At 40.7% G+C, this 71,395-nt stretch overlaps 5 protein-coding genes and 2 pseudogenes across 8 annotated transcripts in view; all 7 read left to right on the forward strand.

Moving 5' to 3' along the window:
• LOC128457976 (interferon-induced protein 44) overlaps positions 1-1,957 on the forward strand; it is a 4,005-nt gene extending 2,048 nt beyond the window's left edge. The window contains exons 4-7 of the mRNA XM_053442551.1: positions 1-61; positions 429-600; positions 717-817; positions 923-1,957. The exon at positions 1-61 is cut by the window's left edge and continues 89 nt beyond it. Of these exons, the coding sequence (XP_053298526.1) occupies positions 1-61; positions 429-600; positions 717-817; positions 923-1,084 (496 nt within the window). The 3' untranslated portion in view covers positions 1,085-1,957. The remainder of the gene's footprint in view (positions 62-428; positions 601-716; positions 818-922) is intronic.
• A 9,072-nt stretch (positions 1,958-11,029) lies between these two features.
• LOC128457973 (interferon-induced protein 44) lies at positions 11,030-14,975 on the forward strand. 4 transcript variants are annotated; one of them, XM_053442545.1, is made up of 8 exons: positions 11,030-11,119; positions 11,540-11,570; positions 12,510-12,590; positions 12,779-12,977; positions 13,429-13,578; positions 13,958-14,129; positions 14,244-14,344; positions 14,425-14,975. In XM_053442545.1, exons 3-8 carry the CDS (start codon positions 12,511-12,513, stop codon positions 14,593-14,595), a joined length of 873 nt encoding a protein of 290 aa, XP_053298520.1. In that variant the 5' UTR covers positions 11,030-11,119; positions 11,540-11,570; position 12,510; the 3' UTR covers positions 14,596-14,975. The 4 variants fall into 4 exon arrangements, with proteins under 4 accessions (XP_053298520.1, XP_053298521.1, XP_053298522.1 ...); XM_053442547.1 differs by having other exon boundaries at positions 11,069-11,119; positions 11,422-11,570; XM_053442548.1 differs by having other exon boundaries at positions 11,080-11,119; positions 11,490-11,570.
• Positions 14,976-16,555: 1,580 nt separating this feature from the next.
• Positions 16,556-22,387, forward strand: LOC128459111 (interferon-induced protein 44-like; annotated as a pseudogene).
• Positions 22,388-37,472: 15,085 nt separating this feature from the next.
• Positions 37,473-41,162, forward strand: LOC128457971 (interferon-induced protein 44-like). The gene is made up of 9 exons (XM_053442543.1): positions 37,473-37,627; positions 38,094-38,124; positions 38,804-38,842; positions 38,961-39,030; positions 39,218-39,416; positions 39,844-39,993; positions 40,373-40,544; positions 40,660-40,760; positions 40,866-41,162. Exons 3-9 carry the CDS (start codon positions 38,806-38,808, stop codon positions 41,031-41,033), a joined length of 897 nt encoding a protein of 298 aa, XP_053298518.1. The 5' UTR covers positions 37,473-37,627; positions 38,094-38,124; positions 38,804-38,805; the 3' UTR covers positions 41,034-41,162.
• A 585-nt stretch (positions 41,163-41,747) lies between these two features.
• Positions 41,748-45,572, forward strand: LOC128459112 (interferon-induced protein 44-like; annotated as a pseudogene).
• A 14,541-nt stretch (positions 45,573-60,113) lies between these two features.
• On the forward strand, positions 60,114-62,718 carry LOC128459113 (homeodomain-interacting protein kinase 3-like). The gene is made up of 6 exons (XM_053444219.1): positions 60,114-60,500; positions 60,649-60,830; positions 60,993-61,116; positions 61,690-61,871; positions 61,986-62,153; positions 62,382-62,718. Exons 1-6 carry the CDS (start codon positions 60,114-60,116, stop codon positions 62,716-62,718), a joined length of 1,380 nt encoding a protein of 459 aa, XP_053300194.1.
• Positions 62,719-67,174: 4,456 nt separating this feature from the next.
• On the forward strand, positions 67,175-70,586 carry LOC128457972 (interferon-induced protein 44). Its single transcript, XM_053442544.1, has 8 exons — positions 67,175-67,337; positions 67,803-67,833; positions 68,299-68,404; positions 68,609-68,807; positions 69,259-69,408; positions 69,796-69,967; positions 70,083-70,183; positions 70,289-70,586. The coding sequence occupies exons 3-8, from the start codon at positions 68,301-68,303 to the stop codon at positions 70,454-70,456; spliced, it is 894 nt and encodes a 297-aa protein (XP_053298519.1). The 5' UTR covers positions 67,175-67,337; positions 67,803-67,833; positions 68,299-68,300; the 3' UTR covers positions 70,457-70,586.
• The last annotated feature ends 809 nt before the right edge of the window (positions 70,587-71,395 follow it).

Raw genomic sequence — 71,395 nt, forward strand, 5'->3', positions numbered from 1 at the left:
TGGAGTCCCTGTGGAGGACGTCAAACTGGCCCTGAGAGGACACGTGAAAGGAGGTTACACGGTAAAACCATGTGAACTTTTATAATAATTAAAGTGAAATTTTAACTAAAAAAACAGTATTTGTTTTATATTTATCTTAGTTATTAAAATTATTATTGAAAATTGACAAAAGAGTGGTTCATATTTCTTGTAGCATAAAACAAAGTAAATTCTTTTTAATATATCAAACTTTTCTATTAGCAAATTGCTGAGTTTGGGGCACATGGCAGCCACATGTACATCAGTTTAATCTTGTGAACAATGTCAGGAATGTGTGTCACATTAACAATATGAGCGTGCAGGTGTAAATGTGCACGAGACAAACAAATTAGGTGAAACACAAAAAAACTTTAAGTTACAATAACTGATTGTATTTGATTGATTTCTAGTTCAACCCTGACCAAGAACTGACGGAGGGTGATGATGGCTACAACTCCGATTCCACTTTGGAAGACAAAGTTCACGTTCTGGTGTGTGTTGTTCATGCAGACGCAGTGTCTAGGTTAAGTGATGAGATGGTGAAGAAGATTAGAAAGGTCAGAGAGGCAGCCAGTGAACTGAGTGAGTGCACAACAATTGTTTCTCTGCGTGGACTGATAGTGTCACATTGGAATGTATGAGTCAAAATACAAGGACACAAATGTTTGAAATACTGATACTGGTTTCTTTATCGACAGGAATTCCCCAACTGGCTATTATCACCAGAATTGATGAAGCCTGTCCTGAGGTTAAAAAGGACACAAGCAATATCTATAAGAGCAAGTACCTGAAGGAAAAGGTACATTTTTGAGTTTTTGCTCAATTCCATTTTTCTGCATATATGTCATGTTTGTTCATCGCTTTACGATTACTGATCAACATAAATGTTGTTACTTTGACTTAGGTTGAAAGATTCCGCCTGCTGCTGGCCCTCCAAATGAACTGCATCTTCCTTGTGAAGAACTACAATGATGAAATTGAGTCAAATGACAAAGTGAACGCTACGATACTGTGTGCACTGAAACAGATTGTTTTGTATGGAGAAGACTTCCTCAACGACCAGTAAACATGAATTCCCCTGAGGCAAAAACACAGTAGGCGATTTGTAGGCTAATGAGGAAATTTTCAGCCAATTTTTACTGTTTTTGTCAAGCAGGCAAGATTCAACATAAACCCCTTCATGTAAATATTAACAAATCCCCTGCTGCAGTGGTTCCCAAACTTTTTATAGTCCCGTACCCCTTCAGACCTTCAATCTCAAGCTACGTACCCCCCCGTTTTTTTTTCATGTTTGTACCTGCCGCCGCCGATTACATTTCATGTCTATTTATAGCTCAGTTTGAAAATGTAATGGGCTTTTTCACTTTGAAAACACAAATCAAATTTTCTCCCTGCGTACCCCCTGAACCACTTCACATACTCCAGTTTGGGAACCGATGCCAGACTGCAATTAAACGATTGAAGCATAAATCATGGTTTGCATTCAAATTTTAAATAATGCACTCTGCACTCTGCAATGCGAAAATTTAGACATATAAATAAAAAAGTTCTTGTGAAAGAAATAATCATATGAATAAATACAAAACATGTTCAATTACAGTAAAGTTACACAGTTACAGTTATAGTGGGAACTTTGGGTTTCTCTATAGTTTCTAAGGTCTTGATATTTTTTATAATCTATAATTGCTTATTTATGATTTGATTCTTTAGACAAATAAAATCAAATTGAAGTTACAGTATATGTACTAGTACATATACATAAACATTACAGTATATATGTTTTGAAGGGTAAAATAATCCTGGAGACTTTTATAATCCAGCAATTTTTTGTCTTGAGATAATCCTAAATTAATTTAAGGTAATTGTTATTAATTTCGAAATCTTGTTTGTTAAACATCTGTTACAAAATTACTAAACTTCAACTGTTTCATTCCGTAATGCTGCCTCCTAACCACAAAGGATTTGTAGATCAATGAAGTTGGAAGAAATTAACTTATTCAATACATTTTCAGGTACCAAATGAGGTACTACTGTCTTTATGTCATTTCTCTCATTGAGACTTTGCACAATAGTAGGACAATGCTCTGTCATTACGTCATTAGCTTGTTGTGTCGTCATCTAGTGATCTGGTCAACAACTCAACTTTTGTGATGGTGCCTTCACTTGCCGCCGGAATGGAGTGATTCAAAAGCTCTCATGTTTATACTCCCAGTATTTAATACATCACCTGCTCTAACAAATAAATTATACATTCCTCACTTGATCTCTGCTTCATTATTTTTATCTTAAAAAAACACATACAAATCTGACAAACAAATGATTTTGCTAAAGAGACGAACAGACAACAGATAATATAATCATCTCTAACCTGCGCTTTCCTCTCTGGGGTTACTTTGTATTCGTTTTCAGTTTGACCAATATTGTGATGTACTGTTATTTGATGTTCTTGCAATACATGTTGATTCATAATATTGTTATTGTTGGCTGTAGCTGGACTTAGTTTTCAATCAGTGTGGCAATCGTGCTCTAATTATTTTTCTCTAATGTCCTCATTACATTTCTTCTTCCGGGACCCTCTCAGTTTTACTCTCGTTCTTCATGAATCAGTCAGGACCAGGCAGCTCCAGAAGAGACCTTCTTGTTTGTGGAAAGTCACAGGTAGGTACAGTAAAGCTTATTGAACACATTTGAAGCTATATAACGATGACATGCTGTTGCTATTTTGTTAAAGTTATGAGTTTGTGTGAGGGAGGCATAGTCATACACCCAGTTAGAATGACATATTCCACCACTGTGAAATAGATGTTGTCTGGATATATATGTTTTTATGAAAAAAGCATTTGTACTATAGAATATATCTTATGATATTCATGACATTGTATTTTCCAGCCACGCTGTTCAAACAGAACAGGGCAAGGCACGAATACTGTGGTGAATGAAAATGCATGTGGCTCATGTTGCTCTTATGGATTTAGGATGGATTGATGACGACACACAGGGACTTACTGGACCTGTTCACCACGAGCAGACCGATCAGAATACACTGTGGCAATGCATTCTTCTGTATGATCAAAATAAGACTAAAGAAGCACTGATACACTAATAATACTGGTATCACTGAAGAAGTATCTGAGCAGGTCTCGGCTTCTACTTTCAGAACAATGTTACTTCAGGGCTCCATTTCCCACTAAGGAAAGGACTCATAGAATCACTTGCTGTTGTCAACCGCTCACATCTGGCCGGAGCGAGACCTACTTTTCTTCAACGTTACAGATATCGTTCTTAACTTCAATGTTGAGGTATAGGTGCATGTAGTTCACTTTGTATTATACATCATGACATTTAACTACCCTCCATCAATTTGACACCTTTAGTAAGATTTAAAGTAGCAATAAAACTATAACATAACAGCTTTGAAAATACCCGTTACTGCTGTACATTCTGTCAGGGTTTGGTATTTTCTATTGATTAGGTTCTCCTTCTGTTTGAAGTGTTGTCAGTTTATTTAGTAAATCTCTGTTGTGTATGTTTGAGTTATTTCCTGTTTTAACACTCGGTGTTTCTGTTTCCTGTTTTATTTTGTAGTCTCTGTTCCTTGTGTGTTTTCAGTCTTTACTTCCTGTTGGTGATTGTCTGCGCCAGTCCTCATGTGTTTCACCTGTGTCTAATTGCCCCTGCCTTCCCTGTGTCTGTATATAAGTCTCTGTCAGTGTTGGGAAGGATACTTTCAAAACGTATTCCGTTACAGAATACATGCCCAAAAATGTAATCTGTAACGTATTCCGTTACATTAACTAATCTGAGTAACTCTCTCCGGGGATGGCCTTGGGCATGTCTGCTGGATGTCCTTGGGCATGATGATAACCCTCTTGGCGTGGATGGCGCACAGGTTGGTGTCCTCGAACAGGCAGACCAGGTCTATTTAATCTGAATCCGAATTCTTTTTATTGCCATGTATATTTACATATATTGGAAATTGCCATGGAGTGGTTGGTGCACTGTACATAAAAACAAAACAACAATATATACAGTAAGACAATATATACAGTAAGAAACAATAAGTTATGGAGATAAATTATGGGCGGGGGGGGGGGGGGGGGGGCAGAGTCAGTGTGATGCAGGGGGCTTGTTTGTGAGCCCCACTACCATGGGGAAAAAACTGTTCAGTTGGCGTGAGGTTTTAGTCCTGATAGCCAGGAACGTTTCTCCGGATGGGAGTCTCTGAAAAAAGTGATGACCGGGATGGGAAGGATCAGCAATGATCTTGCGTGCTCTCTTACTGGTCCCGGAGTCGAACAGGTCTATGTGAGCCGGCAGGTCACAGCCGATGACCTTCTTGGTCATTTTACAGATTGATCCGCTGCAGTCTGCCCTTGTCTTTGGCAGTGGAGGCAGCAAACCAGCCGGTAATTGATGCGGTGAGGATGGACTCAATGATGGCTGTATAAAACTCAACCATCACTTTCCGCGGCATTTTGAATTTCTTACGTTGTCGCAGGAAGAACATCCTCTGCTGGGCCTTCTTGATGGTGGAGGTGATGTTCTCGGCCCATCTCAGGTCTTGTGCGATGATCATCCCTAGGAATCTGAAAGACTGGGGAGTCGCATAGGGTGAGGGGGGCGGTTTGGGCTGGGCTCCTCCTGAAGTCTATTACCATCTCTACAGTTTTTAAAGCGTTCAGCTCCAGGTAGTTCAGGCTGCACCAAGAAGCCAGGCTGACAACTTCTTTCTGTAGGTGGCCTCGTCCCCATTGGAGATTAATCCAATTAGGGTTGTGTCGTCGGCAAACTTCAGGAGTTTGTGGGAGGGGTGGCTGGAGGTCCAGTTGTTGGTGTAGAGGGAGGAGAGTAGAGGGGAGAGCACACAACCTTGTGGGGCTCCAGTGCTGATGGTCCGGGGCTCAGAGACAAGCTTCACACGCTGCTTTCTGTCAGTCAGAAAGTCTGTGATACACCAGCAGGTGGGCTCAGGCACGCTCAGCTGTGTCAACTTGTCTCTGAGAAGAGTTGGGGCGATGGTGTTGAATGCGGAGCTGAAGTCCACAAACAGGTACCTGGCGTAGGTGCCGGGGGAGTTGAGGTACTGGAGGATGAAGTGGAGTCCCATGTTGACTGTGTCGTCTACAGACCTTTTGGCTCTGTAGGCAAACTGCAGTGGGTCGAGGAGGTGGTTTGTTATAGCCTTGAGGTGGGTCAGCACGAGGCACTCAAAGGTCTTCATTACTACGGAGGTCAGGGCGATTGGTCTGTAGTCGTTAGGGCCTGTGACCCTTGGAGGGTCGATGGAAAGAGGAAGAATTTTGGGAGCTTGGTCTTATATTGGCTCGGTGACCTCACAGGTCATTGGGCCAGAGTGACAAATAGGAGGTGAGCCTTGTGGCTTTTCACACCTCTGTGTTAGGTTGAGGAATCAATGGAACCTGTTGCCCCCTGGAAGACTGAGTTCCTTTGCTTTTGAGAACAATGGAACATGTGGCATCTTGGGAGATTGAGTTCGGGAGGCTTGCTCCTGAACAAAGACCATTCTGGTTTTCAAGCTTTGACCACACATGTAGGCCGGAAAGGAGGCCTGTTGTTTCATAGAAACACTTTCCCAACAAAGCAGTTCTAAAAATGTCCCAGTCAGTGTTTTCCTGGCAGTCAAGCAGCTCCTCCACTGCTTCTCTGCTGCTCAAGTTCTTGGATCTCAGCACAGCAGGTTTAGAAAGTTTGAGTTTCTGTCTGTAAGCCGGGATCAGGTGAATGAGGGCGTGGTCAGATAGACCCAGAGCAGCGCGGGAAACTGCATTATAAGCCTTGCTGATCGTACTGTAGCAGTTGTCCAGAGTATTCTCCCCCCTAGTCGGAATAACTGTTTGTATTTTGGGAGTTTGTGAGATAAGTTCCCCTTATTAAAGACCCCAAGGACAATAACAGGGGAATACGTTTTCTCTCTCCTTCTCTCCAACCGTAGTACCTGCTCCGCGAGTTGACATTGTGCCTCGCGGTGGATCAGCTTGCGGTGGAATGTAAACTCCGGCCAGGATAAAAGAGGTTAATGCACGGGGAGAGTAGAACTGTCTGCAGGTGATGAAAAAAGTTTCCAGGTCAGGAGAACAGGACTGTAAAATTACTTTCACGTCGCTGCACTAGCCAACAAATCCCTCCGCCTTTTGCCTTGAGTGAGAGGATCGGGTCGTGGTCCGCACGTATCTGCTGAATGCCGGTCAGCTGTGCAGCGGAGTCCGGTGTAGCTTTGGTCAGCCACGATTTCGTAAAACACAAAACAGAAGAAAGGCAAAAGTCTCTATTTGTCCGGTTGAGAAGGTGCAGTTCGTACATCTTATTGCACAGTGAGAGGCGAGCGTAATCCTCTCTCCCTGAAGCGCACCAGGGCCCCAGCGCGCATTCCTCTCAGTCTCTGCCTCAGTCTCGCTGCGTGGCCGAGGACCACAGCACCTTTGATGAGTAAGTTCACTAAATCCACGGAAGAGGCGAGAAAGTTGGGACATAAATCAGATGGTGTTGTGTCCCTGATGTTAAGAAGCTTGTCCATTGTGAAAATAATCCGAGTTGGGTCACAATGAACAGAATTAAATACTAAAAACCATCACAGAAGTGCACACCAACACACCGAGGCAGCCGTTCGTGGCGCTATCTTTCTTCGTGCTGACGGAATTTCTAACTAACGGAATACAGCTACTCGTCTCCTGTGCTTTGCCTCCTTGTTTTGCTTTGGCTCCTGAGCTCCCGTACTCTGCATCTTCGTGGAAGCCTCCAGTGTTTTCCCTCGTGTGTTTTTAGTTGTTTTTCCCTGATAAACATACCTTTAAACATACGTTTAAAACTCTGCATCCTGGGTTCATCTGCTTCACCACTTCCCTGTCACATTCATCCAAAACCAGTGGCGATTTTTTAGCCTGAAATTTCTGGCGGGGCAATTTTGTATGACGTCATGTTGGACATCCTAAAGGAACATTCAGCACAATACACAGATATGTAAAGTCATACATGTGCCAGGTTAACTCCTTAACCGACTTTTACATTGTCAAAATAAAAGTTTATTACTTCAAAGTTCATCAGATTATAATCATTTCAGTTTAGGAAATAGGTGGTGGGTAATATTAACGATGTAAAAAACTGAATGTAGCAGACAAGTTTAGTTTTCACTGTAACACGTTACAACACATCAACATCGATACTCTGAATATAGAGCTTTAGGAGACGTAATACTACTTTAAACAGCTCCTCTTAAAATGCAGATGTGATTTTAAATACTCAGGTTTCAGTTGATCACAGTCAATCTGTTTCTGCAGAATAATAATTGTAACGTAATGTAACGTAGTCAAGCCAAATGAGTTGGCGAGTGAAACAACTTTACATACCATTAGATATCTAACGTGGTGGAGCTTATTCTCCAGACACACACAGTCTCCTGTATCAGATTCATCCTCATAAACTGACGCTTCTCTCTGCTGGGGGACCGGCTCATGTCGGTTCATGTCGGGTCAATAACTCCGTACGGTCCCGTTAGCATCGTGGTATCTTGCCTGCAGGCTAGCGGAGCTAAGCTAACAAGCCAGGTACAGAGATCTCGTTACCTGCGAATCACTTCTAACACATAAATAAAATACTAAACTTGACTTACCACAGAAACGGGTCAGTGTTCACTGATGGGGGATAATCTGTTAGCCTGTTAGCTCAGGTGAAGCCGCGCAGACAACAGGCTAGGAGCTGGAGTCGCGTTTCGCATTACTCAAGTCGAGTTGCTAGGCATATTTCGTGGGGCACATCTGAAAGTGCCCCCCCCACCCAATGTTAACTTTGGCCTGTGTGGTTCCCGCTCATTTCACAAAGCAAGCACACAGACAGAAACACACACAAATCAAATTCCTCCAAAACAAGAGTATAATGCTTGTGACTCAAGTTTATTCACACACACATTCAGGCTACTTTGCATATAAAATAAAAATAAAATATATTTTGTCACAAAGTATAGATGTATTGAGCTTTATGCACAACAGCGCCATCTGGATCTGGTGGGGCAGTGCCCCACGTGGCCCCTAATGTAGAAACGCCAAATGGGTAGAAACCCATTTACAGAATATTGCATTTCTCATCCTCAGTCACTCATGTTGACGTGACACCTGCACTGCAGGACGCCCCAGGACAAATGCTGTGTCCTAATTGCTACCAGACTGTGGTCACCACCATGGAGCACAAAGCAGGCCACCTGACGTGGGCCTTCTGCTGCATCCTCACCATCTTTGGGTAAATTGATCGTTTTGATTAAAACTTGCTGCACATAGTTTCAATTGGATGGTATCCTATGGAAAACACAGGGAGACATATTAAAATTTAATCTGAAATTGTGTCAATTCATGATAATAAAAAGTAAAGATACAGAAGATCCTGTTTTAGAAGTTATTGTTGTAGGGAGAAAATGGTTGTTAAGTCCTGACTCCCTTTGTTTTCCTCATAGATGTTTTCTATGCACCTTCATCCCGTTCTGCATTGATTCCTGCAAAGATGTAGAGCATCGCTGTCTATCCTGCCACAGAGTCATCTACTTATACAAGTGAATGTGAAACTATCCTGACTGTGAATAAGAGAAGGGCTCAGAGCCTACTCATGCAGTGGCTTATTAGTGGTTTGACTTGCTCTACAACGTTGACTTATTATGAATCAAAAATGGCCATGTATATTTTTGGCCAATTATTTCTATTCAGTAATATATACAGTAAATGTTTGTATTTTAAACAAAGGACTTAAAACTCTTAGTTTGTAAGCTAGCTTCCGTGCTGTTGGCAGCATAGCAGATTTACACTGTTGTTATTTCTATATTGTTTTTATATCATTTGCTTTGGTAAAAAGAAAAGGTAAAATATTTCTTTTCTGGTGCTAGTTTTATTTTAAGAGGATTATTTGCAAGGCAACAAAGTGAAATCAAATCTGTCTTTGTGATGTATTAGTGCAATTTGACAGTTTTATTTTTGTCAAGGCTAACTGGTTTTAAATGAGACATAATGTAAATAAAAGGTCAAGCATTGAAAGAATTGGTACTCCTGGTTTCAGTCCAACAATGCAGCAACTACTAAATGTGATGTTGAAGTAATACAAAATGCTTAATAACAACTTTGTTATAATTATGTTATTGTTAGACTAAACTTTTTTTTTGGTTTAGTTATATTTCAGTTAACTGTCATAACCATGAAACATACGATTTGGATCTATGTGTCCACCACCAGGGTGTATATCCTTGGTGCAGGCATACACTGTATGTAGGATTTTCAGGTTGCGGAAAAAAGAAAAAGAAAGTTGTTAGTTGTTTGAGAATTGATTAATCCTCAAAAGTGTGTGTATAAATGTATCATAAATGCACATCTTAAAACCACACACAGAAACACAGATTTCTGCTGTCACTGTTGATGCTGCTGGAGGGCTGTATTGATCTGAGACTTTAGAGATAAAACAAAATATGTTCAAGTGCTCATTGTTCAGGGAAGTTATTTATCTTTACATAAAGTAAAGATTGAAACGTTAATATCGACAGCTCAGACTGACTCACGATTGGTCGAGCGTGTAGATAAGTTGGCACCAGGCTGCTGCAGCTCATCATGCACAAGATGGCAGCGTTCATATCTGGAAGCTGTTTGCTCCGCCCTGATTATATTCTGTGTCTTGCCCTCACTAAAGAATTCAAGTGTCAGTTTTCCCTTCACTCTGTGTCATTGGATTTGTTCCCTCGTGTTTCTCTGTGGATTTGTGACCTGTGTGACAACTAGAGTCACAGTACTCAGTGATACTCCAGTACTTCATGTATGTAGCGTAGTGTGTGAGTTCTCCAGTGATTTGCAGTGATTTCTCTGGGATCTCTGACTGTAACTCACTCAGCGATCAGTGTTAACAGGAATCATGTCGGCAAAACCCACATCTCTCTCCCACTAATTTCTTTCTTTATTGCTCTTATTACAACACTGGTCAATATTTGAGCAACAATTCAACAAACACTATGCCGATAATTCTATCCTGTCCAATCCAGTTTCAGTGGAATAAGTGGAATTAAGTTGAATACGTGCAATATGGGAGGAGAAAAGAGGAAGATGCGTCATTTAACTCTGTGTCATACGAGACGAAACATATATCGGTTCCTCTTCTTAGTTTTCAATCAGTGTGAGAATCATGCTTTTAACAATTTTTCTGTCCTGTCATCAATATATCACTTCTGCTGGGCTGCGGCAAAATGTCTCCCTCATTCTCTCCTTGCTGTTTCCCCATCTCCTCATCCGACCCATCACTTCCAAGCTGCTTTCCATCTTTAAGAAGAAGAAGAAGAATTGCACTGTAACCCTTGAGATACAGATACATTTTATTGGTCCACACACATGCACACATGCAAACGACATGCAAGGGGGGAAATTTGTTTTCTGCTATGACCCATCTGGTGTACAAGGGAGGACACACAGAGCATGCATGGCGCCCCAGGGAGCAGGTGTTTGGGGAGTAAGGTGCCTTGCTCAATGGCACTTAGACAGTGGGGTGAGGTAGGCACTTTGACAGTGTGGAACAGATCCAGGTGTTGTCCGTCCAGGTATGTTGTTTTTTGTTGTCACTCCGTGGATTCTAACCAGAGACCACCGTCGGAGTTTCTGCCCATAGTCCAACTTTCTGCCACTAGTCCACCGCCTCTGCAGAAAGCAAGTGGGAGCAAGGCCCAATTTACTATTGCAACAAAAACCAAAACCATAATCATATAGTTTTCCAACTAATCAATAATAGACCCACCTTAAATTATGATAGAATACATTAAAAAACGTATCGATTTTAACTGTATTGTGAACAATTGGTACACGTCTTGTCTATCATTACAGGCACTAATGAAAAGTCTCAAATGAAGCAAAAAAACAAACTGAGTTTTTACTAGTTTTCAAATATCGAAACACAATAGAATGGTCTGCATTAACGTATCATCACATGCTTTCCAGTAAACCATATGAGAGAATGAAATTGAAAGTTGCTCATGTCCTATAAAAGGAAATGTCTAGAGCCCCACACTCAAAGGAAAGGACTGAAGGGAAAACATTTAAGTTACCATAAAGGAGCAAGTATTTTTTTCTAGAGGGTAAGTTTTCCTCTTGCTATTCTAACCTTAAGTGTAAGTGTTATTTCAGTGTACTGTAATGATTACTACGCTGAAACAAACCCATAAATAATACTTTGTTTATGCTGATGATCATGTTCTGTCTCTTTATCAACCTCCTCTTTAAGTAACCTTTCTGTCCATGGTCCTAAAACAGAAGCCACACTAAAGTCAAAGAGTCAAATAAAATTACACAACATTTATTTAAAGATATTATAATGACAAATGAGGTGCCAGATCCAACCTGGAAATTACTAATTAAGAGTTGTGATTATGAGTTTCAGATGCTCTATAGGGTTACGATCATTTTAATTAGTTTGGTTTGATTTGGATTAACCTGGGTCCTTGCCAGTGAGTGAGTAGGTGTTGCCAAAAAAAATCATCTTCTCCTCATTGTTCCAGAGTCACTCTGTCCAGAGCCACATAAGCAAAGGTAAGGACTTCAATCTGTCTGTTACTACTATTGAACTGAATGGAATACCTTGTATTTGAGTTCATTCATATTTTGCCTTTGCAACCTTGTTTATAGAAGTGGTATACAAATAAAGTTTTGGTGAAGACGGCCTTAGGGACACCTTGTTTGTGAGTGTCAGTCGTCTTCGACTGTTTATTTACTTCGCCACAGCGGCTCCTCAGAGCCTTTTTCTGTCGGACAAATCCGCCAGTTAGTGACGGGTTATAGAAGTTGTCATACTTTCGGATCTCTTCTGCCGAACGCTCTTCTATTTGGTTTCTGCCGGTATTATGGGGCATGAAACCGGAAATGTGACTCCGGAAAGGATGTAGTTAGCAGACCAATCACAGCCTTGCGGAGCTTTTCCGTATAGTTAGAAAAATTGGGCGACGCACGCAAGCACGTAAGAAGGGATATGTAAGGGGCCCGTGAAAATGCAGAAGCATGCGCCGGCCTTTATGCTCAAAGTTTCAGGGTGTAGAACGTAGTGATATCTAGTGGTGAAGTTGCATGTTGCAGCTGAACACCCCTTACTTCACCTTCCCCTTCCAAACATGAGAGAAACCCTGTGGCAGTCTTCAGTTACCACAGGTTCAAACTCAAAATGACTTTAGTTTGTCCAGTCTGGGCTACTGTAAAAAACATGGCTACCTCCGTAGAGAGGACCTGCTCCTTATGTCGATTTAAAGTATTTAAATATAAACTGCCCTTTCAAGGGTAAAGAAACAATAATTTGTACAATTTAGATGAAGCACACAAGTGAAAATATCAATAAGATTATTTTATAATCAGTTTCTGTCAATAGATCCCTTTCACCATCATCTTACACACTGGACCTTTAAGTTACAATCTGAATGCATCTTCCTCCTCTGGGTGAATTCCTGCATTAACATCTAGTCTGAACGTTATATTTTATAGCATGGGATCAAGTCAGTCTAAAGCTCCTCCAGTGTCACCTCCTTCACCACTGTTAAGGCAGCCATGGAGGGAGGTGTCAGAGTGAGTATGATCTAGCATTCAGTCAGTGTGTTTCCATTGTATTTGTGCTTCTGCTGCTCAACACATGATCTTAAACATCTCGTTGTTGTGTGTGTCACAAAAAAATCTCAATTGCAATGTTGTCCAATCATTAATAAAAGTAATACTTCACTTTATTCCGATTTTTTTTTATTTTCTGTAATTTACAGGAAGTACAAGGACAATCTTGAGTTTGTGAAATCTTATCAGCCTGAAAACAAACAGGTCAAACATCTCAGGATTCTGCTTTATGGACCAGTTGGTGCTGGAAAGTCGAGCTTCATCAACTCTGTCGACAGCGTTTTAAAAGGCAGAGCTGCTGGTCGAGCTCAGGCAGATGCAATCTCTGGGAAAAGCTTCACCAGACAGGTATGAACAACAGGAAAGGATAAGACTCCATTGAGGTTACAAAACCACAGGAATTTATTTTCAATATAAGTTCACTGATTTAAATACAGAGAAACTTCTACTAATATTAACATGTCAAAACAGCAGCTTTCTATCAAAGTTTTTGTTAAATTGTTGTCTGTATATTTAATAGCAACAAATTCTAGTCAGCACAAGCTAAATGAAATTAAACATCAATTCTTTCTAAATCTGTCTGTTGATCATCTGAGTACTTATTGTTAACCTCTTATAGCTTTGCACTCATTTCAATTTCAGGTTAATGTGTGAACTAGAGGCCCAGAGTTTTAATCTGTGGATGTTCATACAAATCACCTTTCTCATGCCTCCCCACACATTCCTGATCGGCCCACAGACAACTGCTGATATTTACTTTGATTCATTGATGTAAATAATTGCACCTTCTGCCTTACAGTACAAGACCTTCAAATTTCGCAAAAGTCCAGGGGTCACTTACTCTTTTGTTTTCAATGACATCATGGGCCTTGAGCCAGGACCTGACACTGGAGTCTGTGAAGGAGACCTCAAACTGGCCCTGAGAGGACACGTGAGAGAAGGTTACAAGGTACAACACTGTGAATTTTAACATTAATTAAAGTCTTTTTTAAACCAAAAAGACAATATTTGTTTCATATTTATCATAGTTATCTAAATTATTATTGAAATTTGACAAACGTGATGAGCACATTTCCTGTCTCAAAACAAAGTGAATTGCTCTTACATTTCTTTTTCAAATATCACAGTTTTCTATTGGCAAATTGCTGAGTTTGGGGCATATCGCAGCCACATGTACATCAGTTAAATAATGTGAACAACATCAGGAATGTGTGTCACATTAACCATATGAGTAAATGTGCACAGACAAACAAATGAGGTGAAACACAGAAAAACTTTAAGTTACATTAAATATGATCATGATCTGATTGTGTTTGATTGATTTCTAGTTTGACCCTGACCAAAAACTGAAGGAGGGTGATGATGGCTACAACTCCGATCCCACTTTGGAAGACAAAGTTCACGTTCTGGTGTGTGTTGTTGCTGCGGCAGCAATGTCTAGGTTAAGTGATCAGATGGTGAAGAAGATTAGAGAGGTCAGACTGGCAGCCAGTAAACTGGGTGAGTGCACAACAACTGTTTCTCTGCGTGGACTAACAGTGTCACATTGGATTGTATGAGTCAAAATACCAGGACACAAATGTTGAAATACTGATCAGGATTCTTTTTCGACAGGAATTCCCCAAATGGCTATTCTCACCAAAGTTGATGAAGCCTGTCCTGAGGTTAAAAAGGACACAGGCAATATCTATAAGGTCAAGTACCTGAAGGAAAAGGTACATTTTGGAGTTTTTGTAAAATATAATTTTTCTGCAGTACGATTACTGATCACCATAATTGTGTTACTTTGACTTAGGTTGAACATTTCCACCACCAGAAGCTGGGCATTCCAGAGAACTGCATCTTCCTTCTGAAGAACTACAGTCATGAAACTGAGTCAAATGACAAAATGAACGCTGCGATAGTGTGCGCACTGAAACAGATGCTTCACTATGGAGACGACTACCTCAATGACCTGGAAACATGAATTCCCCAGAGGCAAAAACACAGTAGGCGATTTGTCGGGGAATGAGGAAATATTCAGCCAATTTTTACTGTCTAGCCAAGCAGACAAGCTTAAAGAATAAATATGGATTAAAAATGCATAAAAATTAGGTCCTAAAGTCTTTATATAATTTCTCTCATAGAAACTTTGCACAACAGCAGGACAATGCTCTGTCATTAGGTCGTTAGCTTGGTGTGACGTCATCACGTGATCTGGTCAACAACTCAGCTGATATGGTTGGAATACACGTTGATTAATAATATTGTTATTGTTGGCTTTGTATCATGTATCATTGAGTTCCTGGTCGTTGGAGGTAATGAAGTACAAATATAAAGAATATACTCTGTGCAAAAAAATTTAAATCTTTGCTGAGAAGACTCTAATAATTTTTCTGTACTGTCCTCATTAAATTTCTTCTTCCGGGACTCTCTCATTTTTACTCTCCTTCTTCCTGCATCAGTCAGGACCAGACAGCTCCAGAAGAGACCTTCTTGTTAGTGCAAAGTCACAGTAAGTACAGTAAACAGTAAAGCGAATTGAGCACATTTGAAGCTATATAACGATGACATGCTGTTGCTATTTTGTTAAAGTTATGAGTTTGTGTGAGGGAGGCATAGTCATACACCCAGTTCAAATTATATATTCCACCACTGTGGAACAGATGATGTCTTGATATATGTGTTTTTATGTCACAACAGTTTTGTACTATAGAATATAACTTATAATAGTCATGTTGATCATGTTGCTTTAATGGATTTAGGATGGATTGATGACGAGACACAGGGACTGACTGGGCCTGTTCACCTCGAGCAGAGCAAGCAGAATACACTGTGGCACTGCATTCTTCTGTATGATCCAAATACACACTAAAGAAGCACTGATACACTAATAATACTGATTGTATCACTGAAGAAGTATCTGAGCAGGTCTCAGCTTCTACTGTCAGAACAATGTGCCTTCAGGGCTCTGTTGCCCACAAAGGAAATGACTCATAAAATCACTTGCTGTTGTCAACCGATCACATCCGGCCGGACCTACTTTTCTTCAACGTTACAGATATCGTTCATGAGTTCAATGTTGAGGTATAGGTGCATGTAGTTCACTTTGTATTTCTACATGACATGACATCTAACTACACTCCATCAATTTGACACCTTTAGTGAGACTTAAAAATAACAATAAAACTTTAACAGTGCTTAAGTTATACTTGAAATAAAACTGTTTCAATGAGTCTCATATTGACCAACTAAAAGTCTGCTTACTCAAGGAAAGTTATAATGACTTAAAATGTAATATAATAAAAAAGTACAATACCAACAGAAACCATTTTATACGTTTAGTTACCTAAATACTTCACATTTCCAGGTTCTCCCACTACTCTTTAATGTACGACATACATTATAGTCTATAAATGCTCACAAGTATGTGGATTGGAAAGAACAAAAGAGACATATCAAAGTTTACATCCTTCAGAAATGTTGATGGTTCTGAAAAGAGAACCTGTGGTAGCCTTCAGTTATAATACAAACTCAAAAGGTGTTTACTTTAAAATGCAATGTGATTGTGAGTGTCAGTTTGTGTACAGCATATACCATCAGTACCTTTTCCTGTATGTATTTGTTCTGGCAAAAATACATGAGATTGATGTAATGAAGTGAATATATAGTAAATAAAACCACTGTTGTACATTCAGATACAGCAGAGCTAACCCTGCTGCTGTCAACAGTGTTACTGCTGCACATTTACAAACTATTATGTCAACAATATTTAGTCATGTTTGACGTTGCTGAGAGGCTTCGCAAATTAAGAAGTTCATTGAACTGTGAGGCAGAATGTGTTTCCTGTACATGTCAAAAAATATAAATTGAATTGAATACATTCATACCTGTTCATTTAACAATGAATTTGACAATTTCCTTTCATCCAGTCAGCAAATCTGAAGATGGAGAAAGGATACACACCACAGGTCTCAGCTCCACCATACCCTGGACCAGCCATGAACCACGGGGTATGGTACATCCGCAAAAAATGTACCCTTAGCCGGGATTCTCACTGGGTGCACCTCCACCTGTTGTTTATCAAGGAGGTCTTTGTCTGGGTCACTGCTTAAGATGATGTTGTCACTTTTCGTTCTTCATTTTAAACCTTTGAAAAAAACTCAACTGTAGTGTGTAAGCAACTTATATACTATACTGCTTTATACATTATTATGTATAGCGAGTTATATTTTAGTTGACATATGCAATTGCTATTATCTTTTAATCGATGATTCATCTAAATATCTGTGGAAAACCTTTCTTTCCTGACCACATGCTCCTTCTGCTCCAGTCCCCACGTCCTCAGGTGAGGAGATCTGTGCGTAAGTAAAACACAGTATAGAGGTCTGTCCATTTCCCAGCACACAAGCATTCCCATTCATCTCTTTACATACAGACTATGACACATATGCTTGTGTTAAAGGTTCATTGACACGTGTGAACTCACATCTGTGACGAGACAAACCAGTGAGGCACAGATTCCTCACAAAGTCAAGCTGATGGAAAAACAGAGCGCTCATCACGATACAGACGACGATCCCCTGTTCAAATTACAGTTGTTATGCAGCCTCTGCTGGTCTTGTTGAGTCAGTGCAGTGTGGAGTACCAATGGAAATAATCCCAACAGTAAAACATAAAGAAAAAGCAAGTGTTTAAATACAAGAACGAAACAAATATACAAACACAACAGAACTTCTACTGTGTGCGTAGTGTGTAATGAGTTGCATCATACACAGCAGTTCAGGAAATGGTCTTGAAAAGGGACGTTGTGTAATTTGTTTGTGTTAATTTCAACGTGCTGTGCATTTCTCACCCCCAGTCACTCATGTGGACGTGAAACCTGCACTGCAGGACGCCCCAGGACAAATGCTGTGTCCTAAATGCTACCAGACTGTGGTCACCACCACGGAGCACAAAGCAGGTCACCTGACGTGGGCCGTCTGCTGCGCTCTCACCATCTTTGGGGAAAAGGGATAGTTTTGATTACAACTAGCTGCACATAGTTTCAATTGGATGATATCTGATGGAAAACAAAGGGAGACGTCTGAAAATATAATCTAAAAATGTGTCAACTCAGGCTAAGAAAAAGTGAAGATACAAAATATCCTGTTTTAGAAGTTATTGTTGTAGGGAGAAAATGGTTGTTAAGTCCTGACTCCCTTTGTTTTCCTCATAGATGTTTTCTATGCAGCTGTATCCCGTTCTGCATTGATTCCTGCAAAGATGTGGAGCATCGCTGTCCATCCTGCCACAGAGTCATCTACTTATACAAGTGAATGTGAAACTATCCTGACTGTGAATAAGAGAAGGACTCAGAACCTACTCATGCAGTGGCTTATTAGTGGTTTGACTTGCTCTACAATGTTGATCTATTACCAATCAAAAATGGCCATGTATATTTTTGGCCAATTATTTCTATCCAGTAATATAAATAGTAAATGTTTGTCTTTTATCAAAGGACTTAAAACTCTTAGTTTGTAAGCTAGCTTCCGCGCTGTTTGCAGCATTGCAGATTTGTTGTTATTTCTATATTGTTTTCATATCATTTGCTTTGGTAAAAAGTCTTTCTTTTCTGGTGCTAGTTTTATTTTAAGAGGATAATTTACAAGGCAACAAAGTGAAATCAAAACTGTCTTTGTGATGCTTCAGTGCAATTTCACAGAGTTTTATTTTTGTCAAGACTAACTGGTTTTAAATGAGACATAATGACGTGTAAAATAAAAGGTCAAGCATTGAAAGAATTGGAACTCCTGGTTTCAGTCCAACAATGTTACATGCAGCAACTACACAAGGTGATGTTGAAGTAATAAAAAATTCTTAATAACAACTTTGTAATAATTATGTAATCGTTTGACTACTTAACTTTTTGCTTTGGTTTGGTTATATTTCAGTCAACTGTCATGACCTTGAAACACACTATTTGGATATTCCTGTGTCCACCACCAGGGTGTGCTATATCCTTGATGCAGGCAGAGACTGTACATAGGTTTTTCAGGTTGCGGAAAAAAGAAAGTGAAAGTTGTTTGTCTTGATAAAGTGTTTCCTATTAAAGCAATTTCTCCTGTTATTGTTTGCAGTCTCTACCTCATGAGGCTTATGAGGACTTACATCTCAATCAATCAAATTTTATTTGTATAGCCCATATTCACAAATTACAATTCGTCTCACAGGGCTTTAACAGGTTGTGACATCCTCTGTCCCTAACCCTCAGCAAGAGTAAGGAAAAACTACTAAAAACCCTGTTAACAGGGTCAAAATATGTAGAAAGCTCAGAGAGAGACACATGTGAGGGATCCCTCTCTCAGGACGGACAGAAGTGCAATAGATGCCACGTGCAGGAAAACATTATCAATAATCAAAGTCTCTAGCAGCATTTGATGAGGGTAGACATCCCGAAGGACAACCCCAACATGACATGCCAAGCAGTCCCGCTGCAATCACAGTCCATGGTCAGCAACAAGTAGGACCACGATCCACCATCCAGACCAGAAAGCCACTCCAGTCCTCAGTCACCGTCCACCGCCGCCCACCAGGACCCACCACGAGCCACCACCTCGGTCCTGGTCCACTGCCCGTACCCAATGCCAACGCGACACAGGGTCCGCCACCAGCGCCACGATCAGCCCACATGACACAGAATCCGCCACACTGGATCCACCACCGCGACCCCCGGTGCGCGATCCACAAACCGCAATCCATGGTGCGGCCACAGAGGCTCTGGATCTGCGGGCGATAAAGCAAAGGGATTCCAGGGAAGGGGGATAGGGATGGAGAAGAGGAAGGAGAAGCTGGAAAAAGAAGCTCCATGTGTCATGTGTCATAAAATAGAACAAGTTACGTTCTGCCGCACTAATTAGCTCTAACTATAAGCTTTATCAAAAAGGAAGGTTTTGAGCCTTCTCTTAAACGAACAGATGGTGTCTGCCTCCCGACCTGAAAGTGGTAGATTATTCCACAGCCGAGGGGCTTGATGGCTGAAAGCTCTGGCTCCTACTCTACTTTTAGAGACTTTAGGGACGACAAGTAGGCCTGAATTCTGGGAGCGGAGTGCTCTAGTAAGTTTATAAGGTACTAACAGCTCTTCAAGGTTAAAAGGCGCTATATTATTAAGGGCCTTGAAGGTGAGGAGGAGAATTTTAAATTCTATTCTAGATTTAGCTGGAAGCCAGTGTAGCGATGCTAATACTGGAGAAATGTGCTCTCTTCTCTTTGTTCTCGTCAGGACACGTGCTGCAGCATTTTGGACAAGCTGTAGAGTCTTTAACGACTTACTTCTGGAGCCTGATAATAATGAATTACAATAGTCCAGTCTTGATGTAACGAAGGCGTGGACTAGTTTTTCTGCATCTTTTTGCGAAAGGACATGTCTGATTTTTGAGATATTACGCAAGTGGCAATTTGTTTTAAGTGACTATTAAAGGATAGATCAGGATGTTTCTGTTTCGTTGGAAGCAAGGGCAATGTCGTGTAGCGCAGCTATATCATTAGATAATGTATCTCTAAGGTGTTTGGGGCCAAGTATTATAACCTCTGTTTTGTCTGAGTTTAATAAGAGAAAATTGCGGGTCATTCAGGTTTTTATGTCCTTGAGACATGCTCGAAGTTCAGTTAATTGATTACTTTGTTCAGGTTTTATTGACAAGTTTAACTGGGTGTCATTCGCATAGCAGTGGAAATTTACTGAGTGTGTCCTGATAATGTTTCCTAGTGGAAGCATATATAATGAGAATAAAATATGGCCGAGCACAGAGCCCTGTGGAACACTATGATTAACTGTGGTGCGCACAGATGACTCATTAATTTGCACGAATTGGGAGCGATCAGAAAAATAAGATTTAAACCAGTTTAGGGCGGTTCCTTTAATGCTAATTAACTGCTCTAGTCTGTAAAATTTGATGGTCAATTGTGTCGAATGCTGCACTGAGATCTAACAGAACGAGGACACACACAAATCCCTGATCTGAGGCAGCTTCTCCAGCCTCCCCACACATTCCTGATCGGCCCACAGACAACTGCTGATATTTATTTGGATTCATTGATGTAAATAATTGCACCTTCTGCCTTACAGTACCAGACTTTCAAATTTTGCAGAGGCCACTAACTGTTTTGTTTTCAATGACATCATGGGCTTTGAGCAAGGATTCTGACAGTGGAGTCTCTGTGAAAGACTTCAAACTGGCCCTGAGAGGACACGTGAAAGAAGGTTACAAGGTACAACACTGTGAACTCTGCCATTAATTTAAGTCGAATTTTAACTAACAAAAACAAAATATTTGTTGGATATTTGTGTTAGTTATCAAAAAAAATTGACAAATGTGATGTGCACCTTTCCTGTCTTAAAAAACCAAATGAATTTTTTTCACATTTCTTTTTCGGATATCAAACATTTTGGCAAATTGCTGAGTTTGGGGCACATGGCAGCCACATGTACATCCGTTAAATAATGTGAGCAACGGCAGGAATGTTTGTCACATTCACAATATGAGCGTGCTTATGTAAATGTGCACAAGACAAACATATTAAGTCAAACACAGAAAAACTTTAAGTACCATTAAATATAATCTAATTGTATTTGTTTGATTACTAGTTCAACCCAGAAGTAGAACTGAAGGAGGGTGTTGATGGCTCCAACTCCGATCCCACTTTAGAAGACAAAGTTCAAGTTCTGGTGTGTGTTGTCCCTATGGACACAGTGTCTAGTTAATTGACAAAGATGTGGAGAAGATTAGAAAGGTCCGAATGGCAGCCAGTGAACTGGGTGAGTGCACAACAGTTGTTTCTCTGTGTGGACTCGTAGTGTCACATTGGAATGCATGACAAACAAATGTTTGAAATAATGATCAGGTTTTATCGACAGGAATTCCCCAACTGGCTATTCTCACCAAAGTCGATGAAGCCTTTCCCGAGATTAAAAAGGACACAAGCAATATCTATAAGAGCAAGTACCTGTGATGGAAATCTGGAGATACAAGAGGCTGGAAACAACAAAGTTATCTACGTGTATTTAATAAGGGGCTTTCTGCAGAAAGGATCAACACAGGGAGACCACAAGGATCTCAGAGTGAGGATGCAGAGCAGTCAAAAACACAGATCTTATATAGGAGGACTTAGGGCTGTCCCTCTGAGCCAATCCAGACAGGGTCCATGGTGGGGGAAGGAGAGGAATCTAAACATTAGCAGCTGATTCACATGTGTTTCCTTAGGTGATAAGAAGTCATACACTCCTTCCTTTGATGGGTAATTAAGTCGTAAAAGGTCTTTTACCTTATTCACGTTATAAACAGTTCCGACCATAAAACAGCTCAAGTCTTAAACATTTGGTGTATGTAAATACACCAAATCATAAAAGTCATAAAAGTCTCTTACAAGGCTGCAAAAACTTACTATCCAAATACAAAATCGTTTGTCAACCATGTTTAGTTAATTTTTCTAGTACATACCTGAAGGAAAAGGTACATTTTGGGGTTATTGCACAATGTAATTTTTCAGCATATAAGTCATGTTTGTTCATCGCTGTAAGATTACTGATCAGCATAAATGTTGTTACTTTTACTTAGGTTGAAAGATTCCGACAGCTGCTGGGCCTTCCAATGAACTGCATCTTCCTTGTGAAGAACTACAGGGATGAAACTGAGTCAAATGACAAAATGAACGCTGTGACACTGTGTGCACTGAAACAGATGCTTTTGTATGGAGAAGACTTCCTCAACCACCCCTGGAAACATGAATACCTCTGAGGGGTTGGTTGTGCAGGCATAGACTGTATACAGGTTTTTCAGGTTGCGTAACCTTAAAGTGAAAGTTGTTAGATCCAAGTGTACAGGGTCAGTACAAAGTTCAAATATCCTCCCATGTTTGCAGGTCGGATGAAGTGTTTGTTGTTTTTAAGAATTTCTCCTCAGAGCAACATTTTCTGAGTCTTCAATTTTCTCTGTAGAAACAGAGAAAGTGTCCGCTTTCTCCGTTCTTTTGCTTGAAGGCTGAGGAGCGGTCTTCAACCTGTTGTGTAGAAGAACTGACCAACACCCTTGTCACATCTTATTTATACTCTCAAACTCTAAAGCTTACAAACTCATCAGTATGGAATGACTCACTACCTGTAGAAATGGCCGTTCTTGGACTAGGAACTAATATGGTAAAAATCCAATACTGTTTTAAACATGTTATTTTAAACATTATAAAAGGCTAAATAAGCAAACCAGAAAAATAGTTGTACATGTTACTTTATGCACTTAGCTCATGTGTATATGTCTATATATATATATGTATAGACACATTTTAACGCATGTGCAAAATGACCCGCTCCCTGTACCCGTATCCATCCCTACTCAGTCACTCCGAGTGACACACGCAGTTAGATCAGAGCTTGTTCCCGCTAAGCCGGGAACAAGCCGGTTAGTGACTTTATAGAACAGGGTTCACTAACAGGCGGACTGCGGTCCGTGTCCGGAACCCAGAAGCCTTCCCGTACGGAGTCGGACCTACAGCCAAAACAGAAGGTTATCATTTAAAACCTGACGGGGCGCTTCTATTTGTAACCGGCATGGCTTTTGTAGTCTTTACAGTACTGGTTTAGCGGATGAGAAAACGCACAGACCAATTGCACGCGAGTTAGCCCCATAATACCGGCAGAAACGAAGGAAAATATGACCACTTGTATAACCCGTCATTGGCCATCTGCGCGTACTGAAGGACGCGCAGATGGCCTGCAATTCCTGGAAGGAGATCTCGGCTAACGTCGGTTTGCAGGTCGACAGTAAATAAACAGTCGACGGTGACAAAAAACGTTACTCCACCTAGTGTTCTGCCGGTGAATTGCTTTGCAACACGCGCAACCCTTGGAGAACCATAAATTAAAACAAGTACATTGACACAACTGCGTGAAAAGCCACAGCCGCAGTTGCAGAACCATGCTCTGGCCTTTAGAGGCAAGTTACACATGAAAAGACGGTAGAAGGAAAATAATGATAGAAAACCAAGGGAGAGATTCAGACGACTGACCCGGAGAAAGGGAGAGAAACAGAGGAGTGAGACGGAGAAAATGAGAGAAACAGAAGAGTGAGACGGAGAAAGTGGAGAAACAGGAGTGACACGGTGAAAATGAGAGAAACAGGAGTGAGACAGAGAAAGTGGAGAAACAGGAGTGAGACGGAGAATGGGAGAGAAACAGAGGACTGACACGGAGAAGCTGAAACAAACAGGAGTGAGTCAGAGAAAGGAAGAGAAGCAGAGGAGTGAGACGGAGAAACTGAGACAAACAGGAGTGAGAAGGAGAAAATGAGAGAAACAGAAGAGTGAGACAGAGAAAGTGGAGAAACAGGAGTGAGACGGAGAAAGGGAGAGAAGCAGAGGAGTGAGACGGAGAAACTGAGACAAACAGGAGTGAGACGGAGAAAGTGGAGAAACAGGAGTGAGACGGAGAAAGAGATTCAATCATGATCGATCAAAGGGGAAATAAAACATGATCATATTGTGGTCTAGCTTTAGTTCAAGCAGGGGCGGTTCTGGCTAATTGGAGGCCCTGGGCAAAGAACAATTTTGAGGCCCCCCCCCAAAAAAAAAAATCTATTTTGACTATGTGTGTGTGTATGTGTGTGAGAGAGAGAGACAAAGAGAAAGAGAGAGAAAGTGATTAAATAAGTGTGTGTGAAATGGAGACTTGTGTGTGTGAGTGTGTGTGAGAAAGGGAGACATGTGAGTGAGTGAGTTAGTGTTTGTGTCATACTAACCCAGGGGTAGTCAACCTTTAGTATCGAAAGAGGAATTTTGCCCCCTCTTCCCCCAAATTAAATCTGCCTGGAGCCAAACAAATATTTGATTACACAGGTTATAAAGTTATATATATAGTTATACAATATATATAAAAACTATAGTTTGTTGCATTTATTAAATTATAGAACGACAATAAAAAAACTGTTTAACTGCTATTTTAACCTGTTACAAAAAAGGAAAACACCAAACTCTTATGAAGAGGAGAACATAATACATGTGTAGGCCTACTTTGAATTAAATGAAACACAGAACTCTGCTTTTTTTGCTCATCTCCAGCTTGGTACTTTTCAGCAGATGCTGTGTGCTCGCTCTGGAAATGTCTTTCAACATGACATTTCTTATTGCTTGCTAATTCCTCGCCACATATCAAGCATACAGGTGTATGACAATGTATGGTGAATTGTCATACACCTGCATCGTTGCATCGTTGGCAGTGAAAGCAAATTAATCTGTCCACGCAGAATTAAACTCTCTATTTACCTCATCTTCCATCCAGTCTGCATCTGAGAGCTCTGGGCTGTCCTTGCCTTTCTTTTCACAAAACTCTTGAATCTCTGCTCTCAGGTCCCATACTGTTTTAAGCACTTTGTCCAGACTGAGCCATCTGACAGCTGTGTGGTAGCCTATGTCCCCATGTTCAGTCTCATGCTCCTCCAAAAGTGCAACAAACTGTCTGTTATTCAGCTCTTGCCCTGATAAAGTTAACTAATTTAGTTACAACATCAGTAACATGATTCATTTTTAGCACTGACTTACACAACACCTCCTGATGTATAATACACAGGGTTCATACACATTTTTAACCCATGGATTTCCATGACTTTTATATGACTTTCAATATCTTTAAACCAACTTTCCATGACCAAACATTTTGTGAGATCTCAGTGTATACATGCAAAAGAGACTAAATTTAGTATTTAAGCTAACAATGAGAATTTCAAAGCATACAGTAAACCTTGAATTACGCAAATGAGTGAGACAATAGTTTGATTGACATCTGTTGTAACATATGGCATGTACTTTTCCATTTGTAGCCAAGCATGGTTAAACCTACACTTCCCTGGCGTAGTGCATTATCTCACCTGCTTCCCCACCGAACATTTCAATTAGTATGAGATAGTATGCCTACTTATATTTTGAGCGTATTTCTTTTAAAAGCATTTGAATTAATTAAAACTCAGCGTAAATGAACGACATGAAAATATGAATATAACAAATCTCCATGACTTCTCCAAAACTTTTGGGATTTTTTTCAAGCACTTTTCAAGGACTGGAAAATAAACATTTAACAATTCCATGACTTTTCCAGGTTTTTCATGACCGATGTCCTCGATCCTTCTCGTTACGTTTCGTCCGTAAGAGTCTCTCCGTGCTTTGTCTCGTAGTGGCGGTTCAAATTGTAATCCTTAAAAACAGCGATCTTTTCTCCACAAAATAAGCACACGGCTTTCCCATTGACTTCAGTAAATAAATACTTAGCAGTCCATGTCTCGTTAAAAACTCTATCTTTCTTCTCTTAACGTGGGCTGACACTTTTGCGGACTTTAACAGCTAACTCACATCTCTTCTTAACTCCGTTCGCCAACACATCATCCGCTCGCGGCATTCAGGATGTACGTCAGGTAAATGTTAAAAAAAGGCACCTTCAAAATAAAAGAAATGTTGTTGTATTCTCTGCATGATGTTCACTTATTTACATGTGATTCCTAATATTCCGTTGACCTCACGCGGGCCGGTCACAGACAGCCAAAGGGCCGGATGCGGCCCGGGGGCCGTACAATGCCCAGGTCTGCTGTACAGTGTTGTGCGGGCGAGTGTGTGCGTGTGTGTCCCCAGACATCACACACACACAGGCCCCGGGGCTCCGCCCTCTCACATTCGCTCAGAGACACAGAGTGAGATCAGAGCTCATTCCTGTTAAGCAGCCGGTCAGTGACAAACAAGACACAGTGTTCAAAAACCAAGTTGAAAAGAAAGTACGATGAAGCCTGTCTTGGTATTGGGTTCATATTGAATGAAGGAGGAGATGAGGAGAGATTTATTTGAAAAATAAAGAAAAAAATCATAAATAAGACGAGGCCCCCTGGTGGCCGAGGCCCTGGGCAACTGCCCGACTTGCCCAATGGGACGCGCCGCGCCTGAGTTCAAGACCTCATGTCTGCTTTGCCACTTTCCCGTCTCCAAAACGTTTGTACGCATGGGTCATAGTTTGCGTGGAAATACGCACATTTTCCCGTCATGTGTACGCAGCGGTTATAAATGAGACCCCTGGGCTGCTGCCGTGGTTCTGCTGTGCGATGCAGCTCTTGTGCTGAAGTTCTTAGGCATTCTCTTGTGTCGCTGCCTTTGGAGGGTATCAGTAGTCTGCTCCAGGCAGGTCTGCTTGAAGGTTGGTAGAGCTTGGGAAGGGAGGAAGTTTCCCTTGCAGGGTGAGCTGGAGAGCTACAACTCTCCTCCAGGAGAAGTGAGTAGAGAGAGGTGAGCTTGGGAGCTACGCCTCTCCTCTACGAGAATTGAGTAGAAGAAAAAAAAAGCGAGAGGGAACTGGCATTATTTTGGCCTGTTGACCTCATGGGTCATTTGGCCCTGAATGACCAATAGTGGTTGAAAGTTATGTCCAGGGGAAGCTTTAACACCTAGTTGTGAACTTGAAGCTCCCTGGGACACTGAGCTCTGGAGGCTTACATGTAGGCTGAACTATAGTTCACAAATCCTAGATCCCAACAAAAAAATGTGGGAGAAAGAGAGTGAAAATTGCTAATGTCTTATAAAAGCGATGAGCTACTGTCCAGAAACCCAAACTCAAAGCAAAGGACTGAAGGGCCCATACTGTGTAAAATACATTTTCTGGGCTTTCTCTCTCCATAATGACTTGAGGGGGGTCATTATATAGTCTATACTATAGACCCTCAAAGTTTGAAAACAGTCACTCTGCGGACTTATTCCTTTCCATTTGAAGAAATATGTTATCGAAACGTCTCGTTTTGTACTTCCTCCCCCGTAGAAGTCATACCGAATCGCAGTCGTCTCTCAGCCACTGCCAGCCGGTACCACTCCAGCCTTCGAACCCACCACCACCGCTCCCCACCGAACAAGACAGCAAGCTGACTTGTTGCTGAGCTAGCAGCTTGTAGGCTCCACAGGCTAAACACAACAAACAACACTGAAGAAACACAGCAGTGTGGGATGCAAGGAAGAGAATGGGTCGTTGCACATTCCTCTTAGGATCATTACTGTTTGGGACCAGCAGATATGCTTTATTTCTAATGACGTGCCGTGTCGCTGTGCTCAGTACGGAGTAACCTAGAGGTTACTCGTTACTCTGTGTTGAAACTCCATTGTGAAACTCTGTACTGTAATTCGGGTCATTACTCCGACATTGGCCGATGTAAATATATGGCTGTTTTTTTACAGAGTGACTTTCAGCTGTCTTTACAGCCAGAGATCGTCAAATGTGCCAGAATGAGACCAGTAATAGGCCTGGTCGCAGGGGCGGCTCCTTGCATCTGCGACATAGGCGGTTTCCTAGGGCGCAAAATGCCAAGAGACGTGATACATATGTAAGCCCAGGCACATGCACAGACATTTTGGCGGGCAGGTGCTCAAATAAAAAAAAGGGCACCCATCGCCAAATTTGTTTATGAAATTAAAAATAATAATAAATAAATAAAAGACACAGTAGGACATTTTCAACTTATATATTTATTTTTGTTAACAAACTAACTCAAATTATCAAATTGAATATATAAATGAATAACAGGCAAAACAGAAAAAACAAGGCCATATTCTACAATCAAATAATATCTTAAAAAATAAAAAAAATATGATTTATTTCGATGTCTTGCTCAATGGCAAGCAGGAGAAGGTCGGAGAGTCTTCCTTCCCCCACAGAGACTCCTGAGCCTGTTCTTTATTATCTTCAGTTTTTAAGAGGATCTTTCCACTAAAGCTGTTGTCACTGGTAATGTTGCATAGATCCTTAGCATCTTCACAAATGTTGGAAAGATGAGCTGTCCAGTGTTCTCCTCCACACACATTTTTTTTTACTGTTTTCTGACAGAGTTGAAGCATAAGCAGCATGTGAGCGCCGCGGAGCATGTTCTCACAAGAACTCAAATAAATGCTCGTCAGATATCAAAACACATTTGGGGGGAATTGATGACAGAGAGAGTCATTTGTATTCTTATATATTGTTTAATGAAGGGCTCCAACAGAAGGGGCACTTTTCTCATCCAGGGCAAAAGGGCTGGTGCTTGAGCACCACTAGGGGTCTATCTGTGCACGTGCCTGTGTAAGCCTAACATACATAACATCACACCATCACCTGGAGACCCAACGGAGGCAGAAGCTACACAAAGCGCCTCGAAAAACTGTGCGCCTCCTTTCCACGCCCATGATAATCAATCGGCACCGGCAGCGAAGCACCGGGAAGCTGATGAGGGGGTGAAGAGCCACAGGCAGCAGGTTCATTCACTCTCCAGTAACTGTAATGATAGGGGGACACTGCAGGAGCTCTTTCACTTTCACTTGTGGGTGAGACACTGGCTGCGATCCTGCTGCTTTGGCTCAGTGTGTTTCTGAATAATCCCTTTAATTAGCAGGCACCTCTTATGAGAAACAAGTCTCACAAGTTTCTTACATGGAAACTGAATATTAGTTTTCTATAAAAACAACTCTAAAAATAGTCCAGGAACTCAAAGCTGTTTTGTCTGAGACACACCTTGGATTCACTCCATGCAGAACCTGAATGCAGCTAAGGGTGGGGGAATGAAATGAAAGTAAAGTGACACTCTGAGTTCCATGGAAGAGCACAAGTGACAAGAAATGGTAATAAATAATTTCATTAATTAATAAAAAATTGAAAAAGAAAATGTAAAAAGATATGTATTAATGCATTTATTTACAAATTAATTCAAGAATCAATAAATGCATAGACTTTCATTTTTAGATTCAGTATTTTAATGGGCAAAGAGAAACGATTATAAAATAACCATGACACTTGTTCACAGTGATGTCTCTTCTGTGGATCATACATGTACACATACAGTTAACCCATACATACAGGTTTGTTTTCTTTCATGTGTAGACTATTTTTTATTGTTACGCTATTCATCAAAAATAAATGAAATCACTGATTTGGTGCAATAGAATAATTAATACCGTAAATCCTCTAATATAGGCCCGGGCCTTTATTTTACTCAAGCGCATCGCGGCCCAGGCCTTTATTGGAAGGAGGCCAGAATTAGAGGCAGGCCTCTATTTCTATTTGAGCAAAATAGACTACCAGTAGAATGAATAAAACGAGATTTTGTGTCTATTTGAACCTATAAAATACTAGGTTAATTTATTGAAAAAGTAGGCTACAGTTACCATAACATATGGTATGCATACAGAACACCAACAACAAATACCGGTAATTCAGGCTAACAAAAACATAGCAAACATACCGGTAGTGCATTGTAAACACTTTGAAATTAAAAACCATAAAAATCCTCCTCATCAGTTTCCTCCTCCTCTTCATCTCTCCCTGTAATCTCCTCATCACTCGCGCCAGCCTCTACAACAAGTTCGTTATTATACAGTTCCTCTTCGTCCTCCTCATGTTCCGCTGCGCGTCTGTTCTCTACCTCGAGCAGGCGGGCATCAGTCAGGGCCTGTCGTCCAGCAGCGCAGGGCTGTAAAGAATGATACATTAATTTAGTTTGGCCGTTATTGCAAGTCACAGTGGACAGGCTCACTCACAAATGCAATTCTTCTAATGGTAGAGAGAGAGAAAGAGAGCAAGAGAGCGAGCGAGAGAGAGACGTGAGTGCTAATTTCAACATACCTGTCCCTCTCGGAAGCACAGTATGAGGTCGTCCTCACTCCCGTCGGGTTTCACAGACTGCCCACACACTTTGAAGGACTTGATGATCAGCTCCTTGTCCAGCTTGTCCCACGCAGTGAGAACCCAGTCCACAAGCAGACGGCGAGATGGTGCTTTTAGGTTCCCTCCACTTGTGAAATGTTTGTCCGCGTCCCCAGCCATCCACTCATCATAAGAAGCATGTAGGCTTGCTTTGAAGGGCTGGTTCCACATGACATCGGGGGCTTGGACATACTTAGTGTAGCCTCCTGGGATCACCGCGGTCGTGATGTTGTAGGGCCTCAATTCCTGTTTGGTAGAGGTGCTGATGTGACAGCGGTAGGCATCCCACACTAGCAGGCGCGGGCGAAAACTGAATTTGCCTACGATTGATCTGAGCCATGCTGTGGTCAAGTCGTCATTCATCCAGCTGTTGGCAGATGTGGCGATGACTGCTCTTGAGATCTCTTGCTGCATTGCCTTCACTTCACGAATGGCCCCCCGGAAGACAACATAAGGCTTGAGTTTAGTGCCATCAGCCTTGGCAGCAAGGACAACAGTGAGATGGCTTTTCTCCTGGCCTGTTGTTTTGAGCGCAACACTCTTCGTCCCTCTTACGTCAATGGTACTGGGAGACACCATATCGAACCAAACGGCAGTCTCGTCCATTGCAATTATGTCCTTCTCTGAAATCTTTTTCGAGACGACAGTCTTGCTCACGTAGTCGACGAATGAGACAAGTTTCTCTGTGAGGAGATCTGGGTCCTTCTGAGCCATTGTGGTGCGACGTCGCAATGCAAAGCCATTTCGGTTTAAAAACTTTTCCAGCCAACCCCTGCTAGCCAGAAATCGCTCACCTCTATCACTAACTGTAGGGTAGATTTCCAGAGCCTTGTTTCGGATCATTTTTCTAGACACTCGGTTATGATTGTCCCTCATTGAATGGATCCAGTCAGAGAGTTTTGTGTCCATCTCCTCGCTAACCTTTTTTCTCCCTCCTCCTGGCAGTCTTGCTCTCTGTTTGTTTGCCACGGCTAGATCTATTTTCTGCTTTTTCCAGTATCTTATTCTTTTCGGGTCAATGTTAAAATGTTTAGCAGCTTGCTCCCAAGAGTGCTCTGCAGCATATTCCAACACGGTCTCTTTGAACTTGATGTCGAACTTTCGTCTCCTCTTTGGCTCCACAGCTGCCATGGTAAACAACGTTAACGTTAGCCTACCGGTGACTGAAGTCTAGTCAAGAGCGAGGTGCGTGCTACCGGTGACTGAAGTCTAGTCAAGAGCGAGGTGATTGACCAGGCAGGCTACCGTAGCGGCTTGGATTCGTTAGCAAACATTGCCCCCCTGTGGTACTTGCATGTTACTATCACAAGCATAATGTTGAGGCTTGCCCAGAAGATCGCAAGTTTGCGGGAGGTTTTGACTTTGGTCAATCTAACCGCCTAATATATTTCTCATCATTTTGTTATTTTGTGTTTCTAAAATAACAAAATGATTTATAATATTGTGCATTCCATATTCCTTCTTAATATTACCCTAGCTCATTGGAACACTATTAGTTGTGATTCGTTGCATTGGGACACATTTTGTTGTAACGCATCCTGTTTTGATGTTTACAGCGAAAGTGCCCTGATAATGTTGTAGTCTACTATAGTAAATTCTGAACGGATTGAAGGACATGTTTGTTTACAAGGCAGGGGATACAACAAGCTTGTTGACGCTGATAACAAGGACTCGCGTTAGTTGTGGATTATAATTGTTTTGGATGAGGAGCATTCCAGCTGTCACCATAATTTCACCATAATACGGTATGCAACTGTTGCATGTTTTTAGCAGAGATTATTACATTTTATAGCAAAGAAATCTAATGGTCTTTGCTTGTAGATTGTTGATTAGGCTACCATTGATGTAGGCGTTAAAAGCGGTAGCTATAGCCTATTAGCTGTAGGCTACAGGGGTGTGCAGGATAATGTGTGGCTACAAGAATGACTGGAGCAGTGCAGGTCTCTTACATTTTGATTCGTAACGTTATAGCGATATTTTAAGTGCTCGGGTGGCTTTCTAATGAGCTAAACAGTCTCATCTGTACATTTTTGCGTTCAATTAGACATTTAAAAACGTTTCTTCTAATAATAGCCCCGGCCTCTATTAGAGACCGGCCTTTATTTACCTCCGCCGATAGCGAGCCCGGCCAATGTTAGAGACACACACGCAAAATGAAATCTCGCTATTGAAATACACATTGAATCAGTTTTTTTCAAATTAAAACCAATGATTTATAATCTTCGGGGACCGATACCTCAAATTAAATCCCAGAAAAGGTATTAAATATGGGGTCTTGAAGTTAATTTTGTCTATTGGGAAATATCTCCTTATGCTATTATAACCTTAAATGTAATTGTTATTTCAGTGTAGTGCAATGATTAATTTGTTTAAACAACCCCATAAATTTTGTTTATGATGATGACTATTTTGCTTTATATTTATTTTGCTCCTTCAGAGCTCTTTTAGACGACATCGATGGAGGTGTCACCTCCTTCAGCACTCTTAGAGCAGCCAGGGAGGAAGGTGTCAGAGTGAGTTTGATCTAGCATTCAGCCAGTATAAACTCATCAGTATGCAATGACTCACTACCTATAGAAATGGCCATTCATGGACCAGGAACTATTATGGTAAAGATCTAGATCCATTTCTGTATTAAACACGTTATTGTAAACATTATAAAAGGCTTAATAAGCAGACCAGAAATATAGGTCTACATGTTAATTTATGCTCTTAGCTCATGTGTATATACTATATATATATATACACATGTATATGCAGCTGGTATTTACAATAGGAATTTGACAGAGGAATTTACTTATATAAACACATGTGCAGAATGACCCGCTCCCTGTACCCATATCCTTCTCCACTCAGTCGCTCAGAGCGACACAAGCAGTGAGATCAGAGCTCGTTCACGTTAAGCAGCCGGTCAGTGACTTTATAGAAACACAGAGTTTCTCTGGTCTCAGCTGCACAGTGACCAGCTAGGTCATGATCAGAGCAGAAGCTACAGCTGGTTTGTACCGAGCTGGAGTTTATGTTTCCTCCTCCACTCTGCTCTCACTGGAACTAATAAACACTCATCACTGGTTATCAGGACCTGATGATTACATGAAGTAACTTAGTGTTTGTTTGATTCTCTCCAGAGTTTATGAGGCTGCATTTGTATATCTTTTAGTTTGATTATATTTTATTTTTCAATCTCAATAACTATCTTTTGGACTTGTTGTCAATAAAAAGTTAAATGTATATTTTGTTTCACATTCTAGATGGCATAAGCAGAGACATCAACTCAGGAAAAATATTTCTGTAGAAAAGAAAGCCCTGTACGTGTGTATGTAGACATACGTACACACGTACAAACGCACTATTGAGACGTTTTGTCTTTTATCATATATTCTCAGGCAGTACTGATGCATTTACTGAGACGGGACGTGAGGGCCTACTCTGCGTGCTCAGAGTTCAAGCCCAGCAGGCTGCAGCGGTCCTGACATATTCCGGAACAGCAGCACAGTCTTTGGATGACTCCTCTGAAGATGAAAACATATATATGTATATATGTATACATACACACGTAAAGGGCTTTCTTTTCTACAGAAATATTTTTCCTGAGTTGATGTCTCTGCTTATGCCATCTAGAATGTGAAACAAAATATATTTTGGCATAACTGTATGTTTTCGGATTGTCTAACTGTGTATTTGTGTTAAAGTCAAAAGGTCAAGGCCACACTGACCTCATCTTATGGTTTCAGTTGTCAAGAGACACAGTGTCATTTAGACGAGAGAAAATATGTAGAAATATGTAGACGGACACTGCGCTGGTTAGCGGAGTCATACAACGCAGTGCGGTAATTCTAGTGTAGTTTTTTTTAATAAATGGGTTATCTTTTTTACAATCTACAAAAAGTTATCTATACATTTGGTCACAGAATGTTACACAAATAAATTGGCATTAAAGTTGGCATCTTGCTGTCTGGCCAGTCTGACGATGCAGCTGAAGCGTCCATCAAGGGCTTTCTGCAGGTAATTTGGATTGTTTGTTTCTTGTGAAGAGGAGAATAACATGAATTCATACCAATATCAGTTTACAATCAAACCTTTTAGTGTTAACCTTGTGTAAACAGAGTCAAAGGACATTGTACAACAATGACACACATTTTTCCACAGTACCTGTCGTTCACTACTGAACTTCTGACACCCATTACTGGACTGTGTCTTCCTGTAGAGTGGTGATGTTCTCAACGTTCTTTTCACAGTCTGTCAAAACAAAATTAGAGTTACAAATGTTAATGCCCCACAACCCATTGCAGATACGGTTGTATTTGCACACCACATCGGATCAAAACAAAACTGCAGTCTGTGAAACAAGCAGTTTTGGTAGATATAAGGGAAATGCTAATATTCCTGCATGAAACATATTCAGTCCCTTAAGCAAAAATAACAATGATGGCAGGCCGCAACCTCGATGCCTTCGTCTGCTTTGCTTACAGACTAGTTTGCGGAGTCTCGTGCTGACCGATACATCATCGCTCTTTTCTGAAACTAATGAAGGCAAATTCACACATGTAGACAGAAATAATCAGTATAAATTAAAAGGTGTAAATATTGCTAACATTATGTTTGATGGGGGTCATCATTATACATAACAGAGGAAAACTTTGCACATTTATTCCTTAAATTTACTTGCCTTCCTGTGGAAAAAGTTGTTTTCCCAGTTAAACAATCACAGCAGGGAAGCATGATTGATCAAAATTCTTTCAGTGTGATATTAACTTGTATTTCAGCAAGCGTACTTTGGGGATGTAATAAAAATGTATATTTAGCACATTATATAAAATGGTGTTTCTGGTATGTAACTTAAAAGTACCTCTTTAATGGTAGGATCATTTCTCTCTCTCATCGTCCTCGTGGTACATGGATGATGGTAGTGGGCTCAACCCGGCTTCTCTATCTCTCCAGGCTGCCCTTCCTGCTCTTCATCAAGCAAAACAAACTGTTCGGTCCAAGTTATTGACGTTAATGAAACTCCTGTAGCTTGACTTTGATCCTCCTTGATTAAAAAACAGAACATAGCAATTGTTTTATAAAATGAATCGCAACTCCATAACATGGAAACATTATTGTCATAGTGCATACTATACATTAAACCAAATTGACCTGATATTGTGGAGTAATAGTAGAGAAATACACTCCTTATTAATCTAAAGCATTCATAAATCAAATTCATGTTTATATTTATATTGTAGCGTCCCTCAATGATGAGTTAAGCGTCTTGAACTGGTTTCAACAACCATGTATTCACCTCCCAGGTAGCACAGGCTACCGTGGGCTGAAGCATGTGGCTAACAATGGCGTATTAGCTCATGAACAGCGTCTATAGTGTGGATTGACAGACTCTCTCCGCACTCGGACTGTAAACCTAGATCGTAACGATCTTTAAAAACAATAAACTACTTACCTGACAGAAGGAAGATGACATCGTGGTCTTCCAAGCGCGCCGTGTTTATGACGTAGCGCTGAGTTAAAGGACTGGTTGTTTACAAATAGGGTTTTTACGACAGCCACACGTCATGTCCGCTCGCGCACTCGGTCCGGTCGCGCACTCGGGCCGGCCTCGGTAAGAACAGACTCGCAGGATCCTTCTCATTAGAGATGTAATCTAGCCTCAAATATTACTAATATATAACATGAATAACATTCACGATCACTGAAGGACACCACGCAGGGACTGTGATTTAAACACCACGCTGCGCCGTGGTGGCATGGCAACCATCATAGCAACGATAAAAACATGCGTGATAACTATTAAAATATTTATCATAAGCACGAACTGGCTGAAGACTGTGGAAGCAAAGAGCACATTTCTCGCTAGAAATGGTGTCAGAATGTATTTTTATGCCCAAACTAAGTTACAAAATTATATTTTTATCTGAATAAACAGGGAATCTCCGCCATGTTTTCCTCTCCGCAGACGGGAGCTTGAGAGTCACGTGACGTGAGAACACGCCAATGCAAAACAATGGGAGGACTAAATGTTAGCATCTCACAATCTGAGAGGCCAGATTGTGAGATGGTAACGTCGTTCCAAGTGGACCAACGTTGCCATTGAACGTTTTCTGATGAGACTGGGTTGGAACTCTCATAGGACAGAGGAGCTTATTCAGTGGCAGACTCCTGTCACTGTCATGCTCATCTGAAAGGCTGAGGAGGTCCTTTGTCCCCAGGGCCATTCGGCTTCATAACGCCACACAGGGGGAGAGTGGGGGGGAGAGATCATCCCGGCATTAGTCGACCATATTCGTGGCACCTATTGCACTTCTGTCCGTCCTGGGAGAGGGATCCCTCAAATGTGGCTCTCTCTGAGAAACCTCAGAGAGATGTATTTTTACCCTGTTAAAGGTTTTTTTTCGTAGTTTTTCCTTACTCTTGCTGAGGGTTAAGGACAGAGGGTGTCACGCCCTGTTAAAGCCCTGTTAATGCCCTGTTAAAGCCCTATGAGACGAATTGTAACTTGTGAATATGGGCTATACAAGTAAAATTTGGTTAATTGATTGATTGATTGATATTCCTATATATTTATATATTTATATATATATATTTTTCTGATGTTTTTATAATATATATACAGTTTAGATTTGTTTGTACTTTCCACTCCAGCAGCACAAGAACACTTTCCTAATGGACACTGACACGATCACATCATTGCATTCCATTCCTGTATCTACAAATATGCTCTCCGTATGTGATATATGTGATTTATGTATGTATGTCAGGGATGGGTTAAGTGTACAAGCTACTGGATGATCTGAATTTCCCACGGGATTGATAAAGTGTCCATCTATCTATCTATCTATCTATCTAATCTATTCTTTTATTAACCATTATTATCTACTTTTGCAACTTATTAATAATAGAACCACCTTAAATTATGATAGAATATGGTAAAAAACTTATATATTGCAATATTATGTTTTATTATTGTTGTCTAAACATTTTGCTGCATTGTGAACAACAGGTACATGTCTTGTTTTTCATTGCAGGCAGTAATGGAAGTCTCAAATGACACAAAAAACTAGACACTGACTTTTTACTATCTAATATCCAAACAGAAAACAAAGTCCCACCCACCATGCAGAGGCCAGTGAGTCATCATTTAAGTATCTGATGTCAGGTGCATTAAATCATGTAAAAGTAAGAAAAGAAAAGCCGCTCATGTCCTATAAAAGGGAGTGTGCAGAACCACAAACTGAAAGGAAAGGATTGAATTGGAAACATTTAAATTATTATAAAGGATCAAGTTAATTTTTTCTATTGGGTAAGTACTCCTCATGCTATTATAAGGTTACTTGTTATTTCAGTGTAGTGTAATGATTTATATGTTGAAACAAACCCATAAATAATGCCTTGTTTATGATGATGAAATATGTCTGTTTATCAACTTCCTCTTAAAGTAACCTTTCTGTCCATGTTCCTAAAACAGAAGCAACACGACAGTCAAAGAAAATCAAAACAGTGGGAGAACAGACAATTTTGAATATAATTACACAACATTTATTTTAAGAAATTATGATGGCAAATGAGGTGCCAGACCATAGGGTTACGATCATTTTAATTAGTTTGGTTTAATTTGGTTTGACCTGGGTCCCTGTCAGCGAGTGAGTGGGTGTCTGAACAAAGAAAAGGTCAGGACTTTGTTCAGGTCACATTGTTGACTTCAGACTGAACGTGAAAAAGGAAGTCAAAGTGTTGCCTATAAAATCATCTTCTCCTCCTTGTTCCAGAGTCACTCTGTCCAGAGCCACATAAGCAAAGGTAAGGACTTCAATTCGTCTGCTACTACTATTGAACTGAATGGAATACCTTTTATTTGAGTTCATTCCTTTTTTGTCATCAATTTTTATGAACCCCTTTGTAACCTTGTTTATTGAAGTGCTATACCATAAAAGTAATTATTCAAGTATTATTATTACTATTACTGTGACTATCAAGCTAAAACTAATTTCTTTACAGCATCAAGTGAATAAACATCAAAACCCCATGTGGTCATTTTTATCACATAACGAAATGTAGAACATGCTGCTGGTAACAAGTAGGTCAATAGGAATTTGACAGAAGAGTTCTTACTCATAGGAAAAAAATATTTTGTGTGTCAGTTACCACAGGTTCAAACTCATAAGGAGTTTAGTTTGTCCAGTCTGGGCTACTGTAAAAAACATGGCTACCTCCGTAGAGAGGACCTGCTCCTTTTGTAAATTCAAAGTATTTAAATTTAAAGGTACCATTCAAGGGTAAATACACAATAATTTGTATAATTTAGATGAAGCACATTAATGAACACATCAATAGGAGTATTTTATAATCAGTTTCTGCCAATAGATCCCTTTCACCATCATCTTACACACTGGACCTTTAAGTAAACAAGATGAATGCATCTTCCTCCACTCGTGTGAATTCCTGCATTAACATGTAGTCTGAATGTCCTACTTTACAGCAATGGGATCAAGTGAGTCTAAAGCTCCTCCAGTGTCAGGTAAAACCTTTTACATTTTCAGATTCTTGTTATACAATCCTAATACTCGAATAAACAAATGAACAGTCACAAAAAACATTCTCAATAATCACAGTTTGGTTATTTTTATCTCCTCCAGCTTGTCAGCCACCGAGGCCGGTGACACCTCCTCCACCACTCTTAGAGCAGCCATGGAGGAAGGTGACAGAGTGAGTACGATCTAACATTCAGTCAGTGTATCTCCATTGTGTCCTCAGTGTTTGTGCTTCTGCTGCTCAACACATTACTTAAACATCTTGTTGTTGTGTGTGTGTCAAAATTGCAATGTTGTGCAATTATTAATAAAAGTAATACAGCACTTTATTCTGATTGTTTAAGATTTTCTGTAATTTACAGGAAGTACAAAGACAATCTTGAGTTTGTGAAATCTTACCAGCCTGAAAACGAACAAGTCAAATATCTCAGGATTCTGCTTTATGGACCAGTTGGTGCTGGAAAGTCGAGCTTCATCAACTCTGTCGACAGCGTTTTAAAAGGCAGACCTGCTGGTCCAGCTCCAACAGATGCAATCTCTGGGAGCAGCTTCACCAAACAGGTATGAACAACAGGAAAGGACAAAACTCCATTGAGGGTAACAAACCACAGGAATTCATTTTCAATAGTAGTTCACTGATGAAAATACAGAGAAACTTCTACTTATATTAATATGTCAAAACAAATGTTGTCTTTATGTTTCATAGCAATACATTCTAGTCAGAACAAAATAAATGAAATGAAACATTAAATCTTTTTAAATCTGTCTGTTGATCATCTTAGTTCTTAATGTTTTTCACTCCTTATAGATTTGCACCCATTTCAATTTCAGGTTAATGTGTGAACTAGAGGCCCAGAGTTTTAATCTGTTGATGTTAATACAAATCACCTTTCTACATCCTCCCCACACATTCCTGATCGGCCCACAGACAACTGCTGATATTTACTTTGGTTCATTGATGTAAATAATTGCACCTTCTGCCTTACAGTACAAGACCTTCAAATTTCCCAAAAGTCCAGGGGTCAAATACTCTTTTGTGTTCAATGACATCATGGGCCTTGAGCAAGATTCTGACAGTGGAGTCTCTGTGAATGACCTCAAACTGGCCCTGAGAGGACACGTGAAAGACGGTTACAAGGTACAACACTGTGAACTTTGACATTAATTAAAGTCTAATTTTATCTAACAAAAAAAATCGTTTTAAATTTATCTTAGTTATCGAAATATTATTGAAATTTGACAGACGTGATGTGCACATTTCCTATCTCATAAAACAAAGTGAATTGTTCTTTAATTTCTCTAATTTCAAACTTTTCTATTAGCAAATTGCTGAGTTGGGGACACATGGCAGCCACATGTACATCAGTTAAATAATGTGAACAACGTCAGGAATGTGTGTCACATTAACAATATGAGCGTGCATGTGTGTAAGTGCACGAGACAAACAAATGAGGTCAACCACAGAAAAACTTTAAGTATCATTAAGTATAATCTGATTGTGTTTGATTGACTTCTAGTTCAACTCTAAAAATCCACTGATGGAGGGTGATGATGGCTACAACTCCCTTCCCACTTTGGAAGACAAAGTTCACGTTCTGGTGGGTGTGGTTCCTGCAAACGCAGTGTCTAGGTTAAGTGCTGAGATGGTGAAGAAGATTAGAGAGGTCAGAGAGGCAGCCAGTGAACTGGGTGAGTGCACAACAATTGTTTCTCTGCGTGGACTGATAGTATCACATTGGATTGTATGAGTCAAAATACCAGGACACAAATGTTTGAAATACTGATCAGGTTTCTTTATCGACAGGAATTCCCCAAATGGCTATTATCACCAAAGTTGATGACGCCTGTCCCGAGGTTAAAAAGGACACTTGCGATATCTATAAGAGCAAGTACCTGAAGGAAAAGGTACATTTTGGAGTTATTGCACAATGACATTTTTCAGCATAAATGTCTTGTTTGTTCATCGCTGTACGATTACTGATCAACATAATTGTTGTTACTTTGACTTAGGTTGAAGGATTCCACCAGCTGCTGGGCCTTCAAATGAACTGCATCTTCCTTCTGAAGAACTACAATGAGGAAACTGAGTCAAATGACGAAATGAACGCTGCGATAGTGTGCGCACTGAAACAGATGCTTCACTATGGAGACGACTACCTCAACGACCTGGAAACATGAATTCCCCTGAGGCAAAAACACAGTATGTGACTTTTAGGGGAATGAGGAAATATTCAGACAATGTTTACTGTCTTTGGCAAGCAGGCAAGCTTGAAGCATGAAATATGGAATAAAAATGCATAAAAATTAGGTCCTAAAGTCTTTAAATCATTTCTGTCATTGAGACTTTGCACAATAGCAGGACAATGCTCTGTCATTACGTCGTTAGCTTGGTGTGACGTCATCACGTGATCTGGTCAACAACTCAGCTGTTGTGATGGTGCCTTCATGTGCCGCCCGAAAGATGTGATTCAAAAGCTCTCGTCTTTATTCTTGACTCCCAGTATTTAATACATCACCTGAGACGAACAAATAAATTCTACATTCCTTGCCTGGTATGTGCTTCATTTAGTTTATCTTAAAAAAACACTGATAATTTGCAAGGCAACAAAGTGAAATCAAAACTGTCTTTGTGATGCTTCAGTGCAATTTCACAGAGTTTTATTTTTGTCAAGACTAACTGGTTTTAAATGAGACATAATGACGTGTAAAATAAAATGTCAAGCATTGAAAGAATTGGGACTCCTGGTTTCAGTCCAACAATGTTACATGCAGCAACTACACAAGGTGATGTTGAAGTAATACAAAATTCTTAATAACAACTTTGTAATAATTATGTAATTGTTTGACTACTTAACTTTTTGCTTTGGTTTGGTTATATTTCAGTCAACTGTCATGACCTTGAAACACACTATTTGGAACTTCCTGTGTCCACCACCAGGGTGTGCTATATCCTTGATGCAGGCAGAGACTGTACATAGGTTTTTCAGGTTGCGGAAAAAGAAAGTGAAAGTTGTTTGTCTTGATAAAGTGTTTCCTATTAAAGCAATTTCTCCTGTTATTGTTTGCAGTCGCTCCCTCATGAGGCTTATGAGGACTTTCATCTCAATCAATCAAATTTTACTTGTATAGCCCATATTCACAAATTACAATTCGTCTCATAGGGCTTTAACAGGGTGTGACATCCTCTGTCCTTAACCCTCAGCAAGAGTAAGGAAAAACTACTAAAATCCATGTTAACAGGGTAAAAATATGTAGAAAGCTCAGAGAGAGCCACATGTGAGGGATCCCTCTCTCAGGACGGACAGAAGTGCAATAGATGCCACGTGTAGGAAAACATTATCAATAATCAAAGTCTCTAGCAGCATTTGATGAGGGTAGACATCCCGAAGGACAACCCCAACATGACATGCCAAGCAGTCCCGCTGCAATCACAGTCCATGGTCAGCAACCAGTAGGACCACGATCCACCATCCAGACCAGACGCCACTCCAGACCTCAGTCACCGTCCACCGCCGCCCACCAGGACCCACCACGAGCCACCACCGCGGTCCTGGTCCACCGCCCGTACCCAATGCCAACGCGACACAGGGTCCGCCACCAGCACCACGATCAGCCCACATGACTCAGAATCTGCCACACTGGATCCACCACCGCGACCCCCGGTGCGCAATCCACAAACCGCAATCCATGGTGCGGCCACAGAGGCTCTGGATCTGCGGGTGATAAAGCAAAGGGATTCCGGGGAAGGGGGATAGGGATGGAGAAGAGGAAGGAGAAGCTGGAAAGAGAAGCTCCGTGTGTCATGTGTCATAAAATAGAACAAGTTACGTTCTGCCGCACTAATTAGCTCTAACTATAAGATTTATCAAAAAGGAAGGTTTTGAGCCTTCTCTTAAACGAACAGATGGTGTCTGCCTCCCGAACTGAAAGTGGTAGATTATTCCACAGGAGAGGGGCTTGATGGCTAAAAGCTCTGGCTCCTATTCTACTTTTAGAGACTTTAGGGACGACAAGTAGGCCTGAATTCTGGGAGCGGAGTGCTCTAGTAAGTTTATAAGGTACTAACAGCTCATTAAGGTTAAAAGGCGCTATATTATTAAGGGCCTTGAAGGTGAGGAGGAGAATTTTAAATTCTATTCTAGATTTAGCTGGAAGCCAGTGTAGCGATGCTAATACTGGAGAAATGTGCTCTCTTTTCTTTGTTCTCGTCAGGACACGTGCTGCAGCATTTTGGACAAGCTGTAGAGTCTTTAACGACTTACTGCTGGAGCCGGATAATAATGAATTACAATAGTCCAGTCTTGATGTAACGAAGGCGTGGACTAGTTTTTCTGCATCTCTTTGCGAAAGGACATGTCGGATTTTTGAGATATTACGCAAGTGGCAATTTGTTTTAAGTGACTAATAAAGGATAGATCAGGATGTTTCTGTTTCGTTGGAAGCAAGGGCAATGTCGTGTAGCGCAGCTATATCATTGGATAATGTATCTCTAAGGTGTTTGGGGCCAAGTATTATAACCTCTGTTTTGTCTGAGTTTAATAAGAGAAAATTGCGGGTCATCCAGGTTTGTATGTCCTTGAGACATGCTCGAAGTTCAGTTAATTGATTACTTTGTTCAGGTTTTATTGACAAGTTTAACTGGGTGTCATTCGCATAGCAGTGGAAATTTACTGAGTGTGTCCTGATAATGTTTCCTAGTGGAAGCATATATAATGAGAATAAAATATGGCCGAGCACAGAGCCCTGTGGAACACTATGATTAACTGTGGTGCGCACAGATGACTCATTAATTTGCACGAATTGGGAGCGATCAGAACAATATGATTTGAACCAGTTTAGGGTGGTTCCTTTAATGTTAATTAACTGCTCTAGTCTCTGTAAAATTTGATGGTCAATTGTGTCGAATGCTGCACTGAGATCTAACAGAACGAGGACACACACAAATCCCTGATCTGAGGCAGCTTCTCCAGCCTCCCCACACATGCCTGATCGGCCCACAGACAACTGCTGATATTTATTTGGATTCATTGATGTAAATAATTGCACCTTCTGCCTTACAGTACCAGACTTTCAAATTTTGCAGAGGCCACTAACTGTTTTGTTTTCAATGACATCATGGGCTTTGAGCAAGGATTCTGACAGTGGAGTCTCTGTGAAAGACTTCAAACTGGCCCTGAGAGGACACGTGAAAGAAGGTTACAAGGTACAACACTGTGAACTCTGACATTAATTTAAGTCGAATTTTAACTAACAAAAACAAAATATTTGTTTGATATTTGTGTTAGTTATCAAAAAAAATTGACAAATGTGATGTGCACCTTTCCTGTCTTAAAAAACCAAATGAATTTTTTTCGCATTTCTTTTTCGGATATCAAACATTTTGGCAAATTGCTGAGTTTGGGGCACATGGCAGCCACATGTACATCCGTTAAATAATGTGAGCAACGGCAGGAATGTGTGTCACATTCAAAATATGAGCGTGCTTATGTAAATGTGCACAAGACAAACATATTAAGTCAAACACAGAAAAACTTTAAGTACCATTAAATATAATCTAATTGTATTTGTTTGATTTCTAGTTCAACCCTGAAGTAGAACTGAAGGAGGGTGTTGATGGCTCCAACTCCGATCCCACTTTAGAAGACAAAGTTCAAGTTCTGGTGTGTGTTGTCCCTATGGACAAAGTGTCTAGTTAATTGACAAAGATGTGGAGAAGATTAGAAAGGTCCGAATGGCAGCCAGTGAACTGGGTGAGTGCACAACAGTTGTTTCTCTGTGTGGACTCGTAGTGTCACATTGGAATGCATGACAAACAAATGTTTGAAATAATGATCAGGTTTTATCGACAGGAATTCCCCAACTGGCTATTCTCACCAAAGTCGATGAAGCCTTTCCTGAGATTAAAAAGGACACAAGCAATATCTATAAGAGCAAGTACCTGTGATGGAAATCTGGAGATACAAGAGGCTGGAAACAACAAAGTTATCTACATGTATTTAATAAGGGGCTTTCTGCAGAAAGGATCAACACAGGGAGACCACAAGGATCTCAGAGTGAGGATGCAGAGCAGTCAAAAACACAGATCTTATATAGGAGGACTTAGGGCTGTCCCTCTGAGCCAATCCAGACAGGTTCCATGGTGGGGGAAGGAGAGGAATCTAAACATTAGCAGCTGATTCACATGTGTTTCCTTAGGTGATAAGAAGTCATACACTCCTTCCTTTGATGGGTAATTAAGTCGTAAAAGGTCTTTTACCTTATTCACGTTATAAACAGTTCCGACCATAAAACAGCTCAAGTCTTAAACATTTGGTGTATGTAAATACAAGTCATAAAAGTCTCTTACAAGGCTGCAAAAACTTACTATCCAAATACAAAATCGTTTGTCAACCATGTTTAGTTAATTTTTCTAGTACATACCTGAAGGAAAAGGTACATTTTGGGGTTATTGCACAATGTAATTTTTCAGCATATAAGTCATGTTTGTTCATCGCTGTACGATTACTGATCAGCGTAAATGTTGTTACTTTTACTTAGGTTGAAAGATTCCACCAGCTGCTGGGCCTTCCAATGAACTGCATCTTCCTTGTGAAGAATTACAGGGATGAAACTGAGTCAAATGACAAAATGAACGCTGTGACACTGTGCGCACTGAAACAGATGCTTTTGTATGGAGAAGACTTCCTCAACCACCCCTGGAAACATGAATACCTCTGAGGGGTTGGTTGTGCAGGCATAGACTGTATACAGGTTTTTCAGGTTGCGTAACCTTAAAGTGAAAGTTGTTAGATCCAAGTGTACAGGGTCAGTACAAAGTTCAAATATCCTCCCATGTTTGCAGGTCGGATGAAGTGTTTGTTGTTTTTAAGAATTTCTCCTCAGAGCAACATTTGTTAAGTCTTCGATTTTCTCTGTAGAAACAGAGAAAGTGTCCGCTTTCTCCGTTCTTTTGCTTGAAGGCTGAGGAGGGGTCTTCAACCTGTTGTGTAGAAGAACTGACCAACACCCTTGTCACATCTTATTTATACTCTCAAACTCTAAAGCTTACAAACTCATCAGTATGGAATGACTCACTACCTGTAGAAATGGCTTCTTGGACTAGGAACTAATATGGTAAAAATCCATTACTGTTTTAAACATGTTATTTTAAACATTATAAAAGGCTAAATAAGCAGACCAGAAAAATAGTTGTACATGTTACTTTATGCACTTAGCTCATGTGTATATGTCTATATATATATATATATGTATAGACACATTTTAACGCATGTGCAAAATGACCCGCTCCCTGTACCCATATCCGTCCCCACTCGGTCACTCCGAGTGAAACATGCAGTGAGATCAGAGCTTGTTCCTGCTAAGCAGCCGGTTAGTGACTTTATAGAACAGGGGTCACTAACAGGCGGACTGCGGTCCGTGTCCGGAACCCAGAAGCCTTCCCGTACGGAGTCGGACCTACAGCCAAAACAGAAGGTTATCATTTAAAACCTGACGGGGCGCTTCTATTTGTAACCGGCGTAGCTTTTGTAGTCTTTACAGTACTGGTTTAGCGGATGAGAAAACGCACAGACCAATTGCATGCGAGTTAGCCCCATAATACCGGCAGAAACAAAGGAAAATATGACCACTTGTATAACCCGTCATTGGCCATCTGTGCGTACTGAAGGACGCGCAGTTGGCCTGCAATTCCTGGAAGAAGATCTCGGCTAACGTCGGTTTGCAGGTCGACAGTAAATAAACAGTCGACGGCGACAAAAAACGTTACTCCACCTAGTGTTCTGCCGGTGAATTGCTTTGCAACACGCGCAACCCTTGGAGAACCATAAATTAAAACAAGTACATTGACACAACAGCGTGAAAAGCCACAGCCGCAGTTGCAGAACCATGCTCCGGCCTTTAGAGGCAAGTTACACATGAAAAGACGGTAGAAGGAAAATAATGATAGAAAACCAAGGGAGAGATTCAGACGACTGACCCGGAGAAAGGGAGAGAAACAGAGGAGTGAGACGGAGAAAGTGGAGAAACAGGAGTGACACGGTGAAAATGAGAGAAACAGGAGTGAGACGGAGAAAGTGGAGAAACAGGAGTGAGAAGGAGAATGGGAGAGAAACAGAGGACTGACACGGAGAAGCTGAAACAAACCGGAATGAGTCAGAGAAAGGAAGAGAAGCAGAGGAGTGAGATGGAGAAACTGAGACAAACAGGAGTGAGAAGGAAAAACTGAGACAAACAGGAGTGAGACGGAGAAAGTGGAGAAACAGGAGTACGACGGAGAAAGAGATCAATCATGATTGATCGAAGGGGAAATAAAACATGATCATATTTTGGTCTAGCTTTAGTTCAAGACCTCATGTCTGCTTTGCCACTTTCCCGTCTCCAAAATGTTTGTACGCATGGGTCATAGTTTGCGTGGAAATACGCACATTTTCCCATCAAGTTTCTTTTTATAAATCGCAACGTTTGCATGAGAAGTGGCGTAGGCACGTTTCAGGCCCCCTTTTTGTTCGTACGCAACGGTTATAAATGAGACCCCTGGGCTGTTGCCGTGGTTCTGCTGTGCGATGCAGCTCTTGTGCTGAAGTTCTTAGGCATTCTCTTGTTTCGCTGCCTTTGGAGGGTATCAGTAGTCTGCTCCAGGCAGGTCTGCTTGAAGGTTGGTAGAGCTTGGGAAGGGAGGAAGTTTCCCTTGCAGGGTGAGCTGGAGAGCTACAACTCTCCTCCAGGAGAAGTGAGTAGAGAGAGGTGAGCTTGGGAGCTACGCCTCTCCTCTACGAGAATTGAGTAGAAAAAAAAAAAGCGAGAGGGAACTGGCCTTATTTTGGCCTGGTGACCTCATGGGTCATTTGGCCCTGAGTGACCAATAGTTGTTGAAAGTTATGTCCAGGGGAAGCTTTAACACCTAGTTGTGAAGTTGAAGCTCCCTTGGACACTGAGCTCTGGAGGCTTACATGTAGGCTGAACTATAGTTCACAAATCCTGGGTCCCAACAAAAACATGTGGGAGAAAGAGAGTGAAAATTGCTAATGTCTCATAAAAGTGATGAGCCACTGTCCAGAAACCCAAACTCAAAGCAAAGGACTGAAGGGCCCATATTGTGTAAAATACATTTTCTGGGCTTTCACTCTCCATAATGACTTGAGGGGGGTCATTATATAGTGTATACTATAGACCCTCAAAGTTTGAAAACAGTCACTCTGCAGACTTTTTGCCTTTCCATTCGAAGAAAAATGTTATCGAAACGTCTCGTTTTGTACTTCCTCCCCCGTAGAAGTCATACCGAATCGCAGTCGTCTCTCAGCCACTGCCAGCCGGTACCACTCCAGCCTTCGAACCCACCACCACCGCTCCCCACCGAACAAGACAGCAAGCTGACTTGTTGCTGAGCTAGCAGCTTGTAGGCTCCACAGGCTAAACACAACAAACAACACTGAAGAAACACAGCAGCCTGGGATGCAAGGAAGAGAATGGGTCGTTACACATTCCTCTTAGGATCATTACTGTTTGGGACCAGCAGATATGCTTTATTTCTAATGACGTACCGTGTCACTGTGCTCATTACGGAGTAACCTAGATGTTACTCGTTACTCTGTGTTGAAACTCCATTGTGAAACTCTGTACTGTAACTCGGGTCGTTACTCCGACATTGGCCGACTGTCCTGCTAAAACTTGGACAGACATGAGGACGGTGTAACTTGCCATTCAGAAACATCCTGTTGTAACTGATGTAAATATATGGCTTTTTTTTTACAGAGTGACTTTCAGCTGTTTTTACATCCAGAGATCGTCAAATGTGCCAGAATGAGACCAGTAATAGGCCTGTGTCCTGGCATATGTGACATAGGCGGTTTCCTAGGGCGCAAAATGCCAAGAGACGTGATACATATGTAAGCCCAGGCACATGCACAGACATTTTGGCGGGCAGGTGCTCAAATAAAAAAAAAAGGGCACCCATCGCCAAATTTGTTTATGAAATTAAAAATAATAATAAATAAATAAAAGACACAGTAGGACATTTTCAACTTATATATTTATTTTTGTTAACAAACTAACTCAAATTATCAAATTGAATATATAAATGAATAACAGGCAAAACAGAAAAAACAAGGCCATATTGTACAATCAAATAATATCTTAAAAAATAAAAAAAATATGATTTATTTCGATGTCTTGCTCGATGGCAAGCAGGAGAAGGTCGGAGAGTCTTCCTTACCCCACAGAGACTCCTGAGCCTGTTCTTTATTATCTTCAGTTTTGAAGAGGATCTTTCCACTAAAGCTGTTGTCACTGGTAATGTTGCATAGATCCTTAGCATCTTCACAAATGTTGGAAAGATGAGCTGGCCAGTGTTCTCCTCCACACACATTTTTTTTTACTGTTTTCTGACAGAGTTGAAGCATAAGCAGCATGTGAGCGCCGCGGAGCATGTTCTCACAAGAACTCAAATAAATGCTCGTCAGATATCAAAACACATTTGGGGGGAATTGATGACAGAGAGAGTCATTTGTATTCTTATATATTGTTTAATGAAGGGCTCCAACAGAAGGGGCACTTTTCTCATCCAGGGCAAAAGGGCTGGTGCTTGAGCACCACTAGGGGTCTATCTGTGCACGTGCCTGTGTAAGCCTAACATACATAACATCACACCATCACCTGGAGACACAACGGAGGCAGAAGCTACACAACTGTGCGCCTCCTTTCCACGCCCATGATAATCAATCGGCACCGGCAGCGAAGCACCGGGAAGCTGATGAGGGGGTGAAGAGCCACAGGCAGCAGGTTCATTCACCCTCCAGTAACTGTCGTGATAGGGGGACACTGCAGGAGCTCTTTCACTTTCACTTGTGGGTGAGACACTGGCTGCGATCCTGCTGCTTTGGCTCAGTGTGTTTCTGAATAATCCCTTTAATTAGCAGGCACCTCTTATGAGAAACAAGTCTCACAAGTTTCTTACATGGAAACTGAATATTAGTTTTCAATAAAAACAACTCTAAAAATAGTCCAGGAACTCAAAGCTGTTTTGTCTGAGACACACCTTGGATTCTTTCCATGCAGAACCTGAATGCAGCTAAGGGTGGGGGAATGAAATGAAAGTAAAGTGACACTCTGAGTTCCGTGGAAGAGCACAAGTGACAAGAAATGGTAATAAATAATTTCATTAATTAATAAAAAATTGAAAAAAAGATATGTATTAATGCATTTATTTACAAATTAATTCAAGAATCAATAAATGCATAGACTTTCATTTTTAGATTCAGTATTTTAATGGGCAAAGAGAAACGATTATAAAATAACCATGACACTTGTTCACAGTGATGTCTCTTCTGTGTATCATACATGTACACATACAGTTAACCCATACATACATGTTTGTTTTCTCTCATGTGTAGACTATTTTTTATTGTTACGCTATTCATCAAAAAATAAATGAAATCACTGATTTGGTGCAATAGAATAATTATTACCGTAAATCCTCTAATATAGGCCCGGGCCTTTATTTTACTCAAGCGCATCGCGGCCCAGGCCTTTATTGGAAGGAGGCCAGAATTAGAGGCAGTCCTCTATTTCTATTTGAGCAAAATAGACTACCAGTAGAATGAATAAAAACGAGATTTTGTGTCTATTTGAACCTATAAAATACTAGGTTAATTTATTGAAAAAGTAGGCTACAGTTACCATAACATATGGTATGCATACAGAACACCAACAACAAATACCGGTAATTCAGGCTAACAAAAACATAGCAAACATACCGGTAGTGCATTGTAAACACTTTGAAATTAAAAACCATAAAAATCCTCCTCATCAGTTTCCTCCTCCTCTTCATCTCTCCCTGTAATCTCCTCATCACTCGCGCCAGCCTCTACAACAAATTCGTTATTATACAGTTCCTCTTCGTCCTCCTCATGTTCCGCTGCGCGTCTGTTCTCTACCTCGCGCAGGCGGGCATCAGTCAGGGCCTGTCGTCCAGCAGCGCAGGGCTGTAAAGAACGATACATTAATTTAGTTTGGCCGTTATTGCAAGTCACAGTGGACAGGCTCACAAACAAATGCAATTCTTCTAATGGTAGAGAGAGAGAGAGAGAGGGAGAGGGAGAGAGAGAGAGAGAGAGAGAGAGAGAGCGAGAGAGCGAGCGAGAGAGAGACGTGAGTGCTAATTTCAACATACCTGTCCCTCTCGGAAGCACAGTATGAGGTCGTCCTCACTCCCGTCGGGTTTCACAGACTGCCCACACACTTTGAAGGACTTGATGATCAGCTCCTTGTCCAGCTTGTCCCACGCAGTGAGAACCCAGTCCACAAGCAGACGGCGAGATGGTGCTTTTAGGTTCCCTCCACTTGTGAAATGTTTGTCCGCGTCCCCAGCCATCCACTCATCATAAGAAGCATGTAGGCTTGCTTTGAAGGGCTGGTTCCACATGACATCGGGGGCTTGGACATACTTAGTGTAGCCTCCTGGGATCACCGCGGTCGTGATGTTGTAGGGCCTCAATTCCTGTTTGGTAGAGGTGCTGATGTGACAGCGGTAGGCATCCCACACTAGCAGGCGCGGGCGAAAACTGAATTTGCCTACGATTGATCTGAGCCATGTAGCGGTCAAGTCGTCATTCATCCAGCCGTTGGCAGATGTGGTGATGACTGCTCTTGAGATCTCTTGCTGCATTGCCTTCACTTCACGAATGGCCCCCCGGAAGACAACATAAGGCTTGAGTTTAGTGCCATCAGCCTTGGCAGCAAGGACAACAGTGAGATGGCTTTTCTCGTGGCCTGTTATTTTGAGCGCAACACTCTTCGTCCCTCTTACGTCAATGGTACTGGGAGACACCATATCGAACCAAACGGCAGTCTCGTCCATTGCAATTATGTCCTTCTCTGAAATCTTTTTCGAGACGACAGTCTTGCTCACGTAGTCGACGAATGAGACAAGTTTCTCTGTGAGGAGATCTGGGTCCTTCTGAGCCATTGTGGTGCGACGTCGCAATGCGAAGCCATTTCGGTTTAAAAACTTTTCCAGCCAACCCCTGCTAGCCAGAAATCGCTCACCTCTATCACTAACTGTAGGGTAGATTTCCAGAGCCTTGTTTCGGATCATTTTTCTCGACACTCGGTTATGATTGTCCCTCATTGAATGGATCCACTCAGAGAGTTTTGTGTCCATCTCCTCGCTAACCTTTTTTCTCCCTCCTCCTGGCAGTCTTGCTCTCTGTTTGTTTGCCACGGCTAGATCTATTTTCTGCTTTTTCCAGTATCTTATTATTTTCGGGTCAATGTTAAAATGTTTAGCAGCTTGCTCCCAAGAGTCCTCTGCAGCATATTCCAACACGGTCTCTTTGAACTTGATGTCGAACTTTCGTCTCCTCTTTGGCTCCACAGCTGCCATGGTAAACAACGTTAACGTTAGCCTACCGGTGACTGAAGTCTAGTCAAGAGCGAGGTGCGTGCTACCGGTGACTGAAGTCTAGTCAAGAGCGAAGTGATTGACCAGGCAGGCTACCGTAGCGGCTTGGATTCGTTAGCAAACATTGCCCCCCTGTGGTAGTTGCATGTTACTATCACAAGCATAATGTTGAGGCTTGCCCAGAAGATCGCAAGTTTGCGGGAGGTTTTGAATTTGGTCAATCTAACCGCCTAATATATTTCTCATCATTTTGTTATTTTGTGTTTCTAAAATAACAAAATGATTTATAATATTGTGCATTCCATATTCCTTCTTAATATTACCCTAGCTCATTGGAACACTATTAGTTGTGATTCGTTGCATTGGGACACATTTTGTTGTAACGCATCCTGTTTTGATGTTTACATCGACAGTGCCCTGATAATGTTGTAGTCTACTATAGTAAATTCTGAACGGATTGAAGGACATGTTTGTTTACAAGGCAGAGGATACAACAAGCCTGTTGACGCTGATAACAAGGACTCGCGTTAGTTGTGGATTATAATTGTTTTGGATGAGGGAGCATTCCAGCTGTCATCATAATTTCACCATAATACGGTATGCAACTGTTGCATGTTTTTAGCAGAGATTATTTAATTGTATAGCAAAGAAATCTAATGGTCTTTGCTTGTAGATTGTTGATTAGGCTACCATTGATGTAGGCGTTAAAAGCGGTAGCTATAGCCTATTAGCTGTAGGCTACAGGGGTGTGCAGGATAATGTGTGGCTACAAGAATGACTGGAGCAGTGCAGGTCCTTTACATTTTGATTCGTAACGTTATAGCGATATTTTAAGTGCTCGGGTGGCTTTCTAATGAGCTAAACAGTCTCATCTGTACATTTTTGCATTCAATTAGACATTTAAAAATGTTTCTTCTAATAATAGCCCCGGCCTCTATTAGAGACCGGCCTTTATTAACCTCCGCCGATAGCGAGCCCGGCCAATGTTAGAGACCCGCCGCTAATGGAATACAGGCCACTATTAGAGGATTTACGGTATTCCCTGTTTTGTTGATGGAGGTTGATAGAGGCTTTGCAGGGATCCATGTTAGAGCCTTCATTCAAACTATCTGTTCCTTTTAGATGTAGTAAAGTTATTGGTAAAAAATATTTGATGCCCTGTTGAAGAGTCTTGAGGCTTCACTCTAACCTCCTAATACCCAGACACTGATCAAAGATGAGACATTAGAGAGCACCAGGTTTTATTTCGTGCAACGGCAACTTTCAAACATATTTCAAGGCTACTTGGGCACCTTGCTAAAAGGTTTGTTAGAATAAAGGTTCGACATTTGTAAACAGGAAGTAGCTTCATCAAGCAGCACAGTGGTGGTATGGGAGAACTTCGTGTCTGTCAGGCCGTCAGTCCTCCAGGAACCTTCAACGCCATCTTGATCATTGACAGATGCTGGATTCCATGTTCAGAGAGCACCATGAAGTCTCTATCCAAAATCTTGAACCATGAAGATCAGCCATAGAATCTTCTCTCATGCACAAACACACACACACACACACACACACACACACACACACACACAAACACACACGCAAAATGAAATCTCGCTATTGAAATACACATTGAATCAGTTTTTTTTCAAATTAAAACCAATGATTTATAATCTTCGGGGACTGATACCTCAAATTAAATCCCAGAAAAGGTATTAAATATGGGGTCTTGAAGTTAATTTTGTCTATTGGGAAATATCTCCTTATGCTATTATAACCTTAAATGTAATTGTTATTTCAGTGTAGTGCAATGATTAATTTAGTTTAAACAACCCCATAAATAATGCTTTGTTTATGATGATGACTGTTTTGCTTTATATTTATTTTGCTCCTTCAGAGCTCTTTTAGACGACATTGAGGGAGGTGTCACCTTCTTCAGCACTCTTAGAGCTGCCATGGAGGAAGGTGTCAGAGTGAGTTGATCTAACATTCAGCCAGTATAAACTCATCAGTATGCAATGACTCACTACCTATAGAAATGGCCATTCATGGACCAGGAACTATTATGGTAAAGATCTAGATCCATTACTGTATTAAACACGTTATTATAAACATTATAAAAGGCTTAATAAGCAGACCAGAAATATAGGTCTACATGTTAATTTATGCTCTTAGCTCATGTGTATATACTATATATATATATATACACATGTATATGCAGCTGGTATTTACAATAGGAATTTGACAGAGGAATTTACTTATATAAAATATTTAATATTTATTAGGGCTTTCAAAATTTAAAAAATGTAACGCATGTGCAGAATGACCCTCTCCCTGTACCCATATCCTTCTCCACTCAGTTGCTCAGAGCGACACAAGCAGTGAGATCAGAGCTCGTTCACGTTAAGCAGCCGGTCAGTGACTTTATAGAAGAACAGGGAAACACAGAGTTTCTCTGGTCTCAGCTGCACAGTGACCAGCTAGGTCAGGGGTGGGCAATTCATTTTCCCGAGGGGCCACATGAGAAACATGGACAGTTGTGGAGGGCCGGACCAATAAGCTGAACTTAATTCTACTCATATTAATTTGACAACCGTCTACAGGTAAGAGTAAATGTTATGGTTAGGCAATGAAAAAGTGAGGCAGGCAAAGTAATAAAGCCAACAATATATCACATTTTAATCAACATTTACAAGAACAGTTGTGAACAAAGTATGCAATTTTCTTGCAGTATTCCAAAGATCAGCTTTAAATTAACTGTATACAAAGTGCCATTACTATTTGCATATAGTCTAATCAGCCCATTTGCGTTTTTTTTTTTCTTGTTAAGTGAGAGAAATCTAGTCTGTTTTGGGCATGAACAAGTGCACTGAAGTCAGGTTGAATATCTGAGGTGGATATGCAAAGGACAGCTAACAGGGTGATCATCAGTGAGAGAGGATCAGTATATGGATTTGTTCAACTTCATCACAGAAAATGTTTGTTCACATATGTCAGTAGATCCAAAGAGAACCAACATCTTCTGAGCATGCCTCCTCACGTATGAAAAGTTCACCTCTTTGAGAGAAGAATAAAACTCCAGCAGTGATACTGACTTAAAGTGCTCAGCCAGCGGTGTACCTGCGGAGGTGATCCACTGATGGTGTGGCTTCTTTCAGTGTTGGCATGTGGTTGAGAATGTTATCCTCCAACTGGCTTGAAAGAAACTGCAACTTTCTCATGAAAGCCTTCACCAGGCTGTACATTTCATGTGCAAATAGGCCCATGCAGTTTGGTATTTGGCTCATTCATTAATGCAGGGACATCAAAAGCAAATGCAAGATCTTCCATCCAGTCTGCATCTGAGAGCTCTGGGCTGTCCTTGCCTTTCTTTTCACAAAACTCTTGAATCTCTGCTCTCAGGTCCCATACAGTTTTAAGCACTTTGCCCAGACTGAGCCATCTGACAGCTGTGTGGTAGCCTATGTCCCCATGTTCAGTCTCATGCTCCTCCAAAAGTGCAACAAACTGTCTGTGATTCAGCTCTTGCCCTGATTAAGTTAACTAATTTAGTTTCAACATCAGTAACATGATTCATTTTTAGCACTGAATTACACAACGACTCCTGATGTTGAATACACAGGGTTCATTCACATTTTTAACCCATGGATTTCCATGACTTTTCCATGACTTTCAATATCTTTATACCAACTTTCCATGACCAAACATTTTGTGAGATCTCAGTGTATACATGCAAAAGAGACTAAATTTTGTATTTAAGCTAACAATGAGAATTTCAAAGCATACAGTAAACCTTGAATTACACAAATGAGTGAGACAATAGTTTGATTGACGTCTGTTGTAACATATGGCATGTACTTTTCCATTTGTAGCCAAGCATGGTTAAATCTACACTTCCCTGGCGTAGTGCATTATCTCACCTGCTTCCCCACCGAAAATTTCAATTAGTATGAGATAGTATGCCTACTTATATTTTGAGCGTATTTCTTTTAAAAGCATATGAATTAATTATAACTCAGCATAAATGAACGATATGACAATATGAATATAACAAATCTCCATGACTTCTTCAAAACTTTTGGGATTTAATTTTTTTCAAGCACTTTTCCAGGACTGGAAATAAACATTTAACAATTCCATGACTTTTCCAGGTTTTTCATGACCGTGGGTAAATTTCCCTCACTTTATCTTGCATCCGCTTCAAAAGTCGTCCTTTTTATTGACCGCATTGCTGCCAGCTCCTCAGTAATCGCAAAGTCTTTCGTCATCCCACTTACAAAGATGAGTAACTGGGCTGTGTCACGGACATCACAGCCCTCATCCAGAGCCAAGGAGAAATAGTCAAAATCGACCACTTTCTTTAGCAGCTGAAGTTCGAGATTTCCCGCGATGTCCTCGATCCTTCTCGTTACGTTTCGTCCGTAAAAGTCTCTCCGTGCTTTGTCTCGTAATGGCGGTTCAAATTGTAATCCTTAAAAAATGCGATCTTTTCTCCACAAACTAAGCACACGGCTTTCCCATTGACTTCAGTAAATAAATACTTAGCAGTCCATGTCTCGTTAAAAACTCTATCTTTCTTCTCTTAACGTGGGCTGACATTTTCGCGGACTTTAATAGCTAACTCACATCTCTTCTTAACTCTGTTCGCCAACAAATCATCCGCTCGCGGGTATTCAGGATGTACGTCAGGTAAATGTTAAAAAAAGGCACCTTCAAAATAAAAGAAATGTTGTTGTATTCTCTGCATGATGTTCACTTATTTACGTGTGATTCCTAATATTCCGTTGACCTCACACGGGCCGGTCACAGACAGCCAAAGGGCCGGATGCGGCCCGGGGGCCGTACAATGCCCAGGTCTGCTGTAGATCCTGTCCACTCTGATGAGTCGATTTCATATCTTGAGTGCAAAATCAGTAAACATCGCCAGAGATACCAAGAGCTTTTTCCTAACAACCGTCTTCTCCCTAAACATCATTATTTGGAGCACTACCCTGTTTTGATTTGCCTCTTTGGGCCTCTTGTCCATAAATGGACGATGAGATTTGAGGCGAAACATAGTACCTTCAAACAGATTGCTCGCCATACCAACTGTTTTAGAATCATACCTCTCACACTTGCCAGAAAACATCAGCTCATGATTGCCTCTGACTTGTACTCTCTTGACCATAGGACACCTTTGGTGGTAACCAGTGTGTCATCAGTCCCAATTGATGTTTTGCAAAGTGACATTGCACTTGCTATAAAGCAAAGACTACCAGATGAGGCTGATGTCCATATTACAAAAAGTGTGTCATACAATGTCATGAACTACAACAAAGGAATGATTGTTGTTCATGGGCAATTATTTGGTCTACCCGAGTTTGCTGAAATTCAGCAGATTTGTGTTTTGCAAGGCAAGATACATTTTATTGTGAAAAAGTTCTCCGCTTGGTATAGAGAGCACTTTAGAGCTTTTGAACTTGACATGTCAAATGGGAGGGAGGTGTCCCTGATTGAGCATGGGGAACTACTTGATGACTACCCATTAGCTGCCTATTCAGTGGGAGGCCTGTGTCTGGTTACTCTGAAGAGATACATTCACTTACAGGGTAAACGGGAGTAATGTTTGTAATATGTGTTATGTAATAAAATCTTTGTCATATTTTACTTCACAGAAAATAGACACTGAGGCCAACACTTCCATGGGGCAAACTGTGATGGGAGTGTACGTCATACAGAAGGTGGGTGTGGAGCCTGAAGATGAGCCAGAGGACATTGGTGCCCTGATTGAGGGTGAGGAGGTCCTCAGTGGTTTGGGTAACATTGCGATTGCCTGTGCTCTGCTCTTTGGACTGATAAACTGTCTGAACCTGAGCTACCCACCAGAGCTCAAATGCACTTTCGAAGTCCTGCAGAAGATTCTGCTAAACCTGGATGGGCAGAGGTTGTCGTCCAAGGCACAGTTCCTGAAGAACAAGCTTCTGCTGTGAATGAGCTTGAAGAAGACTGAAAGAAGCTGTTACGTCTTAGTCCTGATTACTAAGGTTAAGTTGGCCTGATATTTATCGTTTAATCTTCTGTTCTGTGTTGTTATTGTTTACCCACCTCTCCTCTCGTTTCAGACTCCTCACTCCCTCCCTTGTGTGTGCTCCACCTTGTTGATTATATGCTCCTCACCGATTGTTTGCCCCTGTTCCTCATCACTTGGTGTATTTAGTCTGTGTGTTCCTGTGTCGCTTTGCCAGTTCGTCTTTATTTCCCCCGTGTCTCAAGGGTTCTAGCGACTTCCATGATTTGTAAGCTTCCAGTGATTCCGACCCCGGTCCGTGTAACCGACTCCGCTTTTGCTTCTTCCCTATCTGTACCTCTGCCTGCTCTACTCTTGTCTACCCGTGTACCGAACCTGGACTGGATCTTCACCGAACCCTGCTACTGCCTGACAATCATCGGAATCGTATAATGTTATTGGACTGCCTTACCTGTGTACCGAACCTGGACTGGATCTTCTTCGACTTCTGCTACTGTCCGACCCTTATTGGAATTGTGTTGTTACTGGACTGCCACTCCGTGTACCATAATCTTCCAGTAAAAGTGATTCCATATCATCTCTGTCTCTGAGTCGAGCATTTGAATCCAACACATCCCAGTACATTACAGAAGCCTTGTATTTGTATGTACCTTTGTGTGTGGGTGGAGCAGACACAGAGCATTGTTTTTGAACCCACATCTACACTGATTTTACTACATGGACAATTGTGAATTGTAAATGTTCAATGGAATAAATACACCAGTAATGTTGAGACTCCTTTAAAATTGAGTATTTGTATTCACAAAGATTTTTTGTAAAGATTATTTATTTTACTGTAGTTTTAACACAACCAATTTATTTAAAAAAATGTTGGCAGTGCACAACACGTGTTTTAATAATTCAGTGTTTAAAATTGTGTTAAAATGCAAATTGTTGTTGTCATGCACCCAATTGTATTATGGGCAAATAATATTTGGTGATTTTCAATGTCTATTTTATTGCATTTTATAAATGGGTTGAATTGTTGCACTTAAAGTTTTCAAACTTGAGAACAGGATCATGGCAGTTTTAAAAGACAAACATTTAATAAAATGTCAAATTGTGTTGCATGATGTCCTTTTGTATGTATGTTAGTGAATATGTGGTAATTTAATTAAAATGAATGCTTACAATAGCAATGAAAACAACACTAATTAAAACAAGATTGACATTAGTATAGCAGACAAAACCTACATGTGTTTATTCAACAAAACTGAATTGTGTTGCACTAAAATGTTTGACCAATGTAAACTAAAATTTAAAGAATTAGACTAGAGTAAGTAGCTACAAACATTTTAATTCAATTAAAGCACATGAGTTGAATGAACATATTCAAATGACATTCCACCCACACATCTATGTGGTGTTCAGGTAACACAATCAAGATAGACTGATATAACTTGATTTGTTTAGATGGAATATAAGTGGTAATATAAAATGGCGTTCATCCAATTAATTCTTTTTTTGAGTGTATGTAAATCATGATGGTTGACAAAGATTAAAATAAAAGAATCATGATGAAAAGATAAGAAAGAAAATTCACATAAAATAAAGGAAATCACAACAAAGGCATGGAGTTTATACAATGTGACAGATTTGATTAGACATAAAAGGAGTCTCATGATCTGTCTATGATGTAAGCATTACTTTTAGTACTTAAAGAGTTTCAAGATTACAAGTACTGAGCTTGATGGTGTGTTAACTCTTATGCTACTTACCTGGCTGATAGGAACTGGATCAGGATTTGTGAGAGAATACTTGGCTCCATTTAACTTCCTTCTTTTCTATTCTCCTGACAAGTGTGAAACATCAACAAAATAACTACTCTGTCACCATGTCTCAGAACAGTGAGTTTAATATCAGTGAAGGAGACCTGATCCCCTCCCCCACCACATATTACCTTGCACAGAAGTACCTTGGAAATGGCTCCTATGGTATGGTCATTCAATGCAGGAATGTGACCACCGGTGAAACTGTTGCTTTAAAAATCATCCAAAGCCTTGAAAACATTGACTGTGCACAAGAAGAGGAGGTCATCCTACAAAACCTGAAGAAGCTCCATTCAGACAGGTTCAACATAGTCAACTTGTACGAGTCCTTCTTCTACAAGGAACATTACTGTCTTGTGTTTGAGCTCCTGGATATGGATCTGCAGAAATTCAGACAGATCAGCCCGGGTCAACACCTTCAGCTGAAGCAGATCCGCCCCATTCTGCAGCAGGTTTGTTTTTTAAACTCAAGCTCTTACATTTACTGCTTTGTAGCGTGAAGGGTAAACTTGGTCTCTAAAAAGTTACTGTTACAGTTGTTGTTGATGAAATGAACTCTGTAGCTCATGATTATTATTATTATGCTTTTCATGATTTCAGCTAGCTACAGCCTTGGACTTTCTGAACAGTGCAGGGATCATTCATGCAGATTTGAAGCCAGATAACATCATGCTGGTGGATCATGTCAGGCAGCCACTCAAAGTTAAGGTCATTGACTTTGGCATATCCTGCGATGATCCTGAGGAAATGATCGGTGAAACCCTCCAGACCTTGTGGTACAGGTAAGTAACTGACAGCACATCTGTATACCTGGGACAGCTGTGTTTACTGTAAATAATTGTCCTCACTGCAGGCATGTCAGGTTTATATCTCAGAAACTGACAGTAACAAGGAATTTAGCAAATTTTAAACCTCAGTAATATGTTTGTGTTTCTTATCCTAAGGTCTCCTGAGATTCTGTATGAAGATCCTTTCAGCGGGAACATCGACGTATGGTCTCTCGGCTGCATTGCTGCTGAGCTGTCAATGGGCACACCGCTGTTCCCAGCCAATGATGAGAATGATTTGGTCAGTATCTGCACTTAAAACACAACAAACACATACAGTTCTGCCGTGATGTTTGTGTAATTTCAAATCCATTCACAGATTTTTACTATTCTACTAATGAGACAAACCAGAGACACTTCATCCATATGTCTCAGTAATAGAAGTGAACCTGATGTACATGATCAACAATGTAAACTTGAAGTTAAATAACTCTGACAATCTTGTGTTTCTTCAACAGATGGGGCAAATTGCATTTGCAATTAAAGATCCACAGCATGAAGGACACCTCCTGCCACACGCGTTCTGGCCAAGATATTGGATGGAAGGCAGATTTATGGTATTAAACTAGTTTACAACCCTTTAGCTGGCTCCACTAGCTCACTAATTAAGGTGTCTTTCCTTCAGTCTGTGTTTCTTTCCCCTGTGCCATCCACTGCCTTTTGAGCAATCTATCTCAATCAAGCAATTCATTTCAGTCAATAGGTTAAACTCTAGTTTGAGATCATCAGCCTGGATGAATTTATAACAGCACAATGTCTTCATAATCCAACCACGAGGACATTTAACATGTTGGTTTTCCTCATCTTGTTAAAGGGGAATCATCCTGTCTGGACAGAAGACGGCAAAGCTGAATATTGTGACCTGCAGTGCTTTATGGACCTAATGAAACAGATGCTGATGATGAGTCAGTATGAAAGAATTACCCCCGGCAGAATTCTCCAGCATCCGTTCATCACGATGAGCCACCTCCAAGGTTCATTCAAAAACAGCCTCTAGTAAGTCTGTGCTTAGATGGTCTGTGTACGTCTGTGCTTTTGGACATGGGTGCAAAATATAAGAGATATAAGGTGATTAAGGTGTTTGGCTCAGCAGTTTAATTTGTCTTCCAGTGTGAAGTCATGTGAGGATCTGATGGACATCTGCCAGGATCAGAGCTCTGAGGATGGAGGACCTGGAGAGCAGGTGATCCTGCAAATGTCCCTGAACAGGGAATCCTCCAGCAGCACTGCCAGCCCAGCCAAGGAGGGCAGCAAAGTGAATGTGAAGTCTGGCAACAGGTGAGTGTTTGAAATATCTTTCTGTTGGATCATTTTATATTGTAGAAGAATAGTTCAACATTTTGGTAAATATTCAGTTTTTTTGCTCAGAGTTCAAAGAGAAGAATGATACAACTCTCATTAACTATGGATCTGGAGCCAAGTGCATTTTAGAATGTGAATTTTTAGAAATGTCCAATATTTGACTTAAGATCAAGAGTTAAATTTATTTTCTTATCCACATCTCAGACCAGAAGTCTCCAAAGCCAAGGTCAGAAGGAGTGAACGACTGGCAGCCGCTGGAAAAGGCACGAGTGGGAACACAGGCCCAAACCAGTGCAAGAGGATGAGAGAGAGGCATGATCCCTCATCCATTTTCAACCCCTCAAGAAAGAAGAGACACATGGGCCCTGCTGGAATGAGAGACTCCCAAGCCAAAGTCAGAAGGAGTGAACGACTGGCAGCCATTCGAAAAGTCGCAAGTGGGCAAACAGGCCCAATCCGGCTCAAGAGGATGAGAAAGGGAGATGACAGAGTTGGACAAAACTGGTTCGTGGCGAGAAGAAGGATAGTACTTGCCCTTTAAAAATCGAAAGTTTAAAAGAGGCTGACTAGAATGCGCAGACCGAACTGGACTTTCAAGATCTTAATTTGTGTTTTGTTTGCTCTTTTTAATTGATGTGTTCTTTTTTAAATGTCCCCTTATTGTGACGACCCTCTCATGCTGCCTGCCTGTGTGTCTTGCTCTGTGCTGGTGGGTGGAGCTTCAACCACTTACCTGCCCACCTGGGTGGGTCTTCCCAGAATGCATAAAGGACTGCTCTTCTGGGAGTGTCTCTCTCTCTCTCTCAGCAGGGCCTGCTGCACCAGCCCGATCCTTGAGCCTTTGTTTCAGCAAAATAAATAACGTTTGATTGAAAGCTCTGTGTGTGGATCTCCCTTTTTGTTGCCAGCCTTGAACCAGGTGGTAACAGCTTGATTGTGAATTAATACATATGAAATAAAGAATTTGTCTGATGTGGGGATTTTCCTCATCAAAAACTGAGGTATTATTGGATGAAACTCCAGCCAACTTAATGTTCAGTGTTTTATTTCAGTTGCTTTCTCCTAAGTGCTCCCTTCTTGTTCCTTCCTTAAACCATAATCGTCACATTTAGTTTGCGATTTCTCTTAGTTGGGTGTATCTTGACATTGGGTCATGTCAAATCACATGATTTCAAGGGGGGGATACCAGAAAGGGGCGGGGCAAGTGGCATAAGATTAATGATAACGATATAAATCTATCCTAAATAAGACAATATTTCTAGTTGTTATCAAATAATGTATATGATTCTTTGTGAAGTTCCATCACCAATGACGAGTTGCACACTTCAATAACACAGCTTAGAACTACAGTCAGGAAACATCTCCGGTGTCGTTTTCGTTATTTGCAGCGCTTTTCTATATTTACGTGCTTTAGGACCGTCTTTTGAAGCCTCAACAAATTACTGAAGTAGTTTTTTTGGCATATGTTTTGTTCATTTGTAGTGCGTTGCGCTCTCTTGGCCACCGTACCATACTATACAATCAGAATGTGATTTTTACTTTTGGAACCAGGCTGTTTGAGCTCTACTCTCTAAAACAGAACCATTCAGACAAGTTGCCTTCCTGTCGAATATGCGCATTACACTTCAATATATCAGTGAGGGCGGGTGGTAAAGTGTTGTTTTATATGTTTGGAGAACTCCCACCCGCAAGCGATGCACACATTGATTAAGCGAGCCCCCCCATATTTAAAATATGATAAACAACATGTTCAACAACTGTCTTCCTGCCTGTCTGCTCGTCTCTCTGCTCGTCTGTCTGTCAGTGCTATAGAGTAACAACCACACAAGATACAGTCACTAAACTTGTGTAGTTGTGATCAAAATGAGGTTCAAGATTTAAGGTGGTTGTGATCTAACCGATGGGTATTGAATACTCTCTTAATAGTGTTGTAAAGATTACAGAGTACTCATGTAATAATGTAGACAGCTTCCAGTTCTGTAACTTTTAAATGCAAGTTATGTGACTGCAGTGACCTCTCCATAGAGAAAGCCCCAGGGCAGTTTAAACCCTCTCTCTCCCTTTGTCTATACCACTCACTGATAGGCTGCGTTCACAAACAAGCAGGCAGACTTTAGGATACACTCTCTAATTCCCCCTGTGTTTAGTCAAATTACAGACTCATCCTCAGTGACTGGCCGATTAATCAATGAAGCTGAATTCTCTAAATTAACACTGATTTCCTTCTTTACCGAGATGGAACAGTCCACCTGCTCACAACAACAATCCCCTGCTAGGTCATGATCAGAGCAGAAGCTGCAGCTGGTTTGTACCGAGCTGGAGTTTATGTTTCCTCCTCCACTCTGCTCTCACTGGAACTAATAAACACTCATCACTGGTTATCAGGACCTGATGATTACATGAAGTAACTTAGTGTTTGTTTGATTCTCTCCAGAGTTTATGAGGCTGCATTTATATATCTTTTAGTTTGATTATATTTTATTTTTCAATCTTAATAACTATCTTTTGGACTTGTTGTCAATACAAAGTTAAATGTATATTTCAGCCTTCTGTCATTTAATTTTCTATTCCCACAACAATATATAGAGAAAATGGGAATTTTCGGGCATTTTGGAAATGGTGATTTATCGCGATTAATCACAGCTACCCTTTCATTAATCTGATTAAAAATTGTAATTGTTTTAAAGTCCTAATATTTATACAAAAAACATTCACTTAAACAGAAAGAATACTCGGCTTTAACAAAACATAATAATGATAATAATTAATCTGAGACTCTAGAGATGAAACAAATCATGGGAGAAATATTCACTGGTTAAACAAGTTCTCCTGCTCTCTTTCTCTGGGCTGTGGCACAATGTCTCCCTCATTCTCTCCTTGCTGTTTCCCCATCTCCTCATCCGACCCATAACTTCCCAGCGGCTTTCCATGTACAAAAAACAAGTGGTAAGAAGGTCCAATTTACTATCGCAACATTCAGTGTGCTGAATGGCTTCCGGTCAGTCGCATTAACATCACACATCTCAAAGACTATGGAACGACTGCTTCTTCACATCCTCAGACCCCAGTTTCGCCATGCACTCGACCCGCTGCAGTTTGCCTACCAGGAGAAGGTGGGCGTGGAAGATGCCATCATCTACCTTATGCACAGGGCACACTCTTATCTGGACAAGGGGAAATGTGCTGTGAGAATCATGTTTTTTGATTTCTCCAGTGCCTTTAACACCATCCAGCCCCTTCGACTGAGTGACAAGCTCTTGCAGATGGTTGTGAACGTCCACCTGGTATCCTGGATCACTGACTACCTGACAGTGAGACTAAAGTTCGTCAGGCTGAAGGACTGCGTCTCTGAGACTGTGTTGTGCAGCACCGGCGCTCTCACGAGTCCTGTTCACCCTGTACACATCTGACTTCAACTACAACTCGGAGTCATGCCACATCCAGAAGTTCTCTGATGACTCTGCTATTGTGGGATGTATCAGAGATGGCCAGGAGGGGGAGTACAGAAGCCAGGTGGATAACTTTGTGCAGTGGTGTACACATAACAACCTGCAGCTGAACACCACTAAGACCAAGGAGATGGTGGTGGACTTTAGGAGGTCTCAGCCTCCTCTGCTCCAGTCTCCATCGAGGGGGTCAGTGTGGAGGTGGTCAACATCTTCAAATATTTAGGAGTCCATTTGGACAATAAACTGGACTGGTCAGCAAATGTGGATGCAATCTACAAAAAGGGTCAGAGCCGGCTCTACTTCCTGAGGAGGTTGAGGTCGTTTAACATCTGCAACAAATTCCTGCACATGTTCTACCAGTCTGTTGTTGCCAGCGTCCTTTTCTATGCTGTTGTTTGCTGGGGAGGCAGCATAAAGAAGAGGAATGCGGGGCGACTGGATAGGCTGGTGAGGAAGGCGGGAGCTGTTGTTGGCTCTGAACTGGACTGCCTCACAACAGTGGCAGAGAGTACAACCCTGAGTAGGTTGCGGTCTATCTTGGACAATGAGCACCACCCACTTCACAAAACTCTCATAGGTCAGAGGAGCGTTTTCAGTGGCAGACTCCTGTCACTGTCATGCTCATCTGAAAGGCTGAGGAGGTCCTTTGTCTCCAGGGCCATTCAGCTTCATAACGCCACACAGAGGGAGAGTGGGGGGGAGAGATCTTCCCGGCATGATTCGACCATATTCGTGGCACCTATTGCACTTCTGTCCGTTCTGGGAGAGGGATCCCTCACATGTGGCTCTCTCTGAGGTTTCTATGTATTTTTACCCTGTTAAAGGTTTTTTTTCATAGTTTTTCCTTACTCTTGCTGAGGGTTAAGGACAGAGGGTGTCACGCCCTGTTAAAGCCCTGTTAATGCCCTGTTAAAGCCCTATGAGACGAATTGTAACTTGTGAATATGGGCTATACAAGTAAAATTTGATTAATTGATTGATTGATTTATATTCCTATATATTTATATATATATTTTTTTCTGCTGTTTTTATAATATATATACAGTTAAGATTTTTTTGTACTTTCCACTCCAGCAGCACAAGAACACTTTCCTACTGGACACTGACACAATCACATCATTGCATTTCATTCCTGTATCTACAAATATGCTCTCCGTATGTGATATATGTGATTTATGTATGTATGTCAGGGATGGGTTAAGTGTACAAGCTACTGGATGATCTGAATTTCCCACGGGATTAATAAAGTATCCATCTATCTATCTATCTATCTATCTAATCTATTCTTTTATTAACCATTATTATCTACTTTTGCAGCTTATTAATAATAGAACCACCTTAAATTATGATAGAATACGGTAAAAAACGTATATATTGCAATATTATGTTTTATTATTGTTGTCTAAACATTTTGATGCATTGTGAACAACAGGTACACGTCTTGTTTTTCATTGCAGGCAGTAATGGAAGTCTCAAATGACACAAAAAACTAAATCTAATATCCAAACAGAAAACAAAGTCCAACCCACCATGCAGAGGCCAGTGAGTCATCATTTAAGTATCTGATGTCAGGTGCTTTAAATCATGTAAGAGAAAGAAAAGCCGCTCATGTCCTATAAAAGGGAGTGTGCAGAACCACAAACTGAAAGGAAAGGATTGAAGGGGAAACATTTAAATTAGTATAAAGGATCAAGTTAATTTTTTCTTTTGGGTAAGTACTCCTCATGCTATTATAAGGTTAGGTGTTGTTTCAGTGTAGTGTAATGATTTATATGTTGAAACAAACCCATAAATAATGCCTTGTTTATGATGATGAAATATGTCTGTTTACCAACTTCCTCTTAAAGTAACCTTTCTGTCCATGTTCCTAAAACAGAAGCCACACGACAGTCAAAGAAAATCAAAACAGTGGGAGAACAGACAATTTTGAATATAATTACACAACATTTATTTTAAGATATTATGATGACAAATAAGCTGCCAGACCATAGGGTTACGATCGTTTTAATTAGCTTGGTTTGATTTGGTTTGACCTGGGTCCCTGCCAGCGAGTGAGTGGGTGTCTGAACAAAGAAAAGGTCAGGACTTTGTTCAGGTCACATTGTTGACTTCAGACTGAACGTGAAACTGAAAGTCAGGTGTTGCCTATAAAATCATCTTCTCCTCCTTGTTCCAGAGTCACTCTGTCCAGAGCCACAGAAGCAAAGGTAAGGACTTCAAACTGTCTGTTACTACTATTGAGCTGAATGGAATATCTTTTATCTTAGGTCATTAATTTTTTGTCATGGATTTTTGTGAAGCCCTTTGTAACCTTGTTTATAGAAGTGCTATACAAATAAAGTTATGATTAAAGTTTTATTATTACTATTACTCTGACTATCAAGCTAAAACTAATTTCTTTACAGTATCAAGTGAATAAACAGCAAAACCCCACGGGGTCATTTTTATCACGTAACCAGTATATGCTGCTGGTAATAAGTAGTTCAAATGGAATTTGACAAGAGGAACTCTTAGTGAAAACATCACTAGGACTATTTTATAATCAGTTTCTGCCAATAGATCCCTTTCACCATCATCTTAAACTCTGGACCTTTAAGTTACAATCTGAATGCATCTTCCTCCTCTGGGTGAATTCCTGCATTAACATCTAGTCTGAATGTCCTACTTTACAGCAATGGGATCAAGTGAGTCTAAAGCTCCTCCCAAATGTTCTGAGGAGCCCCGAACGGTGTCACCTCCTCCACCACTCTTAGAGCAGCCATGGAGGGAGGTGTCAGAGTGAGTATGATCCAACATTCAGTCAGTGTGATTCCATTGTGTCCTCAGTGTTTGTGCTTCTGCTGCTCAACACATGGTCTGAAAACAACAAATTTTTTTTGTTCGTGTGACAGAAAATAGATCACTATTGCAATGTTGTGCAATCATTAATAAAACTAATACAGCACTTTATTCAGATTGTTTACAATGTTCTGTAATTTACAGGAAGTACAAGGAAAATCTTGAGTTTGTGAAATCTTACCAGCCTGAAAACGAGCAGGTCAAACAACTCAGGATTCTGCTTTATGGACAAATTGGTGCTGGAAAGTCGAGCTTCATCAACTCTGTCGACAGCGTTTTAAAAGGCAGACCTGCTGGTCGAGCTCAGACAGATGCAATCTCTGGGAAAAGCTTCACCAGACAGGTATGAACAACAAGAAAGGATAAAACTCCATTGAGGGTAACAAACCACAGGAATTCATTTTCAATAGTAGTTCACTGATTTAAATACAGAGAAACTTCTACTAATATTAACATGTCAAAACAGCAGCTTTCTATCAAATGTTTTGTTAAATTGTTGTCTGTATATTTAATAGCAACAAATTCTAGTCAGCACAAGCTAAATGAAATGAAACATCAAATCTTTCTAAATCTGTCTGTTGATCATCTGAGTACTTATTGTTAACCTCTTATAGCTTTGTAACCATTTAAATTTCAGGTTAATGTGTGAACTAGAGTCCCAGAGTTTTAATCTGTGGATGTTCATACAAATCACCTTTCTCCAGCCTCCCCACACATTCCTGATCGGCCCACAGACAACTGCTGATATTTACTTTGATTCATTGATGTAAATTATTGCACCTTCTGCCTTACAGTACAAGACCTTCAAATTTCGCAAAGGTCCAGGGGTCACTTACTCTTTTGTTTTCAATGACATCATGGGCCTTGAGCAAGGATCTGACACTGGAGTCTGTGAAGGAGACCTCAAACTGGCCCTGAGAGGACACGTGTCAGAAGGATACAAGGTACAACACTGTGAATTTTGACATTAATTAAAGTCTAATTTTAACCAAAAATACAATATTTATTTTATATTTATCATAGTTAGCGAAATTATTATTGAAATTTGACAAACGTGATGAGTACATTTCCTGTCTCATAAAACAATGAGAATTGTTTTTTCATTTCTTTTTCAAATATCAAACTTTTATATAGGTAAATTGCTGAGTTTGGGGTACATGGCCGCCACATGTACATCAGTTAAATAATGTGAACAACTTCAGGAATGTGTGTCACATTAACAATATGAGCGTGCAGGTGTAAATGTGCACGAGACAAACAAATGAGGTGAAACACAGAAAAACTTTTAAGTAACACTTAATAGTGTCTGATTGTATTTGATTGATTTCTAGTTTGACCCTGACCAAGAACTAAAGGAGGGTGATTATGGCTACAACTCCGATCCCACTTTGGAAGACAAAGTTCACGTTCTGGTGGGTGTTGTTGCTGCGGACGCAATGTCTATGTTAAGTGCTGAGATGGTGAAGAAGATAAGAGATGTCAGACTGGCAGCCAGTGCACTGAGTGAGTGCAAAACTATTGTTTCTCTGCTTGGACTAACAGTGTCACATTGGATTGTATGAGTCAGAATACCAGGACACAAATGTTTGAAATACTGATCAGGTTTCTTTATCGACAGATATTCCCCAAATGGTTATTATCACCAAAGTTGATAACGCCTGTCCCGAGGTTAAAAAGGAGACATGCGATATCTATAGGAGCAAGTACCTGAAGGAAAAGGTACATTTTTGAGTTTTTGTACAATGTCATTTTTCTGCATATATGTCATGTTTGTTCATCGCTGTAAGATTACTGATCCACATAAATGTTGTTATTTTGACTTAGGTTGAACAATTCCACCAGCAGGTGGGCATTCCAGAGAACTGCATCTTTCTTCTGAAGAACTACAGTCATGAAACTGAGTCAAATGACCAAGTGAACGCTGCGATAGTGTGCGCACTCAAACAGATGCTTCACTACGGAGACGACTACCTCAACGACCTGGAAACATGAATACCCCTGAGGCAAATACACAGTAGGCCATTTGTCGGGGAATGAGGAAATATTCATCCAATTTTTACTGTCTTTGTGAAGCAAGCAAGCTTGAATCATGAAATATGGAATAAAAATGCACAAAAATTAAGTCCTAAACTCTTTATATAATTTCTGTCATTGAGACTTTGCACAATAGCAGGACAATGCTCTGTCATTACTTCGTTAGCTTGGTGTGATGTCATCACGTGATCTGGTCAACAACTCAGCTGTTGTGATGGTGCCTTCACGTGCCGCCCGGAAGAAGTGATTCAAAAGCTCATGATCTTATTGTTGAATCACAGTATTTAATACATCACCTGCTCTAACAAATTAATTCTACATTCCTTGCTTGGTCTGTACTTCATTTTGTTTATCTTCAAAAAACACATAAAAATCTGACAAACAAATGATTTTGCTTTAAGAAACGAACAGACAAATATTATATATTATGTATAATATATAATATTTATATTTATAAAGCAATCCTGCGCTTTACCTCTCTGGGTTCTCTTTGTATTCTTTTTCAGTTGGACCAATATTGTGATGATTCATTAAATGTTCCCAATCTGAATCACACAGTATTAAACACTATATGGCCCAGCTGGAAGTCTAAGTAGAGTCCTCACAAAGTAAAGCTGAAAAACAGAGCGCTCATCACGATACAGACGACAATCCCCTGTTAAATTACAGTGGTTGTGCAGCCTCTGCTGGTCTTGTTGAGTCAGTGCAGTGAGGAATACCAATGGAAATTATCTCAACCAAACGAAATGATCCAAACAGTAAAACATAAAGCAAAAGCATGTGTTTAAATACGAGAACAAAACAAATACATAAACACAACAGAACATCTAATGTGTGCGTAGTGTGTAATGAGTTGGATCATACACAGCAGTTCAGAAGATGGTCTTGAAAAGGGAC

This window comes from Pleuronectes platessa, chromosome 16, assembly GCF_947347685.1.
Source record: "Pleuronectes platessa chromosome 16, fPlePla1.1, whole genome shotgun sequence".
NCBI lineage: Eukaryota > Metazoa > Chordata > Actinopteri > Pleuronectiformes > Pleuronectidae > Pleuronectes > Pleuronectes platessa.

Coding starts and splice junctions, on each gene's coding strand:
- LOC128457973 (XM_053442545.1), top strand. CDS start 12,511: ATGGGATCAAGTCAGTCTAAAGCTCCTCCAGTGTCACCTCCTTCACCA. Junction 12,978..13,428: donor GGAAAAGCTTCACCAGACAG/GTATGAACAACA, acceptor TCTGCCTTACAG/TACAAGACCTTCAAATTTCG. Junction 14,345..14,424: donor TCAAGTACCTGAAGGAAAAG/GTACATTTTGGA, acceptor ACTTTGACTTAG/GTTGAACATTTCCACCACCA.
- LOC128457971 (XM_053442543.1), top strand. CDS start 38,806: ATGGGATCAAGTGAGTCTAAAGCTCCTCCAGTGTCAG. Junction 39,417..39,843: donor GGAGCAGCTTCACCAAACAG/GTATGAACAACA, acceptor TCTGCCTTACAG/TACAAGACCTTCAAATTTCC. Junction 40,545..40,659: donor AGAGGCAGCCAGTGAACTGG/GTGAGTGCACAA, acceptor CTTTATCGACAG/GAATTCCCCAAATGGCTATT.
- LOC128459113 (XM_053444219.1), top strand. CDS start 60,114: ATGTCTCAGAACAGTGAGTTTAATATCAGTGAAGGAGACCTGATCCCC. Junction 60,831..60,992: donor CTCCAGACCTTGTGGTACAG/GTAAGTAACTGA, acceptor TCTTATCCTAAG/GTCTCCTGAGATTCTGTATG. Junction 61,117..61,689: donor CCAATGATGAGAATGATTTG/GTCAGTATCTGC, acceptor ATCTTGTTAAAG/GGGAATCATCCTGTCTGGAC.
- LOC128457972 (XM_053442544.1), top strand. CDS start 68,301: ATGGGATCAAGTGAGTCTAAAGCTCCTCCCAAATGTTCTGAGGAGCCC. Junction 69,409..69,795: donor ACGTGTCAGAAGGATACAAG/GTACAACACTGT, acceptor ATTGATTTCTAG/TTTGACCCTGACCAAGAACT. Junction 69,968..70,082: donor ACTGGCAGCCAGTGCACTGA/GTGAGTGCAAAA, acceptor CTTTATCGACAG/ATATTCCCCAAATGGTTATT.